The sequence below is a fragment of the Ambystoma mexicanum genome, chromosome 8, assembly GCF_040938575.1.
Source record: "Ambystoma mexicanum isolate Mex_15411 chromosome 8, UKY_AmexF1_1, whole genome shotgun sequence".
Taxonomy (NCBI): Eukaryota; Metazoa; Chordata; class Amphibia; order Caudata; family Ambystomatidae; genus Ambystoma; species Ambystoma mexicanum.
The window spans coordinates 869,967,423-870,039,511 of NC_090929.1; positions in this window are offsets into that span (position 1 = coordinate 869,967,423).

A 72,089-nucleotide genomic window follows, 5' to 3' on the forward strand; every position below is an offset into this window, starting at 1 on the left:
CCACCCAGCAGTGCAGGGGCACCCTCCACCAGGCCCCCATTCATGTCTCCCACCACCCCCACCCCCCCAGCAGTGTGGGGCACCCTCCACCAGGCCCCCACTCATGTCTCCCACCACCCCCACCCCCCAGCATCCAGGGGCACCCTCCACCAGGCCCCCACTCATGCCTCCCACCACCCCCACCCCCCAGCAGTGCAGGGGCAGCCTCCACCAGGCCCCCACTCATGTCTCCCACCACCCCCACCCCCCAGCATCCAGGGGCAGCCTCCACCAGGCCCCCACTCATGTCTAAAACCACCCCCACCCCCCAGCAACCAGGGGCAGCCTCCACCAGGCCCCCAATCATGTCTCCCACTCACCCCCACCCCCCCAGCAGTGTGGGGCAGCCTCCACCAGGCTCCCACCCATGTCTACCACCATCCCCACCCCCAGCCACCATGGGCAGCCCCCACCAGGCCCCCACTCATGTCCAACTCATGTCTTCCACCACCCCCACCCCCCAGCAGTGCAGGGGCAGCCTCCACCAGGCCCCCACTCATGTCTCCCACCACCCCCACCCCCCAGCATCCAGGGGCAGCCTCCACCAGGCCCCCACTCATGTCTCCCACCACCCCCACCCCCCAGCCACCAGGGGCAGCCTCCACCAGGCCCCCACTCATGTCTCCCACCCACCCCCACCCCCCCAGCAGTGTGGGGCAGCCTCCACCAGGCTCCCACCCATGTCTACCACCATCCCCACCCCCCAGCCACCATGGGCAGCCCCCACCAGGCCCCCACTCATGTCCAACTCAGGTCTTCCACCACCCCCACCCCCCAGCAGTGCAGGGGCAGCCTCCACCAGGCCCCCACTCATGTCTCCCACCACCCCCACCCCCCCAGCAGTGTGGGGCACCCTCCACCTGGCCCCCACTCATGTCTCCCACCACCCCCACCCCCCCAGCAGTGTGGGGCACCCTCCACCAGGCCCCCACTCATGTCTCCCACCACCCCCACCCCCCAGCATCCAGGGGCAGCCTCCACCAGGCCCCCACTCATGTCTCCCACCACCCCCACCCCCCAGCAGTGCAGGGGCAGCCTCCACCAGGCCCCCACTCATGTCCAACTCATGTCTCCCACCACCCTCACCCCCCAGCAGTGCAGGGGCACCCTCCACCAGGCCCCCACTCATGTCTCCCACCACCCCCATCCCCCAGCATCCAGGGGCACCCTCCATCAGGCCCCCACTCATGTCCAACTCATGTCTCCCACCACCCCCACAACCCAGCATCCAGGGGCACCCTCCACCAGGCCCCCACTCATGTCTACCACCACCCCCACCCCCCAGCAATGCAGGGGCAGCCTCCACCAGGCCCCCACTCATGTCTCCCACCACCCCCACCCCTCCAGCAGTGCAGGGGCAGCCTCCACCAGGCACCCACTCATGTCTCCCACCACCCCCACCCCCCAGCAGTGCAGGGGCACCCTCCACCAGGCCCCCACTCATGTCTCCCACCACACCCACCCCCCCAGCAGTGTGGGGCCCCCTCCACCAGGCCCCCACTCATGTCTCCCACCACCCCCACCCCCCAGCATCCAGGGGCACCCTCCACCAGGCCCCCACTCATGTCTCCCACCACCCTCACCCCCCAGCAGTGCAGGGGCAGCCTCCACCAGGCCCTCACTCATGTCTCCCACCATCCCCACCCCCCAGCATCCAGGGGCAGCCTCCACCAGGCCCCCACTCATGTCTCCCACCACCCCCACCCCCCAGCCACCAGGGGCAGCCTCCACCAGGCCCCCACTCATGTCTCCCACCCACCCCCACCCCCCCCCAGCAGTGTGGGGCAGCCTCCACCAGGCTCCCACCCATGTCTACTACCATCCCCACCCCCCAGCCACCATGGGCAGCCCCCACCATGCCCCCACTCATGTCCAACTCATGTCTTCCACCACCCCCACCCCCCAGCAGTGCAGGGGCAGCCTCCACCAGGCCCCCACTCATGTCTCCCACCACCCCCACCCCCCAGCAGTGTGGGGCACTCTCCACCTGGCCCCCACTCATGTCTCCCACCACCCCCACCCCCCCAGCAGTGTGAGGCACCCTCCACCAGGCCCCCACTCATGTCTCCCACCACCCCCACCCCCCAGCATCCAGGGGCAGCCTCCACCAGGCCCCCACTCATGTCTCCCACCACCCCCACCCCCCAGCAGTGCAGGGGCAGCCTCCACCAGGCCCCCACTCATGTCCAACTCATGTCTCCCACCACCCTCACCCCCAGCAGTGCAGGGGCACCCTCCACCAGGCCCCCACTCATGTCTCCCACCACCCCCACCCCCCAGCATCCAGGGGCACCCTCCACCAGGCCCCCACTCATGTCCAACTCATGTCTCCCACCACCCCCACCCCCCAGCATCCAGGGGCACCCTCCACCAGGCCCTCACTCATGTCTCCCACCACCCCCACCCCCCAGCAGTGCAGGGGCAGCCTCCACCAGGCCCCCACTCATGTCTCCCACCACCCCCACCCCCCAGCAGTGCAGGGGCACCCTCCACCAGGCCCCCACTCATGTCCCCCTGCACCCCCACCCCCCAGCAGTGCAGGGGCACCCTCCACCAGGCCCCCACTCATGTCTCCCACCACCCCCACCCCCCCAGCAGTGTGGGGCAGCCTCCACCAGGCCCCCACTCATGTCTCCCACCACCCCCACCCCCCAGCAGTGCAGGGGCACCCTCCACCAGGCCCCCACTCATGTCCCCCTGCACCCAGGTCCTCACAATCCCCAATCATGTGCGTTATGGTCAGCCTCCACAGCCAAAAGGCCCTACCAAGTAACCCATTCACCCACATGGAAATGGAAATTACATGTTACACCCCCATTGTTCATAAAGCAAATGAACCCATGTCCGTCACACACAATGGTTGCAATTGAATGGGAAAACACCCAACATGACATGCATGAAACCAATGAGATGATACCACACAGTGAAGTATGAAAACAAAAATTTGTATTAAAAAAAAATGAATGCAAATGAAATGAAACAAACTGCAATGGCAATGAAAAAAAGATAAACTGCATGTCCGTCCAAAAAAATAAAAAATACCACCATGGGCAGCCCCCACCAGGCCCCCACTCATGTCCAACTCAGGTCTTCCACCACCCCCACCCCCCAGCAGTGCAGGGGCAGCCTCCACCAGGCCCCCACTCATGTCTCCTACCACCCCCACCCCCCCAGCAGTGTGGGGCACCCTCCACCTGGCCCCCACTCATGTCTCCCACCACCCCCACCCCCCCAGCAGTGTGGGGCACCCTCCACCAGGCCCCCACTCATGTCTCCCACCACCCCCACCCCCCAGCATCCAGGGGCAGCCTCCACCAGGCCCCCACTCATGTCTCCCACCACCCCCACCCCCCAGCAGTGCAGGGGCAGCCTCCACCAGGCCCCCACTCATGTCCAACTCATGTCTCCCACCACCCTCACCCCCCAGCAGTGCAGGGGCACCCTCCACCAGGCCCCCACTCATGTCTCCCACCACCCCCATCCCCCAGCATCCAGGGGCACCCTCCATCAGGCCCCCACTCATGTCCAACTCATGTCTCCCACCACCCCCACAACCCAGCATCCAGGGGCACCCTCCACCAGGCCCCCACTCATGTCTACCACCACCCCCACCCCCCAGCAATGCAGGGGCAGCCTCCACCAGGCACCCACTCATGTCTCCCACCACCCCCACCCCCCAGCAGTGCAGGGGCACCCTCCACCAGGCCCCCACTCATGTCTCCCACCACACCCACCCCCCCAGCAGTGTGGGGCCCCCTCCACCAGGCCCCCACTCATGTCTCCCACCACCCCCACCCCCCAGCATCCAGGGGCACCCTCCACCAGGCCCCCACTCATGTCTCCCACCACCCTCACCCCCCAGCAGTGCAGGGGCAGCCTCCACCAGGCCCTCACTCATGTCTCCCACCATCCCCACCCCCCAGCATCCAGGGGCAGCCTCCACCAGGCCCCCACTCATGTCTCCCACCACCCCCACCCCCCAGCCACCAGGGGCAGCCTCCACCAGGCCCCCACTCATGTCTCCCACCCACCCCCACCCCCCCCCAGCAGTGTGGGGCAGCCTCCACCAGGCTCCCACCCATGTCTACTACCATCCCCACCCCCCAGCCACCATGGGCAGCCCCCACCATGCCCCCACTCATGTCCAACTCATGTCTTCCACCACCCCCACCCCCCAGCAGTGCAGGGGCAGCCTCCACCAGGCCCCCACTCATGTCTCCCACCACCCCCACCCCCCAGCAGTGTGGGGCACTCTCCACCTGGCCCCCACTCATGTCTCCCACCACCCCCACCCCCCCAGCAGTGTGAGGCACCCTCCACCAGGCCCCCACTCATGTCTCCCACCACCCCCACCCCCCAGCAGTGCAGGGGCACCCTCCACCAGGCCCCCACTCATGTCTCCCACCACCCCCACCCCCCCAGCAGTGTGGGGCAGCCTCCACCAGGCCCCCACTCATGTCTCCCACCACCCCCACCCCCCAGCAGTGCAGGGGCACCCTCCACCAGGCCCCCACTCATGTCCCCCTGCACCCAGGTCCTCACAATCCCCAATCATGTGCGTTATGGTCAGCCTCCACAGCCAAAAGGCCCTACCAAGTAACCCATTCACCCACATGGAAATGGAAATTACATGTTACACCCCCATTGTTCATAAAGCAAATGAACCCATGTCCGTCACACACAATGGTTGCAATTGAATGGGAAAACACCCAACATGACATGCATGAAACCAATGAGATGATACCACACAGTGAAGTATGAAAACAAAAATTTGTATTAAAAAAAAATGAATGCAAATGAAATGAAACAAACTGCAATGGCAATGAAAAAAAGATAAACTGCATGTCCGTCCAAAAAAATAAAAAATACAAATCCAAATCCAAAAAAATGTTGTCCAAAGTCACATTAAAAATAAAATCAATCAGAGAGAGAAAAATAAATACAAAGACCATTGCTCCATGGTGAATAAATAAAAAAAAAATAATCAAACAATCCAATGAAGAACTATGTAAAAAACATCCAAGGGTCCATGAGCCATGAGCCCAACTGAACAACGGAAACCTACAAAAAACCCTAACTAAAATGCAACTATGTACAAAAAGTGGATCAGTGTCCGTCGACTCCAAATCATAAGAAGAAACAAAGGAAACCTAAAACTAAAGAACTATATACAAAGGCGGCAGGCAAGTCCAGCGGCTCACTCCGTGGTGTTCCGGGCCAGGGCATCATCAAACTCCTCGTCTATGTCCCGGAGGCGGTCCTGTTCCATGGCCCCGAGGGTCCGCAGGGACGACGCCATCTGCTCCTCCAACCCCCTACGGATTGCCTCGAGGCACTCGGCCTGCCTCAGGGCCCTCCGCATGGAGTTCTCCGCCCTGACCATCGTGAGCCGCGCCTCTTCCGCCCGCCGCCGCTCCGCACCTATCTGCTGGCCCAACCGCAGCCACACGGAAGACACTTCCTGTCCTGGGTCCTCCTGCCCTCCAGCCGATGCCTGCCCCTCCGATGTTGATGGCCCCGAGCCATGATGCCTCCCACGTTGACTCTGCTGCTGCCTCTGACGCAACTGCCTCTGCCAGCACGACGGCATCCAGGCTGATGGAATCCACCGACGCCGTCGTGCACGTGCCCTGCCTGATGATGCCGGCACATCCTCCATCTGCTGGGGTACAGTTGCTTTGGTGTCCACCCCTGCTGGACCTCCGACTCCCGACTGTGGCAGGGATGGGATCCCCACCGAGCTGGCTGCATTGGTCAGGGCAGGTCCACAGGGGGCCCTGGTGGCATCTGGGCCGGAAGACGGCAAGGAGAACGACCGGCGTATAGCCTCCACAGAGGAAGAGAGGGCCGCCAGATTGGCTGACACATGCAGGAAACCCCCGAACATGGAAGATCCCAATTGGGCCACGTCGGCACGGTGCTCTTCGTGATGACGTGCGTGCTCCTCCCGTGAAGCACGCACGTCATCACGAATTGCACCCGCGCGCATCGCGACCCCAATCAGGACCTTCTCCATACGGCCACAGGTCCCCTCGTCCGCAGGTGGAGGGGAGTCAGGTGACATGGACATCCCCTCTGCCTGCGGACGGGCCTGGGACGGGGCATCCCTGCTGGTGCATGGTGGTGCACTCACAGGGTCAGGGACAGTGACATGCACAGGCCCCTCCACGGTGACCTGTGCTGCCTCCTGCCACTGCCCCTGGACTGCACCACTTGCACCAGCAGGGATGCCCCCACCAGGCCCCATGTGTGCCCCAGTGGCGGCCTCTCCTCCTCTGTGGAAACCACCAACCTGGATGGCTCCTCACCGTCTTCCGCCGTAGCAGGCCCCTGTGGGGGCTCACCCACCCCTTCCGCTGCAGCCGTGGGGGCATCCCCGCCGCCTTGCTCCACAGCGCCGTCTCCGCCTTCTTCTTCACTAGCCGCTGCGTAGAGGGAGACATAGAACGCAAGCTTCAGGGTACTGTTCAATGGTCCCCTAGACAGGAAGCAATAGCAGATGAGTACCACTGTCAAAGACCACTTCCATCATGTCCCTCCACAACACATGGGTCAGTCCAGGCAAAACACACACAGTAACAGGCATGGTGCATGCCATGGACATTTCCATACATGTCCAATGGACTCTTGAAACATACAATGATATGGAACTCACATGCATCATGGGTCATGCCTATCACATGCACACAGTACACCTCAGTCACATCCATCTGGCCTCATACACCCCAAACACAGTGGATACAAGGATAACTAGGCTGCATCAGTGAATCTGTGCATTGTCACACACATGTGTCATGCATCCATGGCATTCACAAGTCACAGAACCGCAGGTCAGGCACACAGACATGGCTACCATATATGTACCTGGCATCAGCACCCATCCCTCACCCCCACCCATGTCCAGGAACAGAGACTGGCATGCCCTCATGTGTAAAATCTGCATCGTGCTCCCCATGTTGCATTTAAACACCTGCAACAACCATGTGGTTCACACATTACTGGTCGCACATGCATTACCATGATGTCCCTGCACACATACATGCATACATGGCCTATGTCACACATACAGGCAAGTATCAGACAACCAGCACACCACAACATGCCCTGTCTCACACAGCAATGCTTGGCCACTTACCGCTCAACTCCAGACGGGTCTCCCTCTCAAGGATCTGGGCGTGGAGCGCTGGGCGTACGCATTCCAGGACCCTCATCTGGAACTCTTGCGGCCCCGGCCCCCCTCCACGAGGCGCCGGGCCTTCACGAGGGTCCTGGACCTCAAGTCCTCCCAGCGCTTCTTGATCTTCTGGACGTCGCGGGTTTCCACCCCCTCCGCGTTGATGGCAACCACACAGTCGGCCCAGATCCTCTCCCGTCCTTCCTTGCTGGCGCGGGACGATCCAAAGAGGGCATCATACTGCCCCAGGACATGCTCCACCAGGACACCAACTTCGGTGGCAGTGAAGCTGGTGCCCCTCTGCCCCTCTGGCTTGGGGTTGCCACTGGTGCCAGATGTGGAAGTGCCCGACATGGCAACCCCAGAGGCAGGAGTGGGTGGGCAACTGGGTCCTGGGGCTGGGCTGTGGAGCGATGTTATCCCAGTGGGGAGTCTTCAGTTCCAGCAGGGGTGGACACAGCAACTGGACCCCTGCAGATGGCTGATGTGCAGGCACCAAATGGCAGGGCACGGTGGCAGCAGGCAGGCAGGCAGTAGCAGCAGATGGCACGTGGGAGGCTGTTCGGGGCACTGGGGGGCAGTAATTCGGCCTTCTGGGCAGGAGCGTGGTCTTCTGTGTGTTTTCGCGTGGCCAGCTTGATACGGAGTGATTTGGCACGTGAAAATCCTGCACGTCAGCGTGAAATTCGAGAAAAGGCCCTTAGCGCGTAAGCGCGTCAGCACACATACGCGATTCTATTGGACCAAAGGCACTCAGCGCGTAATCGCATCTGTGACGTGACCCGCACGGGTGTTTCCCTCATAGCACGTGATGACGGAGCATACGTGGAAAGACTGCACGTCAGAGTGTCATCGCGTGTAATTGGACAAAAGTGCGCGTACACGTGATTGGCCTATGTACGTGTATTTCAGAGGTGCGCGGGCACTTACAAACGCGAGTACATCAGCGCACGTGTATTCCGCGGTGCGCGGGAATTTCCACATGCTATTGGCCTGGGTACTGGATTTCAGGGGTGCGCGGGAAGTTTCACACGCGAGTACATCAGCGCACGTGTATTCCGGGGTGCGCAGGAATTTCCACACACTATTGGCCTGGGTACTGGATTTCAGGGGTGCGCGGGAAGTTTCACACGCGAGTACATCAGCGCACGTGTATTCCGGGGTGAGCGGGAAGTTTCACACGCTCGCCTACAACACGCGCAAAGAAACACGTATGCCAGTAGGAAGCAGGCATACGTCGACCCGCGACGCATAAATTTGCGCGCAAAAAAAAAAAAAAGCTCAGACGCCAGGATGAATATACCGTTCCTAGCAGCAGTGGCCGTGGGCACCCAGAGGAGGAGGAGGAGGAGGAGGATAGTCAGGGCCAGAATATTCACACCCAGAACCAGCCTTTTCGGGATGCCTGATGACCAGGTGTATGGGAGGTACAGGTTTCCACCACACATAATACTGGACCTGGTGAGTGAGTGGGAGGATGACCTCACATCACCCACCCTGTGCTCCCAAGCACTCAGCCCCCTGGAGAAGGTCCTCAATGTACTGCACTTCTTAGCCACTGGATCATTTCAGCGGACAAGTGCCATAGTGGGTGGGGTGTCACAGGCCACGCAGTCACGCTGCCTACACCAGGTCTTGAACATCATCACTGCACGCCCATCAGTCCGCAGGCACATATACCTGCCCAGAACACATGCAGAAAGGCATGCTGCCGCCCTGGATTTTTACGGTGTGGCACGATTCCCCAAAGTGCTAGGTGCCATCGACTGCACCCATGTGGCTCTACGTCCCCCCAGGGCATCTGAGCACATCTATAGGAACCCCAAGCACTGGCATTCCATCAACGTGCAGGTAGTATGTAATGCCAAGGGAATCATCACCTCAGTATATGCCAACTATCCTGGGTCCACCCACGACAGCTTCATTTACCGAATGTCCACCCTAAGCCGGGACCTAGAAGCTGGGCGGCATGGCGATACATGGCTGCTTGGTGAGTATGAATGCCACTGCACATGCATGCATGTCAGATACTGAGCAAGGTCACAACCCCACCAATGTTACCAATCACCACCTCCACAGGGGACAGTGCCTACCCTCTCAGCCCCACATGATGACGCCAATTCGGAACCCCACCACGCCACCCGAGGTAAGATATAACACAGCCCACATTGCAACCCGGGGCATAGTGGAGCGCACATTCGGAGTGCTTAAGTCACGCTTTCGCTCCCTTGACCGTTCTGGCTGGCAGCTGTTATACGCTCCCCCAGTAGTGTGCAGGATCATAGTGGCAGCATGTGTCCTGCACAACGTTGCAACACGCCGGGGCCTGCCTGTGGACATGGTGGTGCCCCCACATCCCCAACCACATGCACGCCCGCTGCGCAAGGGAGGGGAAAGGGCACGGGGGGAGGCAGCCCGTACACAGCAAGTGGCTAATTACTTCACATAGAAATCACACCCCTGTGGAGTGCACACTGCCCTGGCACATACCATCTGACAATCAATGATGACTCAACCTGACACTGATCCTGAATGTCTGGAGAATCAACCGTCAAAACCATATCAGCCTGAGATTGTTCACCTGGAAGTGTTACAATGTGTGCATCCCTACCTACACAGACACCACCAATGCAGTTTCGTGAAAAAACACATTCATGCAGTTAAAATGAACACCCACTTGCAAAATGCAACATGAGGACAGTGCCATGTCACCCAACCCATCCCCAGCACCGCCACACGACACACCGTGCCATGTCATGCTATGTGCAGGTAAACAAAGTAATCCCCACAACATGACACAAGTGTCACAATGTACAGTGTCCCTAATTGAAACTCGCGACACCTGAAATGCTCACAGTAATGCAGGACCAACAACACACTTGAGCAGGTATTTCGCAAAAACACTTATCATCTACTGACCCTCAAAACTACCATTAACATGAAATTACGAATGTAAGGAATTAGTAGTCTCACCACCTGGAAATGCCTGCACTCCCACCACTTCCAACTGTATGGTGTTGCCTCCATGTAGAGTTGTAGGTGCACTGCTGCCAACATGGACCCCATCTCCAATGTAGAGGGCCTTGTGTAGACATGAGGAAAGGACCTGCAAATTAGGAGGTAGACACGGATGATGAGTTACACATCAATGCAACATGCAGTGTACAACACAACAGCAAAATGCACTAGGAATGTATACACAGTATTGACTAGACTGCCCACACATGTAGTGGGAGTCCAATGTCACCATGTACGTCAATGTCACTTGGGCACACCCTTTGCAAGCCCATGGAAACGGGAAGCAGGAGGGGTGTGTGTAACATAAACCCAAGCATCTGAACCAAATACATGACAAGCCTCCATGTGCCCAGCCACAATGCAGCGTATGCCCACGGGAGCCACACAAGGCAACACATTGTCCCAAATAAATAAATAAAAAAAAAATAAATAAAAAAAAATAAAAAATGGCCATTAATGGGCCCGGGGGGGTTGGGGAGGCCACCCAGGAGGTCCGAGGACAGGGTGCACACCAAAACCCACCTGCGTGGATCTTGCGAAAAAAAAACACCTCCATGGGCTCATGGCCCACACGGCTACCCTATTGTGGGAGTATCACTGCTGTCGCTATTATCACCCTGTGCAGCTGCATCCGGAGGTGGTTGCACTATGGGAGGCAGCCCACGCAAGGCCCTAGTCTGTTCCTGCATGGCTGCAAGCATGCGGGTGTGGTAGGTCTCGTTCTGGAGGATGAGTGTGCGGAGGTCCCCATGCAACAACTCACGGGATGCCCGGACCTCCGCCCTAGTTGCCTGCATCTCAGCTGAGAGCGTACGGGTGAGACGCTCCAGCTGCTGTTCTGTCCTTCAGTTTGTTGAAGCCTCAAGCTCAACAAGAGTCGTCCTGAGGTGAAGGAGTTCCAGCCTCAGGGCTTCCCTGTGGCCCTGGGACTCTATGGAGATGGCTTCCTGCAGAGTCGCCAGTGCCGCCCGCCTGTCCCTGTTGGACGCCAACATGTCCTCCCTGTGTGACTGGCAGATGGAGTCGGTTGCCTGCTGTAGTCGCTCCATCAGCCTTTCAGGGGGGACAATGGAAGTGGCCACCCTATCCATGGCCTGAGCCATCATCTCTGATGATGCTGCCTGTTGGGTTGCCATACCGTAAATGGATTGCTCCCATGCGGTATTGCCAGGTGGCGTACGGCCACCACGTCGGCGGGCACCACACCTGTCTGGGGCAAGGCGAACTGCGCCTTGCTGTGCCGGCACTGCCTTAGGCTGCAGGACTGCATTCCCCCTCTGATCTGAAGGCCCAGGAACAGGATCAGATGTCGCGGAGTGTGACCCTGCATCCGTAACCACCAAAGGCGTAGCTGCCAACACTGACATCCCCATTGAGGGTTCTGACCCTGGTGCAGGTGGGTGGGACAGAACAGAATCCCTCCCAGGAACACTCACCTGCGACGGCACGTAGGTCTCATCATCCGAATCAACACCTGAGTACAGCTCGGGGGAGGTGTAGCCAGAGACACCCCTTGAGAGCACGACCTGCAGCAGTTGTGGGTTCTCACCCACCACCACACCACGTCCCTCACTGGTGGTCGGTCGGCCCTCAGACCCCTCCTGGGTCTGCACCATCTCCACAACCCCAGCAGTATCAGGTGCGTCTTCCCCTGCAAAGACATAAAAGCAAACAAATGGAAACAGGCATTAGCACCATGGCACACAATGAGGGCTGAGAAGCAACAGAACCAGTACTTCATTGACACATGTCCCACATGACTAAAACCCTCCCATGCATGCACCCTCACTGCGTATGAAGGGGAGGCAAATGGCACACATTGATGACACCAAGATGGAAAATGAACACATTTGCTGCATGCTGCCTAGCAGTGGCATCACACATTGGCCTGTGATTGCCAGGTGAAATACACATGCCATCACACAGATGGCATGTACCATTGCTATTGAGTGAAGATGGAGAGGAGGGCAGCACTTATTCATTCAGTCCGGTTCCCTCATGTAATAGCTTTTCTAATTCAAACAGGTCTGATTTTTCACCTGGAGCTGCCAGTCCAAAATGGTCCGATTGCAAAGGGACATGTCTAAACACATGATATCCAGGTAACAAAGTCACTCCACTTTACCATAGCCATGTCAGACATGTGACTAGAGGGCTGAGAAATGCCTAGTAAAAGTGGTGGAATGCAAACAATCTGCCTGAATGAACAGTGAAAAATAAGCAACAATGTTGGTGCAAGGTGACACTTCAAGGGCAACTGGCGTGCTGTTGGGCTATATGTCTACTGTTGGCAGAAGGGATACTGCTATGGCCAAATGCTGCTGCGCAGAATGTATTGCATGAAGCACATGGGTGACCCAAACGACTCAGGCGTACACACCCTCACCTGGCACACAAACAGAAGCCCTCACACACACACCATGCACATGGATGACACACACATGCATGTGCACTCACCGGACAATGCCTCATAATCAGGCAGATCTCCCATGCCTTGGATCTGTTCCTCCGTGACGTAGGTCCCAGCGACTGACTCATGTGGAGTGAGTTCCATGTCTTCTACTGGAGACCCACCTCCAGTTACTAGAGTTGCGGCATGACTTGAGGCCAGCTTATTCTTTGCCCTGCGCTTTAGGTCATTCCAGCGCTTATAGCAATCATTGGCTGTGCGCCTCACGATTCCAAGGGCACTTACGATGTCCGCAACGGTCTGCCAGTGTGCCTGGTGTTGTGCAGGTGTGGTCTTGGATCCTGCAACAATGACCATCTCGTAATCATGTGCGGACACATACTCGACAAGTGCATTCAGTTCGGCATCCGTGAAGCAGGGCTTCCTCGACGGGCCGTACTGTGTAGCCGTGTCTGGGGCATCAGCCTGTGCTGGACGAGCACTCTTCCTCTTCCGCTTGGAAGGTGGTGGAGATCCTGAATGTCCTACGCCGCTCTGGACACTAGGGGCAGGAGCCCTGGTGGACTCTGTATCAGGAGTGTGGGATTGCACACTCAGCATGAGAGTTGGTGCAGGCATTGGCTCAAGTGTAATGGTGTCAGGGGGAATGTCAGCAGGATGGACTAGGACTGACACTGTCCTGGCTGGGTGTGTGAGAGCTGGGGTGGATGGAGCCGCAGCTGCCCCTGCAGCCTCTCCACCCTGCCTACTTGGGGCAGCAGATGACCTTGCTGCCCCTGATCCACGTGGCCTGATGACATCAACGTGCACCGGCGCACGTGTCATAGGCCTGCTGACCTGGAAGTCAGCCATGGAGTCAGCCAGGTCTGGTGCCACAATGGGCTGGTCCAACAAGGGCTGAGCATGGATGGTGTCAGCCACATCAGCCTCAACCAGGGGGGGGGGATTATGGGTGCCCTTGACTGGTCCTCCACACATGGGGGGACAGGGTCACCCTGCAAGTAACGACCACGTCCCCTACCGGATCCACCACGGCCACCACTTGTGGCTCGTCCACCTTTGCCACCCTTACGGATTCCTCGCCTCCCAACCATGGCACTGATGTTAATGTGCGTATGGGAGTGGCTGTAAACTATTGTCCTGGGCAATTGGGGATCAAAGGGGTTGGGTACCAGATGGTAATTGTACCCTAGTGCTCTAGCAAGGCTGAATGTGACCCCTGGGGAAAGATGACGGGTCACGCAACGCACAGGAAGCCCAAAAAAGGGAGATGACGTGCACGCAACCCCTCCTAGACCACGTGTGCAGAAAAAAAAACCTGCACTACGCTGTGGAACCCAGTAACACAAGAATGAACGTATGCGTGTCACACGCAGCCTAGAATGACCTCTGAAGGGGTAGGCTACATACGGGGCAAGCACAGATGTTAGATACGTGCGTGACTCACCGTCTGCCAGGAAAAAGAGCGTGAAAAAGAAGCGCGTTTGGTTGGCAATACTCCCGCCAAAAGAAGATTTGTACGCTGTCTGAGGAGACAGGACAACAGTAGAAGGGAACACTGTTTGAGGGAACAGGCCCAGGAAAACCAGACAAAGAGAAAAAAGAGAAAAAGCTGTCAGAGGTAACATGGAGTACGAACTTGAAACGCCGTGAAGTAAATCGCGTGTGAAACGACAAGAAGTACAGAATTCACCCACTCGCTCTCCACGAAAAGCACGTACAAGGAAATGGTGTTCTACACGTACCTTTTATGCAGGCCCACACGTCCAGCGTCACTTACGCGGCGTGTACGTGCTAGGGCCATTTCCACCTATTACACGCTTTCTCACTTCTGCGTGTAGGGCCATTTCCACCAATTACACGCTTTGTCACTGCCGCGTGTACGCGCTAAGGCCATTTTCACCAATTACACGCTTTGTCACTTCTGCGTGTAGGGCCATTTCCACCAATTACACACTTTGTCACTGCCGCGTGTACGCGCTAAGGCCATTTCCACCAATTGCACGCTTTGTCACTGCCGTGTGTAAGCTCTAAGGCCATTTCCACCAATTGCACGCTTTGTCACTTCTGAGTGTAGGGCCATTTCCACCAATTGCACGCTTTGTCACTTCTGCGTGTAGGGCCATTTCCACCAATTACACGCTTTGTCACTTCCGCGTTTTCGCGCTAAGGCCATTTCCACCAATTACACGCTTTGACACTCGGACGTGTCTTTCCTTTTTTTAACACGCAACATTTCCAACGTGTGCCCTATTCAACGTGCACGTGACTTCATAGACGCGCATACGCTGGTGACGCGTTTACGCGCTAAGGGCCTTTCCTCGAATTACACGCAGACGTGTTGGATTTTCACGTGCAAAATCACTCCGTATCAAGCTGGCCACGCGTTCACACACGGAAGACCACGCTCCTACCCAGAAGGCCAAATTACTGCCCCCCAGAGCCCTGAGCACGCTCCCACCTGCCATCTTCTGCTGCCTGACTGCCTGCTGCCCACGTGCCCTGCCATTTGCTGCCTGCACATCAGCCAGGGGTGCTGTTGCTGTGACCACCCCTGCTGGAACCGAAGACTCCCGACTGCTTTTCCATCGCCCCACAGCCCAGCCCCAGGACCCAGTTGCCCACCCACTCCTGCCTCTGGGGTTGCCATGTCGGGCACTGCAACATCTGGCACCAGTGGCAACCCCCGGCCAAGGAGGCAGAGGGGCACCAGCTTCACTGCCACCGAAGTTGGTGTCATGGTGGAGCATGTCCTGGGGCAGTATGATGCCCTCTTCGGAAGGTTGCGCGCCGACAAGGAAGGACGGACTCGGATCTGGATGTACATCGTGACTGCCATCAACGCGGAGGAGGTGGCAGTCCGCAACTACGAACGTGTCAGGAAGCGCTGGGAGGACTTCAGGTCCAGGACCCTTGTCGGAAGATCAGATGAGGGTCCTGGAACGCATATCCCCAGCGCTCCACATCCAGGTCCTTGAGAAGCAGACCCGTCTGGAGTCGAGCGGTAAGTGTACATGCATACTGATTGTAAGCTGTGCATGTGGTGGTGTGCCAGGAGTGTGCAGGTTGAACATGTATTTTTATGTGGCCAAGTAGGGGGGGTGTACAGGGCCGTGAGGGTGACACATGCGAGGGGTCTCATGTGTGACACATGGATGGTGCTTGTGTGTGTGGGCTTGCATGGCACAGGATGTGGATGAATGATTGTCAGGTGTGACATGGATGTCGATCAAAACACTGCGACAGTTGGCGGAGGTGTACACATGCATGCAAGTTTGGTGTTGTGTGTGCATGTGTAGTGTACTCCCTATGTTGCATGTGATGTGTGGATGACCTTTGGCTGCTCATGCTGTTGTATGTGAATGGATGGTGCTGGCTGTTGCAATATGGCTGTGGTATGGCTCATGTGTGCAAGTTGAAATGACATGTGTGTTGGGGATTGTGATGCCATGTCTGAGGTTTACCAATGCCACTCATGTATAACTGTCATGTGTGTATGAGTCCATTTTACAGTGCCCTGATGCCTGTGTTTTCTTTCTCCCTGTCTGCAGCGTCAACTGATGAAGAGGGCAGAGAAGGTGCTGTGGAGCACAGCGGCAGGGGTCGCACCACCAGCCGGAGACGCAAGGCCCGGATCCCCTCCCAGGTTGTGATCTCGTCGGGGAGTGAGGAGTCCGGTGCCGCGTCCCATGCCACAGCTGCCGAGGGGAGGTCCACGAGGCGGAGGTTGGAGTTGGACTCCTCGGCAGCAGAAGGGGCAGCTGGGACCCCACAGGGCCCAACGGAGGAAGATGGCACAGAGTCATCCAGGTTGGTGGGGGGTTTGGTGGAGGAGGAGGCCATGCAAGCGACAGTGGCGGGGTCTGGAGGTGGGGATTCCACTGGTGCTAGCGGTGCAGTGCAGGATCAGGGACAGGAGGCAGCACAGGCCGCCGCGGAGGTGCCTGTGTGCAATCCTGTCCCTGCTCCTGTCACTGCTTCATCTTGCACCAGCGGGGATGCCTACCTCCAGACCCGTTCTCAGGGAGAGGATTGGCTTACAACACCTGGCCTTCCTCTCCCTGCGGATGTGGCTATCCTGCACCAGGTTGAGCCTGTCCAGGGTGGGGTGGCGTTGCGTCAACGAGCCATGCGAGCTGACCTGCAGTCTTTTCATGATGAGTCTGCACGTCTTCTCGCATGGCTCGTTGACCGCGTTGACCCACTGGGACAGCTCACCAGGGCTGGATTCCTCCGTTTCCTGGACCTTGTTCCGACCCCCTTCTCCACAGAACCCCCTATGCCCCAGCCGTCCTCCATGCCATCTTCCCACCCATGTGTCACCTGGGTGCCCTGTGGAGCTGCCTCCGACCGTGCGGCCAGGCTGGTGGACAACAGATCCCTGCCACAGTCGGGAGTCGGACGTCCAGCAGGGGTGGCCACATCAACGACTGCACCCCAGCTGGAGGAGGATGTGCAGGCACCATCGGACAGGGCACATGGACAGCAGCAGCTGCAGCAGCAGGAGGCTGTAGGTGGGAGCCACGATAGCTCGGGGCTTTCAACATCGGAGGGGCAGGCATCGGCCAGAGGGCAGGAGGACCCTGGATGGGAAGTGTCTTCCGTTTGGCAGCGGTTGGGCCACGCCATAGATGCGGAGCGGCGGCAGGCGGAAGAGGCGCGGCTCACGATGGTCAGGGCGGAGAACTCCATGCAGAGGGCCCTGAGGCGGGCCGAGTGCCTCGAGGCAATCCGCAGGGAGTTGGAGGTGAACATGTCGGCGTCCCTGCGGACCCTCGGGGCCATGGAACAGGACCGCCTCCGGGACATAGACGAGGAGTTCGATGATGCCCTGGCCCGGAACACCACTAAGTGAGCCGCTGGACAGGCCCGCCGCCATTGTATATAGTTATTTAGTGATAGGTTTCCTTTGTAGTTTATTTTTATTTGGAGTCGACGGACACTGCTCCACCTTTTGTATATAGTTCCATTTTAGATAGGTTTTTTGGTAGGTTTCATTTCTTCTCTTGGGAAGATGGACCCTGAATACTTTGTACATAGTTGGACTTTGGATTTGGATATTTTTTTTACTATGAATATTTTTTCCCATGGAGCAATGGTTTTCTATTTCTTTTTTCCCTTCATTTCCTTTTCATGGACTTGAACTTTGGAAGATATTTTTTTGGATTATCATTTATTGATTTTAATTAGAAAAGGGACAGCCAGCTTATTTTTGTTATTTTTTTACTTGTGTATTTTGGTTAATTTTGATTGCCATTGCTGTTGTTTTTAATACATTATTTGGACTTTTTCATTCTTCAATGTGTGGTTTCATCTCATTGTTTTCATGCATGTCATGATATGGGTTTTCAGGTTCACTTGCAACCATTGTGTGTGTGTGAGACACATGTGTTGATTTACATTGTTTCCATTGGAGTAGTATCATGGGCACATGTAATACTTGGTTGTGTCTTTGGGCTGTGGTGGCTGGCCATGAGGCACATGCTTGAGGATTGTCAGGGCCTGTGGGCAGGGGGACATGAGTGGGGGCCTGGTGGAGGCTGCCCCTGGATGCTGGGGGGTGGGGGTGGTGGGAGGCATGAGTCGGGGCCTGGTGGAGGCTGCCCCTGCACTGCTGGGGGGTGGGGGTGATAGGGGACATGAGTGGGTGCCTGGTGGAGGGTGCCCCTGCACTGCTGAGGGGTGGGGGTCCAGGGGGACATGGGTGGGTGCCTGGTGGAGGGTGCCCCTGGATGCTGGGGGGTGGGGGTGGTGGCAGACATGAGTGGGGGCCTGCCGGAGGCTGCCCATGGTGGGTGGGGGTGGTGGGAGACATGAGTGGGGGCCTGGTGGAGGGTGCCCCTGCACTGCTGGGGGGTGGGGGTGGTGGAAGACATGAGTTGGACATGAGTGGGGGCCTGGTGGGGGCTGCCCATGGTGGCTGTGGGGTAGGGATGGTGGTAGACATGGGTGGGAGCCTGGTGGAGGCTGCCCCACACTGCTGGGGGGGGTGGGGGTGGGTGGGAGACATGAGTGGGGGCCTGGTGGAGGCTGCCCCTGGTGGCTGGGGGGTGGGGGTGGTGGGAGACATGAGTGGGGGCCTGGTGGAGGCTGCCCCTGGATGCTGGGGTGTGGGGGTGGTGGGAGACATGAGTGGGGGCCTGGTGGAGGCTGCCCCTGCACTGCTGGGGGCTGGGGGTGGTGGGAGACATGAGTGGGGGCCTGGTGGAGGCTGCCCCTGGTGGCTGGGGGGTGGGGGTGGTGGGAGACATGAGTGGGGGCCTGGTGGAGGGTGTCCCTGCACTGCTAGGGGGTGGGGGTGCAGGGGGACATGAGTGGGGGCCTGTGGAGGCTGCCCCTGCACTGCTGGGGGGTGGGGGTGGTGGTAGACATGGGTGGGGGCTTGGTGGAGGGTGCCCCACAGTGCTGGGGGGTGGGGGTGGTGGGAGACATGAGTGGGGGCCTGGTGGAGGCTGCCCCTGGTGGCTGGGAGGTGGGGGTGGTGGGAGACATGAGTGGGGGCCTGGTGGAGGCTGCCCATGGTGGCTGGGCGATGGGGATGGTGGTAGACATGGGTGGGCGCCTGGTGGAGGCTGCCCCACACTGCTGGGGGGGGGTGGGGGTGGATGGGAGACATGAGTGGGGGCCTGGTGGAGGCTGCCCCTGGTGGCTGGGGGGTGGGTGTGGTGGGAGACATGAGTGGGGGCCTAGTGGAGGCTGCCCCTGGATGCTGGGGGATGGGGGTGGTGGGAGACATGAGTGGGGGCCTGGTGGAGGCTGCCCCTGCACTGCTGGGGGGTGGGGGTGGTGGGAGACATGAGTGGGGGCCTGGTGGAGGGTGCCCCTGCACTGCTGGGGGTGGGGGTGGTGGGGGACATGAGTAGGGGCCTGGTGGAGGCTGCCCTTGGTGGCTGGGGGGTGGGGGTGGTGGGAGACATGAGTGGGGGCCTGGTGGAGGCTGCCCCTGGTGGCTGGGGGGTGGGGGTGGTGGGAGACATGAGTGGGGGCCTGGTGGAGGGTGCCCCTGCACTGCTGGGGGGTGGTGGTGCAGGGGGACATGAGTGGGGGCCTGGTGGAGGGTGCCCCTGCACTGCTGGGGGGTAGGGGTGGTGGAAGACATGAGTTGGACATGGGTGGGGGCCTGGTGGAGGGTGCCCCACAGTGCTGGGGGGTGGGGGTGGTGGGAGACATGAGTGGGGGCCTGGTGGAGGCTGCCCCTGGTGGCTGGGGGGTGGGGGTGGTGGGAGACATGAGTGGGGGCCTGGTGGAGGCTGCCCCTGGTGGCTGGGGGGTGGGGGTGGTGGGAGACATGAGTGGGGGCCTGGTGGAGGCTGCCCCTGGTGGCTGGGGGGTGGGGGTGGTGGGAGACATGAGTGGGGGCCTGGTGGAGGGTGCCCCTGCACTGCTGGGGGGTGGGGGTGCAGGGGGACATGAGTGGGGGCCTGGTGGAGGGTGCCCCTGCACTGCTGGGGGGTGGGGGTACAGGGGGACATGAGTGGGTGCTGGTGGAGGGTGCCCCTGGATGCTGGGGGGTGGGGGTGGTGGGAGACATAAGTGGGGGCCTGGTGGAGGGTGCCCCTGCACTGCTGGGGGGTGGGGGTGCAGGGGGACATGAGTGGGGGCCTGGTGGAGGGTGCCCCTGCACTGCTGGGGGGTGGGGGTGGTGGAAGACATGAGTTGGACATGTGTGGGGGCCTGGTGGAGGGTGCCCCACAGTGCTGGGGGGTGGGGGTGGTGGGAGACATGAGTGGGGGCCTGGTGAAGGCTGCCCCTGGTGGCTGGGGGGTGGGGGTCGTGGGAGACATGAGTGGGGGCCTGGTGGAGGCTGCCCCTGGTGGCTGGGGGGTGGGGGTGGTGGGAGACATGAGTGGGGGCCTGGTGGAGGGTGCCCCTGCACTGCTGGGGGGTGGGGGTGCAGGGGGACATGAGTGGGGGCCTGGTGGAGGGTGCCCCTGCACTTCTGGGGGGTGGGGGTGCAGGGGGACATGAGTGGGTGCCTGGTGGAGGATGCCCCTGTATGCTGGGGGGTGGGGGTGGTGGGAGAAATGAGTGGGGCCTGGCGGAGGCTGCCCATGGTGGGTGGGGGGTGGGGGTGGTGGGAGACATGGGTGGGGGCGTGGGGGAGGGTGCCCCTGCACTGCTGGGGGGGGGGGTGGTGGGAGACATGAGTGAGGGCCTGGTGGAGGCTGCCCCTGGTGGCTGGGGGGTGGGTGTGGTGGGAGACATGAGTGGGGGCCTGGTGGAGGGTGCCCCTGCACTGCTGGGGGGTGGGGTGGTGGAAGACATGAGTTGGACATGAGTGGGGGCCTGGTGGGGGCTGCCCATGGTGGCTGGGGGGTGGGGATGGTGGTAGACATGGGTGGGATCCTGGTGGAGGCTGCCCGACACTGCTGGGGGGGTGGGGGTGGGTGGGAGACATGAGTGGGGGCCTGGTGGAGGCTGCCCCTGGTGGCTGGGGGGTGGGGGTGGTGGGAGACATGAGTGGGGCCCTGGTGGAGGGTGCACCTGGATGCTGGGGGGTGGGGGTGGTGGGAGACATGAGTGGGGGCCTGGTGGAGGGTGCCCCTGCACTGCTGGGGGGTGGGGGTGGTGGGAGACATGAGTTGGACATGAGTGGGGCCCTGGTGGTGCTGCCCCTGCACTGCTGGGGGGTGGGGGTGCAGGGGGACATGAGTGGGTGCCTGGTGGAGGCTGCCCCTGGTGGCTGGGGGGTGGGGGTGGTGGGAGACATGAGTGGGGGCCTTTTGGAGGCTGCCCCTGGATGCTGGGGGGTGGGGGTGGTGGGAGACATGAGTGGGGGCCTGGTGGAGGCTGCCCCTGCACTGCTGGGGGGTGGGGGTGGTGGAAGACATGAGTTGGACATGAGTGGGGGCCTGGTGGGGGCTGCCCATGGTGGCTGGGGGGTGGGGATGGTGGTAGACATGGGTGGGAGCCTGGTTGAGGCTGCCCCACACTGCTGGGGGGGTGGGGGTGGGTGGGAGACATGAGTGGGGGCCTGGTGGAGGCTGCCCCTGGTGGCTGGGGGGTGGGGGTGGTGGGAGACATGAGTGGGGCCCTGGTGGAGGGTGCCCCTGGATGCTGGGGGGTGGGGGTGGTGGGAGACATGAGTGGGGGCCTGGTGGATGGTGCCCCTGCACTGCTGGGGGGTTGGGGTGGTGGGAGACATGAGTTGGACATGAGTGGGGCCCTGGTGGTGCTGCCCCTGCACTGCTGGGGGGTGGGGGTGCAGGGGGACATGAGTGGGTGCCTGGTGGAGGGTGCCCTGGATGCTGGGGGGTGGGGGTGGTGGGAGACATGAGTGGGGGCCTGGTGGAGGCTGCCCCTGGATGCTGGGGGGTGGGGGTGGTGGGAGAGATGAGTGGGGGCCTGGTGGAGGCTGCCCCTGGATGCTGGGGGGTGGGGGTGGTGGGAGACATGAGTGGGGGCCTGGTGGAGGCTGCCCCTGCACTGCTGGGGGGTGGGGGTGGTGCGAGACATGAGTGGGGCCTGGTGGAGGCTGCCCCTGGTGGCTGGGGGGTGGGGTGGTGGGAGCCATGAGTGGGGGCCTGGTGGAGGGTGGTCCTGCACTGCTGGGGGGTGGGGTGCAGGGGGACATAAGTGGGGGCCTGGTGGAGGCTACCCCTGCACTGCTGGGGGGTGGGGGTGGTGGTAGACATGGGTGGGGGCCTGGTGGAGGGTGCCCCATAGTGCTGGGGGGTGGGGGTGGTGGGAGACATGAGTGGGGGCCTGGCGGAGGCTGCCCCTGGTGGCTGGGGGGTGGGGGTGGTGGGAGACATGAGTGGGGGCCTGGTGGAGGCTGCCCATGGTGGCTGGGGGGTGGGGATGGTGGTAGACATGGGTGGGAGCCTGGTGGAGGCTGCCCCACACTGCTGGGGGGGTGGGGGTGGGTGGGAGACATGAGTGGGGGCCTGGTGGAGGCTGCCCCTGGTGGCTGGGGGTGGGGGTGGTGGGAGACATGAGTGGGGGCCTGGTGGAGGCTGCCCCTGGATGCTGGGGGGTGGGGGTGGTGGGAGACATGAGTGGGGGCCTGGTGGAGGCTGCCCCTGCACTGCTGGGGGGTGGGGGTGGTGGAAGATATGAGTTGGACATGAGTGGGGGCCTGGTGGGGGCTGCCCATTGTGGCTGGGGGGTGGGGATGGTGGTAGACATGGGTGGGAGCCTGGTGGAGGCTGCCCCACACTGCTGGGGGGGGCGGGGTGGGTGGGAGACATGAGTGGGGGCCTGGTGGAGGCTGCCCCCGGTGGCTGGGGGGTGGGGGTGGTGGGAGACATGAGTGGGGGCCTGGTGGAGGCTGCCCCTGCACTGCTGGGGGGTGGGGGTGGTGGGAGACATGAGTGGGGGCCTGGTGGAGGCTGCCCCATGACTGCTGGGTGTGGGGGTGCAAGGGGACATGAGCGGGGGCCTGGTGTAGGCTGCCCCATGACTGCTGGGGGTGGGGGTGCAAGGGGACATGAGTGGGGGCCTGGTGGAGGGTTGCCCACAGTGCTGGGGGGTGCGGGTGCTGGGGGACATGAGCAGGTGTGCAGGGTAGTCCCCTGTTTTGTGGGCTGCCTGCAGGGGCCGTGGAGGGTGTACAGGGAACACCTGTGAGGACCCACCCAGCCTAATCGCGGGTGTAACTTCCAGCGCACTCCTGTAATACACGTACCCAGCCAAATCGTGTGTGATAATTCCCGCGCACCCCTCTAATACGCGTACCTGGCAAAATCGCATGTGATAATTCCCGCGCACCCCTGTAATACACGTACCCAGCCAAATCGCGTGTAAAACTTCCTGCGTACCCCTGTAATACACGTACCCAGCCAAATCGCGTGTGATAATTCCCGCGTACCCCTGTAATACACCTACCCTGGCTAATCGCGTGTAAAACTTCACGCTTACCCCTGTAATACACGTACCCTGGCCAATCGCGTGTAAAACTTCCCGCGTACCCCTGTAATACACGTACCCTGGCTAATCGCATGTAAAACTTCCCGCGTACCCCTGATATAAACGTTACCCACTTTGCGTTCCTTGTTTGGCAGCCCTGTAAACTGGTCCAGGGTTAGCGCAGCCCTTTGCGATGATTTAGCGATTTTGATGGCTTTTCCTTGCGCGAGGGCGTTCTTGGGGGCGTTACTGGCGCTGCTGCAGGGTCGCTGTGATACTCTGCGCCACAGCTGGTTTGGGAGCCTAAAATCCATGAATACGCTGTGCGCGTAAATCGGTTTTAGCGCACGCGCCTGGCGCAGACAATCGCACGCGGAAACTCTGCGCCAGCCGCTTGCGACACTTCTCTGCGAAATTCTATGAATTACCCTGTAGATCTCTTGATACAGTATCAAAGGTCGTTTTTAGATCCAAAAAGACCACATAGAGGTGCATTTTCTTCAAGATGGTATACTTGGCAATGATCAAAAAGAACACAAAGTAGTGGTCTACTGTACCCCTATTTGGCCTAAACCCAGCTTGGAGGCAGTTAATCACATTGTCATGGTCAGACCATTTCTGATAATGTGTGAGAGTAAGCTTCCCGAAGAGCTTACTGTAGCGAGGAAGCGAGATGTCTCGGAGGAGAAACAAATGCAGATAGGCATTGCCTGTAGAGAGTTATCACGAACATCAAAGAGTTGTCTTCGAGAACTTCACCTTAATATGATGGACAAAATTATGAGGAAAGATAATCTTTGTTTTTTAGGGATACTTAAAAGATCTGAATCTACATCTTTGAAGTAAGAACAGGTTTATTGTTAATCTATGGTAATGAACTGTATTGAATGATAATGAGTAATATGATGTTGGGAAATTATTTCCAACCGCTCACAGAGATCAATTTAAATAGTCCTAACAGGTTTCTCATGAATTTATTATACTTCCCACTAGGGAAAATATATTCTTGCTGCAATTAAACTAAAGTAATTAAGACTGATTGGTTCTCATTTTATCTGAAAACATATATGTAACCCAGGTAACCAAGAATAATGCCATCAGGGCTGCTCTCAATATTCCCAGGAAACAACACATTTCCGACACCAGACACAGCCTACTCTGGCTCCCTGTTGCTCAAAGAATATCCCTCAAAACTCTTGCACTTACACATAAGTGCCAGTCTAACCTTGCCCCTGAATACTTGGCCAACCGTTTTACACCCCATACCTCCACCCGCCCGCTCAGACCAGCCCAAGCCCACTCCCTGTCTATGCCGAGATTTAAGTTGCTTAAAGTAGGTGGGTCTAGCTTCCCAGTCTGTGAGTATAGAAACTACCCTACCAAAGTATAGAAGGTATATTATGTTGGCCAAAAACCAATCGCATCATATGCCCCACATCGCCAATAGAGAATAGTCAGCATAACCATAGGGCTTTTATTTTGTTCTGTAACATCCGCCATTTGCTTTCTCTTCCTTTCTGTTCAACGCTTTGCAAAATGTATTTTATTTCATAAGCTCATGCATTGAGCAAGGCCACGGTTTACATGTTGAGAGACCGGACCAGACAGAAATGCCAATCAGTACAGAAATACATTGTTTCCCTCCCTCACAAGTCCTTGAAGGCGAGCAGCAAGGCATTTAATCAGCGGCCCAGGTGTCAGCCGGTCTCGCTGAAGCTGCAGAAACAGGCCGTTAAAACATGAATTATACTCATCTAGCGACCCCCATTGTAAGCTCTCCTTAGATCAGACTGAACCCTAGTTAACGAATAGAAACCAGTAGATAACACGCTTCAGAATGTGTCTCTCCTACGAACACAGTATCCCAGCTGAACAAGTGCCTTATGTTCTTCATAACAACGATTTATGTCTGCTTACTGCAAATTGCAACTGTCATAATGTGTCATATGTGTCATAATTGTCAATCACCGAACCCTAGCTCAAGAAGATACATTATGGCCGGTTTTGATGTGTCACAAAGAGATTGTATGATTGTCTTTTCATATATATATGATACTGTTGTAGAATGTTTGCTCTCTTGCGTCTCACGAGGTCTGGGTGACACACGTTGCGAGACATTAGACCCATTCGGCCGACTGAGAATATTTGCTTTCCAATAAACCCTAGTACTTGGAAATCGAACCTAGTGTCTGTCGTATCACTTAGTGTATGGTGATTGTGCCTTGTTTCCATATGCGAAGGTCTTTAGTGCCTAGCAAAAAATCGCACCCGAATAGGGACCCTCCCCCTTTTGATCCATCGTGTACGTTGAAATTTGAAGAAGGCGAAAAACGAATCGAGGATGAGGCCGTCAAGCCAGGATCAAGAGGTGTTTGGGGCTCCCCTTTAAAAGTGATGAGAGACTCCTTTGCAGATCTGTACACAGCTGATCCCTGATTGACGAGCAGCGGCCAGAGAGTATCAGGGTGAGGGTTCCAAAACAAGGCAGATTGAGCCAGATATGCAGTCACTACGATTCTTGGTTGCGTCTGTATATGGACAAATTGCGTCTTGAGTGACGAACTGATTGATCAGGTGAGTCGTGCCCCAATTCTTAACAGCTCTGATATTGGTTGAGAGTTCCTTTTGCAAGGGGTAATGTACAAATTAAATCAATATACCTGGGAAATTGTCTTCCTGTCTAGTGGGACTTTTCCACTGCAGTAGACAATCTTTGGAAACTGGCCAGGCTGCGCCACCCTGGGTCGCCAGCGTTTGAAATGTATGTGAAATATGGGATAGGGGCAATAATGTTCAATAAAATTTGGCATAGGCAGACCAGGCATGTAGAAGACTTGCAGTGGCCAAAAGATGGTACTTTTGAGATGGCACAAATAGAACACTTAAAATCAGTACTGCTGTGCAAGAAAGCATGCCCTGCAACATTTGACGTCATAAGAGACTGGAGGAAGGAAGCTTATCTCCATCTAAGAAGTAGGGAGAAACATGCACGTAGACACAAATCAAACACAGAAAGAGCGCTAGAACTAGAAGACCTCAAAATAACTGAGGATATCAGAAGAGGGGACAGGAGTATCCAATTGGGCATACAAACAATATATCCCAAAAAAAAATTGCATGCATTAGATGAACTAACAAATAAAATTCTAAAAGACCAGAGAAAAGAGCGTCCTCAAAGTAATTTTGACACTATTGCACCAATACACATTGCTCCACCTCAGTTGCCACCTCCATTCCTGTTGTTCCAACTGCACCATCTCACCCTGTGCACGTGACACCATTTCCCCCACCACTGACAGAGAAGGAATTAGCAGCTGCAGAAGGAGGCAGTTCTAGGGAGGCGGGGCCTGCACATAGAGGGAGCACCAGAGTAATTTATAGTACGGTTAGCAGGTAGAGGAAAGAAGAATTGAAAGAATGGGCAGAAATGTACATTGAAGGCAATGAAGAGGGATCCGCGCTGAGTGCAATGTAAGACTATAAGAAGCTTGGTGAACAACAGGTATTGTTGGAATGTATGGGGGAGTATCTTATAGAAGAATGGAAGAAATTGACTGGTATTTTAGCACCGCAGAAGTTGCACGATCTAAATGCTTATTCGCGTATGAGGGAAAGTGTGGCAGAGATAAAAGAGCACTTAGACTGGCTAATTGATTTTAAAAATGAGCTTGATGAATTTCATGCCGAGGTGAAAAGAGGGAAACAACAGGTGGTACCATATGTCAAGCGGCGATTTTTTCCGCCGTCAAAACCTGTTAGTGAAGAGATGAAAATATGTACAAGAGAGGCGCTTAGATGGATTACGGATGCTAACATTTCTCTGATGGAGGTGCATGATACGTTTGATCAGTATACAGTAGAGATGCAGAAGAAGGCATTGCAGGTGATGGTTGAGTATTTACAAGATGAATGTTTTGAAAAGAAGTATTATTGCCCTCCCGATTTAATGACCATATACAAAAGAGTGTTTCTACCTGAAACTGGAATGTCTGCCCTCTCCCTCGATTTTGCTATAGTGCTTAATAAACGAACAAATGAGGAAACTTCTAGTTTGATATTGCCCATGAGAGAAGTACCTCCCACCTTTGTGCCAAAAGTAGAGAAGGATGGCGTGGATGGAACTCCACCGCAGGTAATAAATGCCCATTATACAGCACAGTTCGTACATGCCACTTTTTCCAGACAAGAGGTGAATAATATAAAACAGACAATCCCTGATTTGAGGAAGAATACGGCGGGATTTTATAAAGCAATCGAGTCCTATTTGAAATTGTCTATTTTTACAATGAGTGATATTGACCTATTATTTCCTGTGATTCTCCCGATAGATATATGGAAACAAATTAGAAATGTAGATGAGAATGATATTTTGGGTGGGACATGGGAACAATTGATTAAAGAAGATACAGACAGTTAAGCTGGCGAAAAACTAGCGTGGGTTTTATTAGCATTACCATCGTGCATAGTTCAGAAATTAAAAATACTAGTTCCTGAAAGAAGAATTGACTGGGATAAATTGACGGCATGTGTGCAAGGTAAAGATGAATTGGCTACTGACTATTTTAATAGATTTGAAGAAGTATTTGCAGATTTTAGTGGCCAAGATTTGAGCACTGAACCCGGGAAGGGATTATTTGTTGACAAATATGTGAGAGGGTTTCTACCGAAAATTCAAAATTTAATAATGACATCTGAAAGTGCAATGAAAGCAAAATTACAGTGTGGGGTATTACAGATGGCACAATATTATGAGAATATAGTAAATACAGAGAAAGAGAAAGAAACAAGGGATAGAGTTAATTTAAAGATGAGAGTTTTGTTGCAGCAGGTAGCGAATAATAACAGGGGTGGAGGGCATGTACAGACAAGAGGGAATTTTTCTAACATGCACGGAGGTCCAATTGGACTGAATCAATGTGCATATTGTAGAGAAGAAGGTCATTGGTGAGCACAGTGCCCACATTTGCAGACTAGGAATGGAAATTCCCCGAGGAGGCAGAATAGAGGTCGCCCGGGTACACAAGAACAAAATAGAAACTCAAGAATGCTGCAAAATCAGAATCACCGGGGAAATAACAACACAAATTAGAACCAAAATCAGCAAAAGTAGCAGCAGAATAGTGCAGGAGAAGGAAACGTTTTTGATACTCAGTCCAATTCATACTACTCTGGCGACTTTACATCTGATGATGTATTGTTCAACTAGGACAACCCAAGACAGGGGTCGGAACCAGTGTCTATTCCCGTTGACCAGAAAGGGCCCTACGTAGAGATGAAAGTTGGGAATAGAGAGCATACTTTTCTAGTGGACACAGGTGCACAAAAGTGCTCAATAGACCATCACGTGGTTCCAGAAATGTCACTGTCAGGGCAAAAGAATGTTTCAGTAGGGTTCACAGGTGCGCCAGTAATCAGTCCAGTGTCACAGTCAGTAACTATAACACTAGGTCCATTCACTGAGTCTTGGCCATTTATTTTGACACAAAATTGTGGTGAAAATGTATTGGGTTTAAATTTGTTGAAAAAATTTAGTGTGGTTATTCATTGTTCCCCTGATGGAGTGTATTTGACAATAGCACCACAAAAAATGCCAGTGTCACAATTTCTGTCTAAACCATTACTAACTGAATTAAGAAGTGTGCCAACTTGTATATGGGCGATGAATGACAATGATGTTGGTTGTTTGAAAATTGAGCCAGTGAAAACAATTTTGAAGAAGGGAGTTACATTGCCACAAATTCCACAGTATAACATTTCGGTAGAAGGTGAAAAAGCGTTGAAATGCATTGTTTCTGATTTAATTAAACGGAACGTAATTGAAGAAATTACTGGTCACACTTGCAATGGTCCAATTCTTCCAGTTTACAAGAAAGGAGGGAATGAAATACCATATCTTTTCATAATTGATTTGCGCAGATTGAATAAATTAGTTGATCGCCAATTCCAATTGGTCTCAGATGTCACTACCATTTTAATGATGATACCAGCATCTGCATCGTAGTTTAGTGTTATAGCCCTGACAAATGCATTTTTTAGCATTCCGGTACATCCAGATAGCAGATATTTATTTGCTTTTACTCTAGGAGGACATTCTTTCACATTCACACGAATTCCACAAGGTTACACTGAGAGCCCAAGTATTTATAACAGAGCGTTAAAAAAACAACTAGACATGCTAGAATTACCAACGGGTTGTGTATTATTGCAATACATTGATGACCTACTGATTGCTGCTGACACAGAAGACATTTGTAAAGAGAGTACCTCCAAGTTGTTGACACATTTGGCAGCACATGGACATAAAGTTTCACTAAAAAAGTTCCAGTATTGTTGAAAGGAGGTGGCCTATTTAGGCAACCTACTTTCGAAAGAGGGCAGGAGACTGACACCAGAAAGAATAGAAAGCATCTCTGGTATGCCTATGCCAAAGACACAGAAGGAAATCAGAGCTATTTCATATTGCAGGCAATGGATTGTTAACTTTGCCATGATTGTGAAATCGATGGTGGCGTTGACAAATAAGGATGTTGCATTGCCTTTGCCATTGAGTGTAGAATGTCAGGATGCATTTGATCTGCTCAAAGTTGCATTGTGCTCAGCTCCAGTTTTGGGCACACCAAATTATGAAAAGGATTTCAAGTTATTTGTCCATGAGAGTAATGGTTGTGCTTTGACACTTTTGACTCAGGAGCAAGGACGGAGAAATAGATCATGCAGTTATTTTTCTTCCGCGTTAGATCCTGTTGCACGCGCTTTGCTGCGCTGTTTGCGAGCTGTTGCTGCAGCTGCCGCTTCAGTAAAACAAACCAAGGAAATGTTTTTGGGTCACACCTTAACCTTAATGGTGCCTCACACAGTAGACATTCTTTTAAATAGAACGCAGTCGCAACATCTTACAACAACTAGACTGACGAGATATGAAATTATACTATTTGCACCGCATATTCAAATTTTGAGATGTTGCACTTTGAATCCTGCAGAGTTAATGCCCCCTTCCAATGAAAGAACGGGTGAAAGGGAATCAACACCCCATGATTGAATAATGGTTACTGAACAAGAAGCGAAAGGAATAATTGACCTAACAGACACCCCACAGAAAGAGCCAGATGGAGAACTGTTTTGTGACGGTTCCTGTTTCAAATTACCCGATGGTACATCAACTGCTGCATATGCCATCACGACACTAAAGAGTATTGTACAGAGCAAAAGGATCTCATATAATTCAGCACAGGCTGCAGAGATAATAGTGTTAACCAGAGCATGTGAAATTTCTGAAAACCTAAATGTAAACATATATACTGACAGTCAGTACGCATTTTGGGGTGGTACACAATTTTGGTCGACTCTGGGCTGAGAGGGGTTTTCTAACATCACATGGAACCAAGATTCAACATGGTCCTTTGATATCAAGATTGTTGTCTGAACTGGCACGTCCTAAACGATTAGCAATAATGAAATGCGAAGCGCATAAGAAAGTAACATGTAGCATTGGAAAAAGGAACACATTTGCAGACAAGATTGCAAAACAAACTGCCATTGATCCACACACGAAAATGTTCATTGAGAAGTCAGAAGAAGTACCCTGTATGATAGAAAATGGGATTGCCACAATTAAGGAGATGCAAGCAGAATCAACTTCAGATGAAATAAAAGCTTGGGCTGAGCGTCCAGCAGAATTAGACGTAGAGGGTTGCTGGGTAGACAAAGAAAGTAAAAAGTGGATGCTGCTCAACTGCTATGTAACCGCAATGGTCATTATGGCCCACAGTCCCACACACATATGTGCTAAGAATTTGATTCCGTATTTTAATACAGGATGGCAGAATCCGCACATTAGAAAAACTGCTGAAAGACTGGTTCAGAATTGTATGACATGTTTGCAACACAACATTGGAAAAGGAACAACTACCCCAGTAGGTAGCTTTGCCCCCCCCCTCCATACAATTTGAAGTGGTACATTTTGATTTCATAGAAATGGAAAGATGTCAGAACTTAAAGTACATCCTTGTAGTAGTTTGTGCATTCAGTAAATGGGTGGAAGCATACCCGCTTAAGGACTGCACAGCAATGAGCACAGCAAAAGTGATGCTGAAGGAGTAGATTTCCAGATTTCGCCTGCCACGTGTAATATGGTCAGACAACAGCCCGCATTTTGTTGCCGCCTTGATATTGCAAATCTGTGCAGGCCTCCAGATTGATAAACAATTCCATTCGGCCAGACACCCGATGAGTGCCGGTCTTGTTGAGTGCCAAAACGGTATCTTGAAGAACAAGATTAGTAAAATTTGTTCAGGGAGTCAGTTGAAGTGACCTGATGCACTGCCTTTACCTTTGTTGTGCATGCACACGTCTGTGCAGGCAAGGACTGGACTCTCCCCTTATGAAATCATGATGGGGAGACCCGCAAATGTTTGGAGCGCCCCGCAGCCTAGGCGTTTGAGCGAAATTGAATACCCTTTGATCAGCACTTACTGTAACGTGTTAACTCAAAAAGTGTGTTTGATTCATCAGCAGGTGCAGGAGGCTCTTCCTGTCAGATACACTGGCCGAGGGCATTGTCTGCAGCCAGGTGAATGGGTTCTGGTCAAGAACTTAGAGAGAAAATATTCACTTGCACCACGTTGCAGAGGCCCCTACCAGATCCGCCTGGCAACACAGACTGCAGTCTGAGTGGATGGTCGAAAAGCATGGATTCATGCCACCCACACGAAAAGAATTCCATTCTCGTTGAAAGAGTTGCCTGATCCAGACGACAAGAAAGAAACAGCTGCCCTTGACTCGAAAGGCACCATCACCAGTTCTCTGCCACAAGTACTGCCTGAGAAAGAGCCTGAAAAGATTGCCACAAAGAAGAAAGGGCTAAAGGTGGCACAACTTTGCCCATCTGAGCCTGCATCATCGCGGGCTGACATTAAGCCTGCATCATCACTTATTGCATCACAGGGTGACACTGAGCCTGCATCTGGAAGTGAATCTGCATTATTCACGGATCACACAGTACCTGGAGCAATCAGGTACAACCTACGTTCTCAAAATAGGAAGTGATCTGATCTACATGTTTTGTTTTGCCTCTATTCCCAACATGGATGAGTTGGGAATCAGAGGCCTAGGGAAGTGGAGCGTGGGAGCTGTATCAATCTGCATTAAAGTGAAAACCCTGGAACGTGGCTTCCCGGTGCTATCCTTGAAAATATGACTGGCCTATGTTGATCACCCAGTGCGAACAAGCGGGGCGCATATGGTACAGACACACCTGATGCTTGCTCCAACGTTTTGGAGCATTGTGCAGAGCCACAACAAGCTTGCTATTGCTTTATAAAGCAGGCTAACGAGAACCAATGCTGATGACGTAATAGATATAGAGACTGTAAAAATGTCTAGAGGTATTTGCTGTAGGAAATTCATGCTAATGATTATAACATACTTTGCATTCTGAGTACACTGATCCCAGTATTATGGTATCTGGAGAGCGTGCACCCATTAAGTGCTCTTTTGCCTGCTACCAATGCTCCTGCTACAGACAGTTCAGTCCATGTACTCTCGTATACTCTCCTGCCTCTAGAAGAAAGACACAGGAGAGGATATGACAGTAACACATTGCTTGTGATCATGATTATGACTCACTCTATCCTGAATAGAACAAATTGTTGGGTCTGCTCCCATTTACCCCAGCATGGTGGGAAAGGAATGGGTTGGTATGTACAACAACTATCCCTAAATAAGGCATGTTATGCATCATTAAGTGCATTATTTTATGGGAAATGAAACAAGAGTGATACGGGTCAACTAGATGGAACAAACATGGATGAGTTGGAAAGAGTGAACCAGTGGGTTGTTTCATATTTAACAAAGCAAGAGTAATGAAACCTGTGGTGAGACCAGAAGATATACTTTATGTGCCTTATAAATCATCTGTAATAACTTTTCACATGAATCCAGTCGGGGAAAAGGACGTTGTGCCCCACTCTTATTCTATTAATTACAACCTGCGCACTGTCCCATTTTGCTTGTGAAAGAAAGGTTCCTATTCAATAGGGACATTTACTAGATGTATGAATATTGCAGTACTTGAGAAAGAAGAAGAACCAATATATGTAGGTGATCCGTTTATTTTATATGTGGAGAAAAAGCTTATCCCTGGTTGCCTAGAAATTGGGGAGGGACCTGTTACTTAGGAATCCTTTTCCCTGGTGTATTCCTTTCCAACGCGTCAGATATATTCAAACTATCCAGATCTAGGCCAAGGCGGGATGACACAGGATTAATTGCGGAAGGCATAGCAAAATCATTTATCCCATTTTGGGGGCAAGCCATAAACTCTTGGAATATACAAAGACTGTCCAGGATATTAGGAAAAACAATAAATGGAACAACCGACATATTGTATAATATGACACTCGAAGAAAAGGCAGTTAGATTAATGACACTTCAAAATAGAATGGCTTTTGATATAATTTTAGCCGACGGTGGAGGCGTGTGCAAAATCGTGGGGTCAGCGTGCTGTGTATTTGTAAGTGACTCCTCCCCTGCGATTTTTGAGGCAATCAAGAAATTGCACATTCTGAGTTCAGACATTCATACTGCAACAGGCGGTTGGGAGCTGAATATAAGTTCATGGTTTTGGGAGTTACTGCGCTCATGGGGATGGAAACTAATTGCAATTCTAGTAACATGACTTGGAATATTCATAACATATTGTTGTTGCATACACTGCTTACCAATCCTTTGCTCCAAAATAACAAATGAATGTGTACACATTGTAACAGAAAAAATAACTTCCAAATTGGATACAAGTACAAACCATGAAATAGAAACAATGAAAGAGTTCATGTCAATTAATATTGATGATGACGATTACAGTAGCATGCATAGCTCAGAGCTAGATACGTGGTCAGGTGAAGATGCGATGTACGGATGATGCCCTTGGCTTACGGCCAAAAGGAGGGTTTGTGAGTCTAGAAACTATCCTACCAAAGTATAGAAGGTATATTATGTTGTCCGAAAACCAATCGCATCAGATGCCCTACATTGCCAATAGAGAATTGTCAGCATATCCATAGGGCGTCTATTTTGTGCTGTAACATCCGCCATTTGCTTTCTCTTCCTTTCTGTTCAACGCTTTGCAAAATATATTTTATTTCATAAGCTCATGCACTGAGCAAGGCCACGGTTTACATGTTGAGAGACCGGACCAGACAGAAATGGGAAACAGTACAGAAATACATTGTTTTCCTTCCTCACAAGTCCTTGAAGGCGAGCAGCGAGGCATTAAATCAACGGCCCAGGTGCCGACCGGTCTCGCTGAAGCTGTAGAAACAGGCCGTTAAAACATGAATTATACTCTTCTAGCAGCCCCCCTTCGGTGCTCTCTTTAGATCCGACTGACCCCTAGTACACGAATAGAAACCAGTAGATAACATGCTACGGAATGTGTCTCTCCTACGAACACAGTTTCCTCGCTGAACAATTGCCTTGTGTTCTTCATAACAAAGAACTATGTCTGCTTACTGCAAATTGCAACTGTTGATAAAACGAGTATTATAGATTGGGTAAGAAACGTGTCATAATGTGTCATACTTGTCATAATTGTCAATCACCGAACCCTAGCTCAAGAAGATACATTATGGGCGGTTTTGATGTGTCACAAAGAGATTGTATGATTGTCTTTTCATATATATGATACTGCTGTAGAATGTTCGCTCTCTTGCATCTCACGACGTCTGGGGGACACACGTTGCAAGACGTTAGACCCAGTCGGCCAACTGAGAATATTTGCTTTGCAATAAACCCTAGTACTTGGAAATCGAACCTTGTGTCTGTCGTATCACTTAGTTTATGGTGATTGTGCCTTGTTTCCATACATGAGGGTCTTTAGGGCCCAGCACGTCCTCACCACCAAATTATGCAACGCACTCCCTAACCCACTCAGATCAGAACCATATAATCACACATTCAAGTGTAAAGCCAAAACTTGGCTCTTTACACAGGATCAAGCGGCCCCTTGGCTACAATAATTCACACTGCTTGCCGGATATGTGTCCGGCTGGGTCAGTCGAAATAATTTTTTTTATCCCTACCCATATCTCTATCTTCTATGTAAATTCACTGCATAACTTATTGTAATTCTCCTTTTAAAATCTTATAAATATACTTCATAAGTCACTGTATACTTTTTTGCTCCTCCCTTGTTCCCCCTTCGACTGCACTGAAGTGTTCACGCTGCTTGTTTATTGTATGTTGCTATGCTTTATTGTTACCGACTTATCGGTAATCTGTGAACTTCTAAGAAATGCGCCCAGATGCCTTTGGGAAAGGCCCGCAATACAAATAAAACAAATACAAATATAAATACAAATGTGCTATGTTACTGAGGCTCGGCAATGGGAGTTGAGAAACATACTGAACCTTTTAGGAAACAGAAAACAGTATATGTTTCTGTCAGTAGCAGAAGCTCAGTGTTTTCTATTCACATTATATTAAAAATAGGGTTGAGAATCAAAATGATATGGCTGTAGATCAGAGGCTGGGAGGAGCAAGGTGAAGTTTTGGAGAAGCAAGGTGATGGAACTTTAGGGGGAATGCAGGACATGGGTGCATTTGACAGGGCTCAATACCTGATTGATCAAGGAGATCACAATAAAGAAAGTCTGAGATGTTTCTGTAGGGTTCGGAATAAAGGATGTATTTTATGTTGTATATGTGCAAGATGTCAATACGGCTCTGGACCACATGTTGATTAAAATGTAATTAGGCACAAGGAGCAATGGATATTGCCTCATTTCATCAAGGTCTGTACTGTGGAAACGATTATCTCAAGCTTAAAAGAGTTTGAAAATGTAATCATTGGAGTCTCAATATCTAGAAACATATGTTAAATACAAATATATTATAAAGTGTTTGTTCACAGACAGTACATAATTCATTTTTAAATGAAAAAGGGCGATACAGATACACTTAAAAGAACAAAATATGTTCACATGCAACCATAAAAATAGGTTTCTGTTTTGTCACGTATTTTGATGATTTTGAGGGGGTTGAAAGAAAAGTTTCAATTGTTCTGATGGTGGAGGGTACTTGAATAATGCCACACTAGGCACAGAGAGGTTTTGTAAGAGGGATCTTTGGAGTTATAGAGGGTTTGGTGTTCAATTATGTGTTAATTTAGTTGAGGGAAATTGAGGTTTTATTTTGAGGGGACTATGTTGACGTGCATTCTGGGGTGAATTGGCGGATGGTTTTGGCTCACATGTTGCAATCCCATGACATTTTACTTCCCTGTAAAATATAGCATATTATTATTTTATGTTTATTTTGATAAAATAAATGTTCTATTGGTTGAACATTTTGCTTAGGTTTGTTTCCTCACAAAATGACTCCCTTCAGAATTTTGTTTTTCAACAACATTGCCATGTCTCAGGCAATGATTTCTGTAATGACTGCTGACTTACAACTCTAATTTTAGAGCACAAGTCATACCTATAATCATTGTTCATGGAGTGCAAATTACACGCTTGTTGATTTGGATTCCCTAATGATAAAATAATAGTTTTTGAATGGAAATGTCTTGGGGTGTTTATTTTCAGAACGATTCTAGTTGCCCTCCTGCACCATTGTTATATGCTGAACGTGTACATGTTTTTATATGCACACAAGAGTCTAACTGACAATTTCAAAGAAAAATGTTCTAACACTAATTGAATATCAAAATAGGTACTGTAGATCCAATCAGTGTCCCATAATGAATTAAGGGACATAATGAATGTAAATACTAGTTCTACAGTGTCCCTTCTACAATGGTGACTTTGGAGGAGGAGCTACATGTTAAATAATATCTGCTTTGTGTCTAGGAAGGGGTTGTTGGTAATGTATGGCACTTATTTATACCTGAATAAACATTGCAGCTGCATAGATACGAATCAAGCAATTATTTCCAATAGCTGTCAGAAGCCGGAATCAGTGTCTCAGATTTGGAATGAAAAATCTATGACAAAGGAAGCTAAAGGGGGATAAAACGCAGGTGATTAGTAAGAACTAGATTGCCTTTCATTATTACAAATTGGATACATTTGAAAGTCTCCTCCAAACAGGTGCGCATCTGTTCCTCCAGAACTATAAAGGACAACATTGACTCCATTGTACCAGCCTTGGCAGATTTCTGTAATCAGTCACTGGTTATTTCCTGCTACCCCTCCAGAACTCCCTTGTGTATCCTCTCCTCAAAAAGCCCTCTGCCAACCCCTCATGCCCGGCTAACCCCTTCCTGGGCAAACCCCTGGAGAAGCTGGTTATCTCCAAACTGATCCAACACACTGAATCTCTTGGCTGTCCCCACGACGACCAGTCTGGCTTCAGAGAAGCCAGAGGCATGAAAACTGCTCTCCTGAACACACCTGTGATGACCTGCTCTCAAGTTTCAGTTCCAACTCTGCTTCTGTTCTTATTCTTTTGGATCTTTCCTCTGCTTTCGACTCAGTCAAGCATGCAACCCTGACAAATCAGCTCAGTGACACCCTTGGCATCACAGGCCTGGCACTGGACTGGTTGACCTCATTCCTCTCTGACCAGCCTTCCCAGGTTCAATTGGGCCCCTTTCTCTCCCCAATCACACTTTCCACCTGCAGCATCCCTTAAGGTTCTATCCTCTTGCTGTGGCTCTTCAACATCTACCTTGCCGATCTGGCCCACTTAATCTCCTCCTAATCTCCTCACTTCCAGTGTTATGCGGATGTCTCGCAGCTCTACTTCAAGCTTCCCTCCACTGCCTCCTCTTCCTACTCTCTCATCCATGACTGCCTGACTGCTATTTAGACATGGGCCCTCATTACAACCTTGGCGGAGGACCATGGTGCTATTAGCACCATGGTCCATGCCGCTAAGGTTGCAATGCCGCCATGGTGGATGGCGGAATTACCGCCCCATTCCAAGGTGAGTGGGGCGGTAATTCCCCATTCACCAATGGCCCCTTCCCCATTCCCATTTTTGCCCCATAGGTGTCATGATGCCTACCCCCGGGGCACCAGGCCAGGCCCAGCACCCCCGGGAGCAGGCATCACGCCCCCGGGTAAAAGCCCAGCAGCCCTTTATAGGGGCTCTTTGGACTCTGTCCTGGCGCCTTTGGCGCCAGGCTCATGTTGGACATCAGTCCTGGCGCCATAGGCGCCAGGCTCATAACGGGAAGTCTTTGGTGCACTTACCTGAAGCAAACCATGCTGCACACTCACCTGATGCAGACCATGCTGCATGAAGAACCAAGCCAAATGAGGCTTAGGAGGGACTATTTTTCTGAAGGAACTATTTTGTTACTTGGGTGGGGCTGTGGAAGAATACTCACCTGGAACTTCTTCCAAGGCTATTTAAGCCACGCCCGGACAGCCACACGTGCTTCGCGTTGTTCTGCATCCCAGCAGCTGAACGCTCACCGTGTCTGCTCCTCCACCTGGACTCCAGCCACGCCCGCCTCGAACCTGGAACACCTGTAAGGAAAGAAGAGAAGAGAAAGGTGAAAACCAAGAACTTATTCAACCTTCTTACTTGCATCCGGAATCTTCACGCCAGCATTCCTGAAGGAAGACTTCCATTTAAAAGCACCGCGTTGCTCGCTGCAGTGCCGCGCTTCACTCACCTGTTCCCGAGACGCCGCCCGGCTCCATCGCGGCTCTCAGCACCGGTCGCCACATCTCTGCACCTAGGGGAGAGAAGAAGAGACAATAGGTGAGCAAGGGAACACAAGAGGAAAGCCGAATTTTCCACCATATTACTTACCGGCTTTTCTTGGTGAACCATTCCACATCTCGGGTCGGCGCCGCATCTTTGGCAGGTACCGCACCCCGGACCCTATGGGGAAAGGACAAAAGACATTACTGGGGAATTATAAAGACATTTAGAGGGGTCGCCCTCATCACTAACTCACCTGATTTTACCACCGGCAATTTAACCCTTCAACGCATCGCCTTTGTTCTGCACCTGAAATAAAGGACAGATCACAGGTTAGGAAAAACAACATAAAAGGAGGCTCACACTTGAACTTTTGCATCTTCATACTTACGGCGTATCGCTCAGAAAAGTCAAGTGGATTTGCCAGCGCCATTCTGAAAACCAGTGAAGTAACTAGACGAACGCGCGCACCTGCACCAGAAGCAGGATGGAGAGTTCATCCTTCCAAACCATAAGGTGAGCTTTAACCGGGGGTTTTGGAGGAAGTCAGAGAAGAACGAAGGGGGAAAAGGGGGAGCAAGCACACTATTCAGCAGACAGTTAATCCCCTTTCTCATCTGCAGAAGGATATTCCTACGGGCCAGATAAGCAAGATTTGGGGGACCTGTTTAATCGGTGGTCCGAATTCTGCGCATCACGCTTGAAGAGGCCACAGCAACCCAGACCAGGCCAGTGCCTCCATGGGAGCCAGGTGAGCGTTACAATAGGGCATAATGGGAATGGGGAAAGGCGATAATTATCGCCAAGGTCCCTTTGCTGCATGGCTTTTAACGGCTGCAAAAAGCAGCCGTTAAACAGCCATCTTGCAAAGGGAACCTTGTAATCAGGCGTTAAGGGTCGGCGCCGTTTACGGCGCCGTAAACCCCTTAATGCCTGAGTCGGAATGAGGCCCATGGTGTGCTGCCAATGATCTCTGCCTTAATGCCAGTAAGACTGAGATCCTTCTCATTGGGACCCCGGCCCTTTTACCCTCTGGCTGCCTTTTATGGGTCCCCTCCTCTCATCCACTTGTGAGGCATACACACATTGGTGTCATTGTTGACTCCTCTCTCTCCTCTCCCCACATCATTGAAGGCTCACTATCAGCTGCACCTCCTAAGGGGCATTCTCCCTTTCCTCACCTTCCCCCAGAAACTCAATGTCTTCAGAGCTCTGGTCCTCTCTATGCTGGACTACTGCAACAGCCCCTTCCTCAATATTCCTTCATCCGCTCTTCGCCTTAAAGTCCTAAAATGTCTCCACTGGCTCCCGGTGGCTGCTGGGATCAAGTTCAAGACCCTCTGCATCATCCACAAGGCTTTCTGGGGCCTGGGACCCCCCTACATCTAACTCTCTCTCCCTAAATGTCTCCCTGCTAGAGCCCTTCGGTCTTCTAGCAGCAACTCTCTGCAGATCAGACGCTTCTCTGAGCAGAGAATGGGGGGTAGGTCTCTCTCCTCTGAAGGAGCCTTCGTCTGGAATGGTCTCCTTGCTCCTCTCAGACTTGAGCCGGATCTCATTAAGTTCTGGAAGCTCATCAAGACCCTCCTTTTCTCTTCTTCCTTCCCTCTCCCCTGATAACACCCCATCTGCCGCAGTGACTGACTGCCTGGATCCCCTCATAGTTCTACAGGGAACCATCCCCCACCCACCCAGTCCACCCCCCTCAGCACACGTAGAATGGGACCCTCGCCCCCTGCACCCCATCAATCCTTGGCACTTGCCCACTTTGCATCCTCTTAGCACTCCTCTAACCCCTTTGGCCTTCTTCCCCCTCCTCTTGCCCTGCGCCCCCCTTCCCATCCTAGCACTTTGCATTTTGCGCAAACCGGCACTCCCACCCTTTGCACTTCTTGATGTTGCACTTGCATGATATGTATGTCACAAGACCTAGTAGGACTGTTATTGTTATACTTCTCCATTGCTCCCACCTTGTTTGTCTTGTGGATCCTTCAAACACCATCTGTTGTATCGGCCCCTTACAAATATCCAATAAATAAAAAAAATATATATAAAAGCAGACAGGGGCCATTGTAATGCTTTGGTAACAATCTTTCAGAATGTTAAATGCAATTTCTGCACTTAATAACCAACATAAATAAACCGCATCAATATACTCATTTTAGGTCACAATCGACATCAAAATATTCAGGAGGAGCAAAGGCAAAGGAGCCATCTTTGTGGAAGTTGTTAGGGGCCAAATCAGATGAGGTTTCTAAATGTTCTTCTGGTGATCCATTTTTGGCAAGTGTGGGTGATGTGATAATTCCCTGGTGATAATCTACGCCCACATGCCCTGTAAATGGCAGCTGCTATCTGATCTTGACCCTGGGGGTGGTACTATCAGGGAGGATCATGTAGGAGCGGACTACTGCCGGGAGGTGTTGAGTACATTGGGAGAAATGCTGTATTCCCCCCATAGGAAGAAAACAATATGACACCTAAACCTCTGATGGCATGCTACCATTGCAGTCAAAAGACCATTCATACATTACACACATAACACACATCTAACATCTCCTGTCTCTAATGTTTTTCTAAACAAAAGTTCTGAACAATATCACTTTAGAAGTTCCAGAAATGCCATGGACTCCAACTCCCACAAAGCCTCAAGTAATGAGACGAGGAAGTGGAAGAAGGAGTTAATGCATATTAAAAGGAACACAAAGTTGAACATCCATACTAGTTGTTTTGATGAAGCACAACTGAGCTGGACATTTAAACATGGTATTTGCATTCAAGAGGAGAGAGCTGGAGAAGCAAGAAGCAGAACCTGAGAAGAAAACCACTGAGTCGGAGAAGTCAGCAGTGCAGGGAAGGACCATGCTGGAGAAGGTAGACACTTCCAGACAGCCGCTCACAAGCGTTACCTAACGGCGTGGCATGAGGCCAGGAAAGATGCAGCAAACACTGTGTGAGAACTGTTGAAGAGACAGCAACAACAGCAGAGCCATTGGGCACACGGTCGTGTCGAGAAGCAGCAGTCCTGCCAGAGGGTGAACACAGAACTATGAGAAGTGCTGGAGAAGCCCTGCAGTGCAAGAGAGGCCATGCCTGAGAGGAAGCTTTACAGCTGCAGCGTGCCACAGGTTAGGAATGCTGCAAGACACCAGTGAGTCTGCTCAGAGCCATTGGTGACCCTGGGGCATACTGACATGCATGTAAGTAGATACAAATATTAGAATACCAACCAAGTAAATAAAAAAGACAGAACTTGAACAAGTCCCCATGCATGAGATAGCAATGTGGGGAAATGTGGAGCAAGTGTTACCCCAAGCAAATGAATACTAATAAAGATATTAAAAGGCAGAACTTGAACAAGCCCCCTGTATGAGATGTCAATGTGGGGAACATTTCAGCAAGTAGTACCTCAAGCCAATGAAGTAGAAGCACAGTGAAGTAATACATCTGGGCTATGAAAAAAAGAAAGTAAACCTGAGAAGATGTCCTGGTAAAAGGAGCACATCCAGAAGTGAACATTTGTAGGAAGATACCTGGCAGGAGAGAATTCCATGGGATCTAAAGAACCTATCAGAGGATTCCTGGCAGGAGAGTATACCAGGAATACATCCTTAAGAAACTGTTATTTGAAAGAGACACTTTCACCATCCTTAATAAACTGCTGTTTGAAAGAGACACTTTTGCCATCCTTAAGAAACTCTTATTTGAAAGAGACACTTTTTGCCATCCTACCTAAATACTCCAGGGCAAGGGAACCACCCTCTGCATCCAAGGATTTCAATTTGGGAAAGACTTTCTGTTGGATACCCACTTGCTTTATTTGTGAACACTTTTTGCCAAACATTTGTCAGAGACATTTCATTTCCTTGCACCCTTGGTTGTTCATTTTAGTTTGAGAGTCAGAGTAGTATGTTTTGGACACATGGACAGTTTTATATATTTTGACAATGAGGCACAGACTGATATTTAGTTATAGTTTCCTAGTTGGTGAATTTCTCTTTAGGATAGGGATGGAGAGGCCTTTATCCAACCCTTTTATTTTAATAAAGATATCTGATAAGGAAAATATTGCAACGTTGAGTCCGCCTCTCATTTCTCACCCCTCACAGTGAGCTAGAAGAAAAGTCTTTCAAATTGCATGCCATGATTTATGCCAGGATTCTCATTGTTTTCAATTGGTTGCGCATATTTGCCCCATGTAATGGAATGTGAAAAATCATTTTTGGTTAAGTTGTATCTGTAAAGGCAGTTTCAAAGGTGACCAGTTCACATGATACATACATATAATACTGGTAAACTTTCGATTAATGTGTTAAAGATGCACATTTTTAATCATGAATTACTAGCAATGTAGAGGAATAGGTTTGTAAAACTTGTGGAGAAGGTAACCTTTTATGGGATGTGAAATCCTTGCATATGTCTTACCTGGAACACTGGGTCTCAGGGGAAAATGCATAATTCTAAAGCACTCTTTTGAGGAGGAAAGTACTTCAAGCTAAATAACTCAGGACAAGCCTAGACACTTATTCCCTGAGGATTTAGTGCAAGATTATGACTTGGGGGACGATATGTTTGACTGGTTTGAGTGATTAGAATTTGCCTTTGAACACATGTACGTGGATGAAAGATTGTAGAGTGCTGCACTTATGAGTCATTGACAAGCCCAGGACCTGGATGCCACCATTAAAATAGCCCCTGCGAAGAAGCTGTTCCCAAAATGAAAGTGCCTATCGTTAGTAAGTTTTGCAAAATCCAGAGAAATAACTTAGCACTTTCAGAGATATCACAAAGTGGAGCAATCAATATTGACACATTTGAAAGATTGCTTAACTTGATCTCATGCATCCATATTCTGTAGAATTGTGGAGCACAGTTACAGCAGCATCTAATTGACAAGACTATTATAAACCATAAACCCTAGGGAGCTTCTAATAGCTGATGACTGTAATGTGAGTACTCACAGCCCAAATAAAGTTCAGTCAAGCACAACCAAATCAGAAGGCAATTCTTCTGACAAATGTAAAATCCTGAATGTGGGTATGGACAAATGTTCTAACTCTACTTCCAAAGAAGACTCCCATACATTTGAAAGGGAATTCCCAGTCAGTGATCATTTGTAGAAAATACAGAAACAAAGAGTGATGCTACCTTTAAAACTCAGGCACAGGACCCGCAACACTCAAAATATGTTTTCTATGTGTGGAATTGACACGTAGGACGGGAGATCTGCCCAATACGGTCTAACCCAAACCATGTATACTCAATACTGGTCTCACGGAGGAAGTCACATTCAGTGTGGGCTTCCGAGTAGATGGATTTGCACTAGGCCAGGTAATGGCAGCATTTTCCCTAATAACTCTGTCTAAGAACGTTGTTAGGGTGATGCCCAGCACTCCGGGAACTCCTCTTGCACTAGAGACTGGGGGTTCTAACATTGGTATACAGGCTGAATTCAGGTTTTTGGAATATTTCTGCAAACTACATTCTTCTCCATTGCTGAATCATAATCTTTCGAATGTAAGAGAAGAACTAGAAAAGGCGGAGATGTATGCCATATATCCCGGGTATAAGAACTGTACCAGCCTGAGAAAAAAGTGGGGAATTGATTTTGATGAGCTGCGGAATGGTACAATTACTAAACAACATCTATCCATGACAGCTAGAAGAAGAAACGTTGTTCTTGCAATAAATAGTATGGAAAGGTAAAGCTTGTTGGGAGGAGGGCCTGCCATACCTTCTATGTAAATTTTTCTCTGAGTGTTATTCGCTCTCCCGCACAAAGATGCATCATTGCAATTATCTGTCTGAATGTCTTACCTATGACGGTGCGGATGAAGTGGCTGTTTAATTCCAAGTTTTGTCCATGTGGTTGCTGGACTGAGAAGGACTTAACTGACATTTTATTTATGTGCCCAAAACTCTTGGATCTGAGACGTCAATCGTTGAAAACCACTTCAACGCTAATGCCATCAGGCATGGCTCAGATGCTGTGAATTTTGTTTTCTCATGTGTACATGGCTATTTTATTAGTGACTTATGTACTGTTGGGTATTTTCTGGATATTTGGGGCTTTGCAGTATTTTCTTACCGCCAAAATACCTTTAGCAATAATCACTCTCTGTATTCATATTGGATCACACATAACAATAATACATTGCATTATTTCAGAATTCAGACCTATTTAGATAATGTGCGCGATAATTTGCGTGGTTGGTTTATTTGTGGCCCCAATATCCAACATTCCTTGTTTTTTATCTAGATTGTTCTTGATCACTAGAGAGACCTCAGGCCTACATTTTAGGGATACCACATTTTCAGTGTTAGTGTTCTGTGCCACCATGGGCTATTGTGGTATTTTTGTGGTAATTTCCACTACCTTATATACGGTATGGAACTATGTCCAGAGAGTCTCTCTTCCCGTTGGCTCATGTACCTCCAACAAGCTATGCTACAAACAGTCACTCACAACTGTCCATACTGAATATAATCATGCACACATCTGTTTTAAAATGACAATTGCACTGTTTAAAAATCTACCCACGTTTAAACCTTTTCCCATGCAAAATGAAAGAGAGAAATAATACACACTAGCTATCTGTTTTCAGATTTTTTTGTATTATAGAAATTCCCTTTAAACACAGTTTAACCCTTTTTTACAGAAATAAATGAAATGGTACAACATTATTTGTGATAAAATGAACAGAGAACTGCGAGAATATATTCAATTGGTAACATTAAATATGCTTATAAGAGACTGGGACTCCCTCCAATACACTGACTGAACAGTTTCGCACACTTTCGCACAGCTCCCACACTTCTGTAATTACCTTATCTGTTCAGCATGAGTTTTCTCCGGCTATTTTCTTTCTGAATTTGGCTCTCTTGAAGATTAACCCCAGTGAAAACAAGCGTCTGCCGTTCTCAAACCGGGGTTATTGCCTGGAATTCTCAGCTTTTGCAGCAGGAATGCTTCAGCCAGGAAACAGGTCATTCTCCCAGCTCTGCAAGATCTCGATTGTTCTCCCCCTCTCCTCAAGCTTCCCCAGCAAAACTCTAATCACAGCCTCTAGCATGATACTTGCTATGACGCTGCTCCAATCAGAATCAATCATGTCATCTCCTCCCTCACTACACAATGGCTCATTTCTACACTAAAAATTGTAACAAACTGATTTCCTGTTCCTTCGAGCTCTTTGCTTCCTGTAGTTATGTGGACAGGGCAGCAGAGAAAAAAAAATAATGTGCGTTTAAAAGTTCACTTTCAGAGTAGGCCTAATTCTGCAGTGGAGACACATTTTTATTAGTGGGTTATGTTAAATGAAGTTTTATTAGTCAGGTTAGCTATTAATAAGGTTAGTTATTAATTTTCAAATGTGTCTCTTGCAACATAGGCATTTCAGGTGAAAAATAGTGTGCATTTTTGAATGTGCACATGTGTGCTTTTAACTGTAAAAATAGATTTGCATTTTATATGTAAAAATCGTTTTTGACTGAATAGCCTGTCTTTACTTATATGTCCATGTTACTCTGGCAACACATATAGCAATGCACCACACCTATGTGGTGGTGCTGCATCAAAAAAAAATCCTACCTGTGCAGTAGTGCTGTACTCTGTGCTGTAACACGCCAAATATCCTTACATACCCTCCTTTTGTTTTTAGAACTTGGCTACGATCCAAGCCAATTCCTAAAAACAACTTGTTCTTTTTCTTCTTTTCACAATATAGCAATCCAACAAAATGAATATTCATGTGCATCAATGAAAAAGTTGCAATCAACACAGTATTCATCTGAGTTCATTAGTTTACAAAATGTTCTACATTTGCCTTCTCAGTGGAAGTGGCATTACTCTAAGTTTCGATTGTACAAGTCAATTAAAAACAATAAAATAAAACAACTAACTAAAACAAATAATTAATATAACAAATTAAAATAAATAATTAAAATAATAAATACGTGGAACTCCATATGTCAGGACTCTTGTCTGCCTCTGATATGTCCCGGCCAGCGATGTTATTTGGTTCATTCGAGTACACTTTCATCTTGGCAATCTTGGATCCATAGGAGTCATCTTTTTTGGCATTCTGGTTATCTTGTCTTCACCTCCACCTGGAGGCAGGCATCTTTTGGTCTTCATCCAAAGGACTCCAGGACTCCATCGTCTCCCGTGGCATCTGATCCCGGAACCTCTGACCAAATAATGTTAATTTTCTAAATCAAATAGAAAAGAAACAAATTAAGTACATAGCACAAAATTAACTTCACCCTTTTGCCAAAAATAAAACATGCTTGGTAAAAACATTTCGTTTTTTTTTTTTTTTTTTTTTCTGAAATTAAACACAAGTTAAAAAGAAAACAAGCACATATAAAACAGCATTCAATATTTAATACATTTTCTCTCTGCACACCAACCATGAGCTTCCATTATATATTTATTTATTTATTTACTTATTTTATATTATATATTTTTACATATATTACAGTGTTTATGTGCAATTATAACAATCAACTTTTTAACTTCTCTGTCACTGCCTCCTGATTGTACCCATTTATTTTCTCTTTTTGTGTTCAAGGGACTTTATCTGTTTCTACATGCTCAAGCTGCCTGATCTCATGTCTGGGATGGCATGGTTTGATTTGATTTACATGGACGAACTGCTCTATTGCCGTTTCACCTTCATTTTTCAAAATTTTATAAACTACAGGAGAGACCTTATCTATAATTCGAAATGGCCCCTGCCAGGCTGCTAGAAATTTAGAATTTTTCTGTTTACTTTTTCCAAAATGAAACTTGTACAACCTGATCCCCAAAATTGTATTCCTTTACTGATGTTCTTTTATCATGGTATGTTTTAGCACTGTCAGCAGCCCTTTCCAGATTTCTCTGCACAAAAGCAAATGCATGTTGCAAATGCTTCCTCAGTTCATCAATGTACTCATGAACTGTGGATGCACTCACAAGTGTTTGCTCATGTGTTCTGTATAGTAGGTGTTGTGGTAACACCATTTTCCTACCTGTCAAGACCTCATGGGGGCTAACACCTGTTGCTTTGGTAGGAGTTGATCTGATTGCCATCAAAACCAACGGTAAACGTAAATCCCAGCTGGAACCTGCTTCTGCCACAAATTTCTTTAAAATATCCACAACAGACCTATTGCTCCTTTCAACTGTACCTGAAGACGCTGCCCGATATGCGATATGTAGTTTCCTTTTCACACCTAGTATTTGCCATACCTTACTCATTAGAGTACTTGTGAAAAGACTTCCTCTGTCTGACTCAATTCTTTGTGGCAACCCAAACCTTGAGAACACATGGTTCACCAGCAATGTGGCTGCTGTTTGCGCACTATAATCTGGTGCAGGAATGCATTCAATCCACTTCGACATCAAACATACCACACTTAAAATATAACGGTTTCCCATGCTCGACCTTTTTAAAGGACCTACATAGTCTATTTGCAAATCTGACCATGGGAGAGTTAGGCCTCTTTTCATCAATGGTGCCCTATGCATTGGTGAAGCAGGTTTAAATTGGGCGCATACTAGACATCCTCTAGTATATAATTCCACATCTTGGGACATATGTGGCCAGTAAGCATAATCTTTTAGTATTTCTAATGTTTTTTGTGAACCTCTATGGCCTGCAGTTATGGCATCATGTGCATGGTGTAGCATTAGCCCTCTGAATGAAAGGGGTACTACCCACTGTATTTGTCCTGTTATGGACTCTCTAATCATGAGTCCATCCTGTAATCTAATTCGTGTTTTGTTCTTTAATAGCACCCTCAACTCTTCTTTTCCCATACAATCATTTTCTGTTAAAGAATTTTGTTCAGGATCTATCAAATGATTATAATAGATTCACAAAATTTGATCATTCTTTTGTGCCTCAATCAAATCTTGGTCTGGCGTGTCATGACTCCACTGCACCACCGGTTGATCTACCTCCTTTGGTGCTTTAGAAAGTGTCACTGCATCAATTTGTATTTCACCCATTAAATAATCAATAGGTAGCAATTCTCCCATCACAGCCCCAATCTTAGCCAGGTGGTCTGTCTTATCATTTCCCTCCTTAACCTCTCCTGGTGTTTTTAAATGCCCACAAATTTTTCTCCAGTATATTGTTAAATTATTCTCTGACACCAATTTGTCTATGGCTTGTATCATTTTTCCATGTTTAAGTGGCTTTTTGTTGTATGTAACCATGCCTCTTGCTTTCCAACCAGGCAAATACTCCACAAAGCTATTCCGTGCATAGTCAGAATCAGTCACCAGGACAATTTCACTGAACTTTTTTATCAACTGCAGTAGCAATTGCTTTATAAATGGCTGCCAATTCCGCCACCTGACTGCTCCTATCTCCAATCCTCATCCCTATACTGGGGACGCCTTCACATTTCAACCAGACATTTCCTATTCCTGCCACTAATTGTTTATTACTGTCATTTTCAATGTGAAAAGCACAACCATCCACATATACAGTTGGCAAATCCTTGCATGTTTTTTCATCAAAAGCTTTGTGTGGTGATTGTTCAAATTCCTGCAAACTAGTTTCCACTTCCATTTCATTTGGTATTTGTTCAGCTGCGCAGTCATGTAAGTCAGCTAACCCTTGAGCAATTGGGTTCTTTTTATTTTGTCCATATCTCACTTCTACGGGAAAACCTTGTAATGCCAGCGTCCATGAAGTGATTCTGGACTGCGCTAGATTACCTGATCTAATTCTTTTACTCTCTAAAAATTGCAAAGGTTGATGATTTGTTTCAATAATCACCCTTTCTCCCTGAACAATGGGGCGGAAATGTTGTAGCGCCCACACAGTGGTTAATAGGGCCTTTTCACATTCATTAAATTTCATTTCAACTTGGGAAAATGCCTTACTTGCATAGGCAATGGTTTTGTGATTCAAATTGTGTTTTTGTGATAACACTGCTGACATACAATGTTCAGAAAAACCTATTTCTATAAAGAAATCCCTGTACTTTATGGGGTATGCTAAACATGGTGCCTTTACAAGACATTCCTTTAATTTAGCCACTGCATCAGACTGCTCTTTTTCCTATTTCCAGGGAGTATTCAGTTTAAGCAGTTTAGTCAATGGTTGAGTGATTTCTGCATAATTTTCAATGAACTTTCTGTTATAGCCTGTCATCCCTAATAAACTTTTTACTCCTTTCACATTTTTAGGATCTTTTAATCTTTGTATGGCCTCTATTTTCTTCTTTTGTGGATTTAGCCCATGTTCAGTCACTTCATGCCCTAGAAAGTTCACTTTTTTCTTGCACCATTGTGCTTTTTGCAAAGATACTTTGGCGCCTGCTTTCTGCAATTGGCCAAGCACATGTCTTATTTCATCAAAATGGCTTTTCAGGCTTTCATTTTTTATCAGGACAACGTCCACGTAAACTATTGTTCCTCTTTCCGCTGCATCCGGCATGGCCTTTCTCAAAAATATGCCAAATTCACTCCCACTATTGATGTACCCGAACTGAGCTCTAGGTCAGGCGTATTGAGTCCTGTCAAATGTAAAGGAAAATAAATTCTGTATCTCCTCTGCCAATGGCACGCACCAATATCCAGAGGTGAGATCTAATGTGGTAAATACATTTGAACCATGTACCTGAGCTAGGCCCTGATCAATGAATGGCAGTGGCCATCTAGATACTGGTACTCTTTTATTTAACTCTCTCAAGTCTGCACATAGCCGCCATTGACCATTTGGCTTTAACACACCTAAAATAGGTGTATTGGATGTGCTATGAATGGGCCTGATGATTCCCCGCGATTCCACATTTTTAATAATCTCTGCCAATGATTCTAAACATGCCAGCGGTAGTCTATACTGGCGTACAAACACTGGATTTCTGCTACACCCTTCTGGTAGTGTGGCCACATGTGAATCAGTTAAACCACAATCATAAGCATCTTTTGCAAATACATCCTTAAACTCCATAAATATCTCCCTCAGATTGTCCCTATCCTCATTGCTTTCACACGCATCCGCTAAGGAGATCTGCTCTTCTACCATTTTGGAAAATTCTGGAAAATCTTCTGGTAAGGGAATCTCGGCGCTTTCCTCTAACTGTGTGGCTGTGTCTTTTTGTAAAGCTGCCACTTTTAAATATTTTGGCATATCAGCTTCCACTTCAATGGGATGATTTTCTGTTTCATTTTCATTTACATTAAATATTATGCAATCCTCTTGATGGCAGCACACTGTCTCATTTGAATCATAAGGATACACAGAATGAATTTTAAATATTCCTTTGGGCTGAGAGTCCAGGTGTTCTGGCAACTCACCCTTGGCATCTACATACTTTTCAGGGATATTTCCAATCACCATGTTATTTAAATCTGCCGAATAATGTGATTTTTGTATGGCCATTCCTAATGGGGAGTTTTCCTCTAAATGAATATCCTGACAACCTTTATTATTTACCATAATTTTTACAGATCCTTCACCAATGTCTACCAATGGAATGTATTCATAATACAGGCCTTACTGTTTTATGGATTCATTCAGGCATACAAATGCATCAGAGCCTTTCATCTGCTGTCCATTTTTGAATTTCAGTGTTATTGCAAACTGTTTTGTAAATGCAGGAATAATAGTATCTTTCCTCATTTGTAATTTGATTGCATAAGGAATCAGTTGTGCACAATGATAAGCCCTTCTTTTGTCTTCAAATTCAGGTGCCGGACCACCTAGGCGTGACCATATTTTTTTGATTAAGGAAATCTAACACCATACACATTCTGTGCATGATGTCATTGCCCATGTAAAATTCATTTTGTGCTCCACTCACTATCCATACATTATGGTAAATTGTTTTCTGCCCAATGCTAATTTTAAGCATGCATCTGCCTGCAATTCGGTTTTCAAAGTCTGGACTGTCCAACCCAGAAACATATTGGTTTTTAATCCTAAATTTCGGGATTTCTTCCCTCTCCATTATTTTTTGCAACAATTTCTCATTAATGAAACTCCTTTCATGTCCAAGCGCTAAAGAGGCTTTTATTGTTTTAAAATAGTCATTTATACCAACATGAACCCATGGTTGCTCATCTTCCATGTGTATTTCTGCCAGAGTGGTAATGTGTTTTTCTGAATCTGTTTTAGGAGCAATATTCTGTTTGCATGTTTTCTCTTTTAAATAAAAACTTAATGTGTGCTCATCTATGGCAGTCTGACCATTTTTCCTTGGGTCCAAGTATATTTGTACAGGTAGTTTTTCATTGTCGCTCTGCATTTTGTCTTGACACATTAATATAACAGTGACACTAGGTATGCAGCTATTCTGGAGATATACCTCCACAGCATCATTTGTTTTGGCAACGGTGTGACATTCATTTATATTGCTGTTTTGTGATTTTAGTTTCTTAGGCCTCAATGGTTTTTTGGTTAAGGACCACAGCACTTCATTCACCCCATCTATGAGAGGAGACAATCTTTTCAGGCAATCTGTCCCCATCAGAAATGGAATTTCACAAATAGATGTGATCAATACCTCTTGTTTCATTCTTTGCTTTCCTATTTTTATGTCAACCTCAGTTACACCTATGATGGGCACCTCCTCCCCATTAAAGTTATGCACTGGACCTTGATTTTTCTTCACTGTGATCTGACTCTGTGGGGGTCTCCCTTCATTGATACTCTTTACCAGCTCCTTGGACATAATTGTGGCCTGTGCGGCAGTGTCAATCATAGCAAAGGTGTGGCATTTTTCTTCTACAGTGATGGGTGCATAATATCTGTCCTCAACTTCCTCTAATACAGATAAGAAGTGTGAATTCTTACTGATTTCAGGGCTCACCTTTCTCAGGTCTTTTTCACTTTTGGCTAAGCACATTGGTAAATGGAAAGACATTTTTCCCTCCTTTTTACCCCTTTCTGCGCGAGAGACTTTATTCATTTCTCCATGATCAGAGGTTTTTTGGAGTGTGGCCACTGTTCGCCCATCCATCTGGGTAACATCAGAGACCACATTACAACCTTCCAACTGAACATGTGTAACAACATCATTCAGCAATTTGTCATTTTTTTAATTCTGTGCATTTGTGATCATTTAGTGTGATACCAGCCCTTTCAACCTCTTCAAAAATATGTGGCTCAAAGAATTCTTCAGGTGATTGACTTGTACCCTCCTTTTGAGTATTTCCTTTTTCTGTCTGTGTTTGGTCATTGTTTTGCTTGCCCAGGGAAGGAGCTATAGCATCCCCACTTACTCCCTGTTCACTGGTATTCCCCATGCATGAGTCATTTCTCTTAAATCTGTCCCTTTGTTCTTTTGGAATTCCTAATGTTTCTTTTTCATTTGTGCAAATCTTTACTGTTTTATTTAGCTCTAGGTTAAACCGTACCTCTTTCTTAGAAGTATTTGCACTTTCTGTCACAAGTTCATTTACTGGCACTTTCATTTTTAATCCAATAGGCATCTCAGAGTCGTTATGCAAAATTATGTCAGAGCAATCTGTCATTTTGGCACTGCAGTTATCATGAGTACTTAGTCACTTTTCGGAAGCCCCCCGGTCATTGCTATGGCCATCAGCCCCCTCTTTGGAAGGTTGTTTTTGCGCTGTATAGAGCTTTCCTATTTGCTCAGCTAACATTTTCACTTGGGCCTCAAGGCACTGGAACCTTTCCATCTCTCTAGGATCCTCTTTCTGTGGCCTAGGTCGATATTGGTTGTTTTTCCCCTGATTGGATCTATTCTGATACCTCTCAGGTGATTGATGTCGGTTGGGATGGTTTCTGAACTCTTGATTCATTTGTGGAGGGGAGCGGGTTGCACCCATCCTTTGATTATAGTCCCCTGGTGGGGAATCATTGTACTGACGTGGATTGTAGTTCACGTTTTGCCTCATGTCCTGTCTCTCAAATTGTGGGTACTGGCCCCTATGTTGATTTCCATTATCAGTAAATCGATCCACATATCGGGGTCTATCCTGATTACCATATATCATGGTGTTGGGATCAAATCTGCTCTGTGTCCCCAATGACTGGTAGGGACCATCATTTCTTTGATCTTGATTTTGTCTCTGGTTATTGTTCATACCTGCCATATCAGGCCGATATCCTACCCGGGGTCTGTCCCCTAAATACCTAGGGCTGATGTAGCTCTCTCTATTACTAGGATCATGTGATTGGAACAATTGTACAGGAAATGGCGATCTTTGTTGATTACCCCTTTGTTCAGGTGTCACATTATTTTTACCTTGGCTTTGAGCAGACTCAAGGGACATTTTGGCTGACCTGATTTCCATTACTGTGGCTGAGGGTTCTTTAGATTTAGGTCTAGTATCTTTCATTTTATCACTTTCTCTACCCTGACAATAGAGTACCTCATATAGTTGTGTGCTTTGATGTACAATCCATTCAAGGGACTTGTCACGGTCAAATTCACGGACCAATTGGGATATGATGTCTTTCTGTAGCCCATAGAAGTATGCAGTTTTAAACTCATTGGAATTTGGGTCAAAAGATACATCAAAGCGAGAAAATGCTCTTTTTAAGTCTTGTAAAAATTGGCGAGGGGATGTATTAGGTCCAGCAGTAATTGTGTAAGCGACTTTCTTTGCCTCCTGCAATGACTGAAAAGGAGAAAAATGACGCCTAATTTCCTTTTCAAACTCCAACCAGGTCATATTCTGCTGTTCATTTAATCCCCTTATGATGCTGGCCGTCGGGGCATCTAAAGTTAAATGAAAATATTGTCTGTACTGTTCCTTAGGTATCTGGAGTGCTTTACAAATGTCATGCACCGCTTCTAAGTGATCCTCAATGCAGCATTCACCTCCCTTTTTAAATGGTTTGATCAGGGCTTTAATGGATTTAATTATTTTTATGGGGCTACTTGTTGCAATGCATGGAATTGTACTATTTTGTGATTCAATCCTGTTTTCAGGTGTATGAGATTGGTGGCTGCCCCCAATGGGAGTATCAAATCCCCCAAGGGCGCTGCAACCAAGTTCAGTCACCGGCCCAGTCACTGGAGCACTAGCTCTTTGGGCAGAGCTAGAATTCACCTCCACTCCATTGAATGTGGTACCCTGCCGCCTCTCCTGGGACCTGGGAATGCACATTTGCTGTTCTAAGTCCTTACACTTTTTAAGGAGTCTGTTTGCTTCATTTTGCAAAAAGTTGTTTTCATCACTCATCTTATTAATCACCTCCTGCATGTCGCACATTTGCATTTGGCATTCATTGAACTCTTTATTTCTCTTGTCTCTTTCTTGAATCATTTTAATCATTTCTTGTTCTGCACTCTGGAGATCACATTCTTTTTCACAATGTTCTTTTTGTAAAATCTGCATTTCTGAAACAATCTCATCTTTATCCTGTCTAATGTGGTCTGTGGTCCACTAAGGCTTTTAGGTGTACCAATTCTTGCTCACTATCCTCAAATTGTTTCTTGCTTTTGGATAACTGAGCATCAAAGTCTCTGCATTTTAATTGCATGTCTTTTTGGCATACATCCAATTCTGCTCTTAACATTTCCTGATTTTTACTTGCCCCATCTAATTCAGTCTTTAACCTGTTAATTAGCTGGGTATCATTCTCCTGCATTCGCAGGGACTTATTCAAAATAAACCATATTTTGCCGCACAGCCGTGTTAAACAGTCTTTCTCTGCACTTTTATCGGCTGCATTCAATAATCTTGTAAGGCAGACCTGAATTATGCTGCCTTCTGCAAAAATATTGTCTAGTTTTTCTTTCTGCACCTCACCCTGAATGCGGTCACGCCATTCTAAGGTGCTGTTCGACGACCACGTCCCATGTGCAAACAACTTTGCCTCTAAATATTGCACTAGGTCTGAACATGTGGTTTCCCTTTGTGACATTCTGAAATTTGTTTTTAGTGGCACACTGCTATTATAAAATGGGTTCCCTTTAATGTGCAAATGGCAGTGTGAGACACGCTTGCCACGCCCTCTAGGTACTCTATGATCACTTTCCCGGCCGTCAACGCACCATAAATATGTTGGGTATTTTGTGGATATTTGGGGCTTTGCAGTATTTTCTTACCACCAAAATACCTTTAGCAATAATCACTCTCTGTATTCATATTGGATCACACATAACAATAATACATTGCATTATTTCAGAATTCAGACCTATTTAGATAATGTGCGCAATAATTTGCGTGGTTGCTTTATTTGTGGCCCCAATATCCAACATCCCTTGTTTTTTATCTAGATTGTTCTTGATCACTAGAGAGACCTCAGGCCTACATTTTAGGGATACCACATTTTCAGTGTTAGTGTTGTGTGCCACCATGGGCTATTGTGGTATTTTTGTGGTAACTTCCACTACCTTATATACGGTATGGAACTATGTCCAGAGAGTCTCTCTTCCCGTTGGCTCATGTACCTCCAACAAGCTATGCTACAAACAGTCACTCACAACTGTCCATACTGAATATAATCATGCACACATCTGTTTTAAAATGACAATTGCACTGTTTAAAAATCTACCCACGTTTAAACCTTTTCCCATGCAAAATGAAAGAGAGAAATAATACACACTAGCTATCTATTTTCAGATATTTTGGTATTATAGAAATTTCCTTTAAACACAGTTTAACCCATTTTTACAGAAATATATGAAATGGTACAACATTATTTGTGATAAAATGAACAGAGAACTGTGAGAATATATTCAATTGGTAACATTAAATATGCTGATAAGGGACTGGGACTCCCTCGAATACACTGACTGAACAGTTTCGCACACTTTCGCACAGCTCCCACACTTCTCTAATTACCTTATCTGTTCAGCATGAGTTTTCTCCGGCTATTCTCTTTCTGAATTTGGCTCCCTTGAAGATTAACCCCAATGAAAACAAGCGTCTGCCGTTCTCAAACCGGGTTTATTGCCTGGAATTCTCAGCTTTTGCAGCAGGAATGCTTCAGCCAGGAAACAGGTCCTTCTCCCAGCTCTGCAAGATCTCGATTGTTCTCCCCCTCTCCTCAAGCTTCCCCAGCAAAACTCTAATCACAGCCTCTAGCATGATACTTGCTATGACGCTGCTCCAATCAGAATCAATCATGTCATCTCCTCCCTCACTACACAATGGCTCATTTCTACACTAAAAATTGTAACAAACTGATTTCCTGTTCCTTCGAGCTCTTTGCTTCCTGTAGTTATGTGGACAGGGCAGCAGAGAAAAAAAATGAATGTGCGTTTAAAACTTCACTTTCAGAGTAGGCCTAATTCTGCAGTGGAGACACATTTTTATTAGTGGGTTATGTTAAATGAAGTTTTATTAGTCAGGTTAGCTATTAATAAGGTTAGTTATTAATTTTCAAATGTGTCTCTTGCAACATAGGCCTTTCAGGTGAAAAATAGTGTACATTTTTGAATGTGCACATGTGTGCTTTTAATTGTAAAAATAGATTTGCATCTTATATGTAAAAATCGTTTTTGACTGAATAGCCTGTCTTTACCTATATGTCCATGTTACTCTGGCAACACATATAGCAATGCACCACACCCATGTGGTGGTGCTGCATAAAAGAAAAATCCTACCTGTGCAGTAGTGCTGTACTCTGTGCTGTAACACGCCAAATATCCTTGCAGTACTCATACTTTTGAAGCTTTTAAATGTTTGGTGAGGACATTTTAAGCTCTGTTTTGTATTTTATTTACTGTTAATGGTGAAAACTGAAATAAGTCTAGTCACTTTGAGTAAGAAAGATAGCAGGTATCTGGAGCTTCTGTGAACACTCACCTTTTTTGGATTAATCTTCATCACACAGATGCTATTGCCATAATTGTAAGTCAACAATGAGTGCAATGAAGGCACATGACGAATGACCTCAGTTGCATTGCCAGAGGGTTTGAGGGCATCAGCCAGTGGCTATGGCAATGGTACCGTTTAGCTGGAGATGCAAGACCTCACTGTGCCACATGGCAGTTAACAACTTAATTCTGGTAGCAAATTGTATGGTAATGACCTTCCTGCTCCAGGGATAATCACAGTGGTCACCAGCAAGACAGCTCAGCAAGCAATGGGCCTCAAATCTCTTCCTTCTAGAGAGACTAGATATCACACCAGAGTCCTAGTCCAGATCCGAACTCAACGTAATGGGACCAGTGGTAATTGAAGTGCCTATTGTTGTAGCGCAGGACTAAGCAATCTCTGGGTTGACTTCTGGCATGTAAATGGGGCCTGACTTTGCCAGGCACAGGCAGGCTGTCTTAGTCTGGCTGGTCTGTGAAAGCAGGTAGATTATCAACTTTGGGGTAAGGTTTGTTTGTTTGTTTGTTTGTTTGTTTGTTTGTTTGTTTTATTTCTAATGCGCTCCAGACCCATAGGTAGAAGGGCGCAGCAGGTAGGATAATGCAAAGCTTACATCGTTACAGATTATACAGGATACAGTAAAAGTTATACATATTATACAAGATACAGTAATGGATATTATAGATATTATACAAGTTATACATATTATACAGGATACAGTAATAGTATACAAATGTGCAGGACCATCATCGTGCAGGTCGATGAGTTACATAGAAGATGGTACGCATAACATATTGTGAGACAGAGGAGAGGGACCAGTGTCAGGTCTGGGAATACTATAAACCTATATCTAGTGGTCGCTGGAGATAAGATATTGGATAGCATTCCTTCTGAATATTCGGTATGGCTGATCTGCTCTTAGATTGTTGGGTAATAGATTCCAGGTTTTAGCCGCCTTCACAGGGAAACTATTCCCACCGACCGTGGTTAGTTTAAATCTAGGTACTGCCAGACAGTTAGTGTTGGTAGCTCTAATAGGTCTGATGGAGGTTTTTTTTGTATTTTGTTCGTGATGTAGCTTGGGGCGGCGTTGTTAAGAGCTTTATGTGTCAAGGAGATCATTTTTAATTGAATTTTGTGGTCTGTAGATAGCCATTTGTGTTGACGTCTAATGGTGGAAATGTGTGCTCTTTTATTTATGCCAAGCGCTGCTCGCAAAGCATTGTTTTGGAGCGTTTGAAGTTTCTGGATGGTAGATTTGTTGGCGCCACTGTAAAGGGCATTACAGTAGTCGATCCTGGAGAGGATAAGTGCTCTAGCCAAGATCATGCAACTGTCATTAGAGAGGAAAGGCTTGCCTGCTCTTATCAGTTTGCAGGTGTAGGCGGTGGTGGAGGCCAAGGATTTTAGTTGTTTGTCGAATGATAGTGTGGAATCCAAGTATAAACCGAGGGTTTTTACTTCCTTGGAGACCCTGATAGGATTTCCATCAATGTTGAAGGAGGAGAATTCCTGACCTAATTTTTTGGTGTTCATATGTGTTCCCAGGATTATCAACTCCGTCTTGTCGTCATTCAAGCACAGGCCATGTGTGGCCATCCATGCTTGAACAACGAGATATACCCTGTTCACCAATTCCGAGTCCTTCCTATGATCCCCAGAAAGCGGGAGGAGAATCTGTGTATCATCTGCATAGTTAGTGTAGGTGATACCCAGAAGGTCCAGATCATCGAACAAGGGTTTGGTGAAGATATTGTATAGGGTAGGCGAGACACAGGAACCCTGGGGAACGCCACATAATATAGGGGTAGGGTCAGCTGCGGCCGAAGGGGAAAAAACTCTCATTGTTCTTTCGCTGAGGAAAGATTCTAGCCACTTGATGGCCTCAGGAGAGAAATGGGCAGCAGAGTCCAGGTGTTTGCAGAGTACCTTGTGATCGACCAAGTCGAATGCTGCTGAGAGATCAAGTAGGAGCAAGAGTGCTGTTCCTCCTCCATCCCTCAGCTCGTCGACCTGTGTCTTTAAATCAATTAAGGCGGTTTCCATTCCATGAAGTGGACGGAAACCAGATTGTCTTGCTCCTAGGAGCTTATACACAAGTCAAGGTGTTTTTGTATCTGAATATAGGCAGCTTTGTCCAATATTTTTAGGAGGAATGGCATAGTGGTAATGGGGCGGTAGTTGGTTGGGATAAGTGAGTCTAAGGTCTGTTTTTTGAGAAGTGGGAGCACCCAGGAATGTGTTAAATTGGCTGGGATAGTGCCTGATGTGAAGGAGGCATTGATTAATTTAGAAATAAATGGTGAGAGGTCTCTGGCAGCGTCTTTTATTAACTGTGCTGGGCAAGTATCGCCCTTGCAGTTAGATGGTTTGAGTGAAAGAAAGATTTGTTCTACTTCTAGTGGGGATGTTTTAGAGAAGTGAAATTTTTTGTTTGGCTCTGGTGGGATACTATGTGTAGAGGTGTTAGGGGAGTGCTGAAGGTTGAGCATATCTTTTGTTTGTTGTATTTTGGTTTGAAGTGTATTGATTTTATTTGCTAGCGCATTTTGAATATCTGTGCACCAAGTCTTATCCTTGGTAACTAAGTCTGGTGTGGCTATTGGTGAATCTAATTCCTTCAGTATGGTGAAGAGTTCTCTCATGCTAGAATTAGAGTTAGTGATACGTTCGTCATAGGAGTTCTTTTTGGCAAGGTTCACTTTTTTAAAGTGAGAGGAGATAGAGGATAGTTTTACTTTATTTTCGATAGAGGGACATAATGCCTCATTACACGGACGGCGGTAAGGGTTAACGGTCACCGTTAATGGCAACGGTGACCGTTAACCCTTACCGCCGTACTACGAGGTCCCTTTGCGGGTTGGAGGAATTAACGCCTGCTTCTTGCAGGCGTTAAGTACCAACCCGCTAAGGGACCTCGGAGCTAATTACGGCACCGCAAAATTGCGGTGCCGTAATTAGCGCCTTCCCCATTCCCATAGAGCCCTATGGGGCAGAAATGGGAATGAGGAAGGGCAATGGCGGAAAGGGGATTTACCGCCCCTCCAACCTTGGAATGGGGCGGTAAATCCCCTTTCCGCCAAGGCGGTGCCGGTAATTTACCGGCATGGTCCAGGGTGCTAATAGCACCCTGGATTACCGCCTTCCGTGTAATGAGGCCTCCAGGAATTTTCACTTTTGCTTTTTAGGAGTCATAAATCTCTCAATTGGGGAGTGAACCATTTGTTAAGGTGCGCTTTAGGTTTGCTTTTTCTAAGTTTGAGCGGGGCGATTTTGTCCAGTGTGTTGAGCATAATCTTGTTATATTCTTCAACTAGAGTACTAGGGTCTAGATTGTCAGATAGAGCGTTTAACGTGGGTAGGATGGCGGGGATGACTTTTTCCGCTGTAATACTTTTTTTGTTTCTGGTTAGACAAGGAGGTGCTAACAATGGGACCATTGGAGAGGGTCTGGCTGTAGATAGGTTAAAGATTACGAGAGAGTGATCTGTCCATGATTGGGGAGAGATGGAAGTGATAGAGGCTGTGCAGTTGTAATCTGCTATCCAGTCTAGTGTTCTCCCTTTGGAGTGAGTGGGTCTGTTGACTTTCTGAGACAGGCCTGATGCATTGATGGTATTGGCTATGTCTGAGGCTTATTTGTCCATAGGGCCATTAAAGCCAAGGTTAAAATCTCCTAATAATAGAAGCTGAGAGGTAGCTTTAAGGTTGTTGGTGATTAGGCTATGCAAGTCCTCATCGAAGGTACAGAGAGGACCTGGGGGTCTATAAATTAAGTGGATGGTGAGGGTTTGTATGTTACTTATCTGGAATTTAACCAAGATATTTTCACAGGATTGTAGGATTTGAGGAGGGGATGTTCTGAGAGAGAGGCTCAATTTGGAGATGATGGCAATTCCACTACCTCATGTGCAATCCCTATCTTGTCTTGTTATGGTGTAGCCTTCTGGAATGGCTAGCATTAGCGATGGTCCAGCTGCGTTATGTAGCCAGGTCTCGGTTACTGCCAGGAAGTCCAGATTGTGTTCTGCAATGAGGTCGGCTATGTCAAGGGCATGTGCGACAAGGGATCTCGCATTAAGGAGTGCTCCTTTGAGTACTAGTGTCTCTTTAGGCATGTTTGCTTGGCTGGGGGTAGTTAAGTTGGTATCTGAGGTCTTGAACTTTTGTGTTTTGATTGTAGTGACATTTGTTGTTACCGTCTGGTGTGGTTTGTGTGGGTAATTTGTTTTTAGGTTGGTTGATGGTAAGGTTCTTCTAGGTGGTTCATATAGTTGTGTGAGTCTTGCGCAAAGTTTAAGATTTCTGTCTGGTAAGGTGCGTGGGAGGGAGGTGAAGGTTTCACCTCTGGTACTAATATTATTTGGTGGAGAGTTGGTAGGGTTATTAGTCACTATGTTGGGCAACGTATGTAGGGTCGGGTCTGATATCGAGGCAGGAGATGCCGTAAGGTGTTCTTGGGTCATGGTGATAAAACTTAGAGTAACAGCTATAATGCTGTAGTGCAATAATGGATGCAGCATTTTTATGTGAATCCAGATATGTGCACGTGGGTGTTTCGGACTATAGGCAGGGTGGGGCGTTCACTAATAAGGCACAAATGGACATTCAGTGGCAGGGTGCATATGGGCATTCAGTAGCGAGGCACATATAGGCGTTCACTAACAAGGCACAAATGGGTATTCAGTGGCAAGGTGCGTATGGGCATTCAGTAGCGAGGCACGTATATGCGTTCACTAACAAGGCACAAATGGATATTCAGTGGCAAGGTGCATATGGGCGTTCAGTAGTGAGGCACATATAGGCTAAGTGGGGCGTTCACTAACAAGGCACAAATGGGCAATTCAGTAGAGGGGCACATCTAGGCTAGGTGAGGCATTCACTAGCAAGGCACAAATGGGTAATTCAGTGGCAGGGCAGATCTAGGCTAGGTGAGGCATTCACTAACAAGGCACATATAGGCTGGGTGAGGCATTCGCTAATAAAGCACATCTAAGGCGCAACAGGGTGCAACACAAGGCTCAGAATAGGTTAAATGTGGTCTAATGGCGACCATGGGGCACAACACAAGGCTCAGCATAGGTTAAATGTGGTCTAATGGCGACCATAGGGCACAACACAGGGCTCAGCAAAGGTTAAATGTGGTCTAATGGCGACCATAGGGCACAACACAGGTCCTTGTCTCAGTGTACTGGGAGAATTGTCTCTTGAACATGGAGCCAAAGATTTGTGAGGCACGGTGCAACTAGTGATTGGTTGGTCCACAGTGCCCCAAGAGTATCCTACTTGACTTGGCTCGTGACATTCTTTTGACTGGTCACTAACAAGTTAGTATCACATTTCAACTTGTCCCAGATGGGAGTACAATTAAAGAAGTGTGTGTGTTCCTGCCAGACTTGCCAAGTTCCTGGTAGGTCAGGTGGAATGATGAAGGCCCATACATGCTACTACCAGTGGTTGGAGGGCATTTCAAGAGAACATGGAATTACATTGTGGGCCCTATGGATCGTCAAACAACCTCAAGGAAATGGTTCCTTTACATAGCAGTAAATCAGGCCACCCTGTCACCTAAAGCAGTACCATTGAGAAGTACCAAAGCCCCTTTGGTGGCAGATCTACTGATTGGAGTTGTCTCTCATGTGGAGTTTCCAAAAGAAGTCACTGTTCATTAGAATTCCAAATTCATATTGGAATATATTCAGGCAATGTGGGAGGAGTGTGTAGTTACTTACACGTTTGACACAGCTTTCCATCGATCAAACCAAGGGGTCTACAAAGAAACTCAAAAAGATCCTGAAAGGGTTGATAGGTGACTTGGCGAACACCTGAGGAGAAAGAGTGATGTTCTTTTTCCAAACCTACTGCTCCCATATAGATAGGTGGCACTGGACAGAGTTGGGTTCAGCCCCTTTGAGATTATGTTTGGCTATAATTTCAGGGGGACCTCTGTCTAGTGAGAAAAAGATGGGAGTGTACCACTCAAAGTCTACTCATGACATCGTGGACTATGCATTTGGCTTGTGGTCCAGATCTGCCCAGCACATGGATCAGTCCCAAAGAACTTTAAGGTCATACAAGAGAAAATGTAGCACTGGAATCATCAGTAGGCTGCTGTGACAGAGTATACTCATGGTATGGATAGTGTTACCTGTCAAGCGTACTGCACTTCAGGATGAGTGGACTCAACCCTGTGTGCTACTGGAATAGATCAGTGAGGTTAACTACCTCATTGATTCAAAGGCTTCAAAACAGTCATATAAGGTGTTTCATGTCAACCAGCTGAAATCACATTAGGGCTTGGATGAGTCAGTGTTTGCTCTGGTAAACAGAGACCACAATTGGTTCTATAAAGGTGTGAAGGTGTGAAAATATCCCTTGGCCTGACAAAATAGCAATGGCAAGACAGTCAGCAGCTAATGGGTCAGTCTGCAGGTTTGTTTTCATGGATTGCATTCACATAGACCCGTGTGTCCATGACATGAACACAGGAGACAGAAAGCCAATGAAAATCAGAATCCACCAGATGTCTGACAAGGTGAGGGACAACATAAAGGGGGAAGTCTGTACGGTGTGATGCTCTTGGTGTATATGAAGCACAGAAGTTGTGTCCCTGCACACCTAACACTGCTTAGGAAATCAACAATAATTTATTAATTTATTTAAAATGTCCATAGAAATAGTGAATAAAGTTGAGGGTGCAAACTACCAATAGGTCCAACAAAGCAAAGACCCTAAATTTGCAAATGACTACAGGCAGCATTACAGACTAATACAGGCAGTAGTTTCACACTCCAAAAAGGTCCTCTCAAAAGAGGAAAATATCCCCAGAGCACCACTTTAATAGTTTTACAGACACATTTTACTATGATTCACAAGGGGGAAATTACATATAGTATAGTTTTTCAACAATAGTCCATTAAGAATCTTCCAAATTTGTATTCCTTAGTAGAAATGTAGACACAAAGCAACAGATAGTTTCATAGAGACGATACCCGCAAGGTGGAACGAGCTATTCAAATGTGTCTCGAGTTATTAGAAACTCTTCTTCAGGGATAATCATCTGCATAAAGCAAATGATGAGAGTAAACGTAGTCTCCCATATATAGCTCTAGCAACGCACAAAAGATAATCCTCCACTAATCATTAAACTAGCAAACTACAGAGTGGATTAGTAAGAGTGACAGAATTGCATCTATTGAGTGACTAATTCACCACAACAAAAACATCGAGGTAAAATTAAGCCGCATCTCTGATAGACCAACTCACACCATATGCTAATACAGTATCCAAAAAGCAGACCCAAATTGACATTAGTAAACACTACATAGTTTCCGTGTTACAAAGAGATATTTACATGCAATAAGCCACCAAACTAGTACCTACTGCAACCACATCTTTCATTCTTCATTCACCATGACATGTCAAATTATTAAGCCTAATAAAGTTTGGTCTGTTAGATATAAAGGTGCATCATTTTGCAAAGTATTTATATTAATTAGGACAGCAAAATGTTAGGTGTGCTTCTGTTGCATTTGTAGATGGAAAATCTGTTGAACAATATATGAATGGATACTCACTTTTAAACTCTATTTTGGTATATGATAAAAATGCAAAATAACCTGAAACTTTTGCCACATACAGTTGTTGAGAGGCGGGATGTGACTGCAATATAAATGTCCTTCTGTGGCTTGCCTGAAGGGCTTTCTTTTTGTCCAGGTGTGCTAACGATCACGACGATCTCCTTGGAAATGTATATGGCAGTTCTTTTAAGTCTTCTAAAAAGAACACACCTTTAAACTCCTTGATCACACACATTTCGAACAGAGCAGTGCCGGAGTATGCTTCGTTTAAAACAGCATGAATGTTCTTACCTGTGATGCTTTTTAAAAGGTTTATACAGAAAGCCAAGAATAGTGGGACAGAAATCTGCATTTAAATTGACTTGAAATGCGCTGAAGCCTGAATTTATTTTGCTCAGTGAGAAGGTTCGCACTGCATCAAGGGTATCTTGCTGTATTCAGCTGAAATCGACACTTTCTTTCTGATTACTTAGTGCTCTTCGGAATGTTGATGTTTTCTTCCATTTGTGAAAGCTGAAGTAATTTGAGCACTTGTCATTTTAAAGGCCACCTATAGACACCATGGAGCCAGATTACCAAACAGTTGCACGAGTTCTAAAAAGTGAGCAAACGTTTTAATAATATAGAATGGAGCAAACAGGCGTTGTCACAATCAATATTATCTAAAAACCTTTGCACTGGGGAAAAAAGAACTCGTACTGTTATTTGTAATGTGTTTGTTGCATAACATGAAAAGAAATCTGTTTGCTACATTTCTTTTCATGTTACTCATCAAACAAAGTAAATAAAACAGTTTGTTTCTTTTTTGCCTTTGTAAAAACACGTTTAGATAATACAAATTGGGTCTAATCTGTTTGTTCCATTCCCAATTATCTAAGCATTAAAATCGGTGCTGAAATCATTGGGCCTAATTTACAAAAAGTTTAGATGACTTTGCTCAACAAAAGTACACTTTGCACCGGGCCTAACTGACAAAATGTTTAGCGCGGAGCAAAGTCAGTTTGCACTGCAAAAGTACTCTTTGCACTGTGCTAAATGGGCTTAATTTACAAAAAAAGCAGTGACATGTGTACTTATGTTTTGCAAAGTCACTTTGCTCCTCTCTCATCTTTATGTAAATCAGGCCCATTTGCAACACTATTTTGAACCGGTGCAAAGCATTGATAATCTGGCTGTGTTTTGTTAAGGTAGGTACTATTCATAGATTATTTCGGCAAGGTAATATATAACAACTTTAGATGAAACGTACATTTACTATTTTGATTTCTTTGAATAAGAATATGTCACGTAGAACATTAAATGAATATAATGCAAGAGTTACCCTACTTAAACTTCAGGTATACAAGTTTCACAGAAAGAAATGAACACGAGGTGATTCAAAAAGCATATTCCCAAGAAAACATTCTGATTGCAGAGTTAATAAAGATGCACACGTGATTCATACCTGAAATGGCACTGTGTGCTTCTGTAAGTAATCGATTTGTGCACCACAGGTCAAGGTTGTGTTGTCTAAATCACGAGCATTCCGTAGCACACGTTCTTATGTCCATACTAAGAAAAACATCATGAAAATATGGAAGTCCAGAAATTGCTAAATGCTGTTCAAAGATGATGGTTGTCGTGTAGTCTATCTAAATGTTATTTTAACCATTTTTGATAACGTCTACTAACAGTTGGATTAACACAGGTATATACATTGTGGACAGTGCAAAGTCACTTTTCAGCAGTGCAAAGTCACTTTTAACAGTGCAAAGAATTCCATGAATCAGGCCTTGAATGCTCAACATCTGTACACTGCTTTCAACTAGTGCCATTTGGTGCATCCAATTTGTACACATAGTCATGCCGCAAATCTAGCCTATTCCCAAATCTCGGCAAGGGCCATGCAAGAGCACTGTTGAGCTGATCCCTTTCTCACTCTTTGCTCTCTGCCCGTGCGCCCTGCAAGGCACCAGGAGGAGAGCAAAGTGCACATGGGGTGAGTCAGGGAACATGAACAAAAGGGGACACAGAGAATGGGGAGGGGAGAATTCACATGGTGGTTAATTCTGGTGCTCTTCACAGGCCTATCTCTTTGCGATGCTGTTTCCTTAATAATAGAGAATTGATTCCTATAAGAATGAATAAGCTAATGAGATAAGTCAAGATAGCGTGTGAAATCTTCATTTAGTGATGGTGTTTTTTCACTCGTCTGTCTACCACAATACCACAATGGCGACGAGGAATTTCTATGACATGACCCCATCAACAACAACACTAGAACATATGCTGGAACCATGGTCATGCAAGGAGCTCAAACCTCACCAGCATTTCTTTGCCTGCCCAGGAGCACCTCCCATATCATGGAATAGGTGGATACATCTGTTTGATATGTACGTGGAAGCAAAGGATGGATCAGAATATGCAGAAGCAAAAACAGCAGCCATGCTACTTAAATATCTGGGGAGGGGAGGCACAGCCTATTCAATGTTTCCCACTGTATCTGTCATCAACAGCAGATGCTATGCTGGATGTCTTCACAGAAGTCAGACTAGGCATTAAAAAAAGGTTTGCAGAAGCACTGGTCATAGTTCAGAAAAGAAGCAGATTCTATACAAAAAGACAAGGGGCAAAGGAATCCATCATATTGCAGCAGTTGTAAGAGGACTTGTGATGCCTGGCGACTGTGAAACTATAGATGAGGACAGGATCAAAGACATGTTAGTGACAAATTGGAGAGACCTCCAACTGCAAAATAAAATTGGTAAATACGATTAACCTGAAGCTGGAAGAAGCCATACTAGTAGCCTACCTAGCAGAGCAGACACCAGTTAGATGCAGCCAAGTTGGAACAAATGGAACAGGAGGAATTCAAGATGGTGTCGAAACCGAATAGGTTCAGCAGACACACCGAACATTGAATTATTAATGAATTACCTTTATTCGGATAATAAATGGAAATCCATAAAAGTATATCAGCATCAGCACATTGTAAATTAAACACAAGTCTGAAAAATAATGATATAACAATTTAAACTAGAAAACTCATGAATCAGATACAATAAGTTAATATCACATTAATCACATTAATCAAATTCATATGCCTCTTATGTGCACACCATGCTGAATAGAGATAACTAGCCACACCTTGACTCACTATCTGTTCAGCATGGCATCCTATTTCTAGCTAGGTGGGGTATTAGAGCCCTGTTGCTGTATTCAGCATTTTTCAGTGCAGGCAGCCGACGCGAGGTAAGGAAGCCCTTCTGGGCATGCCTCCGATTTTGAAGCCAACTGGGCCCCCAGGCCCTCGGAGCGTCCCTCTCCCACCCCGCACCCTCTTCCTGTTTCCCGCTCCCCTCCCGCCTCCCAACCCGCCCACCCCTGCTCTGATTGGGCCGTGAGCCCCAGCTGGAAGGGTCTAGCGACCCTCCTCGCGGTGGCCCCTGCATTTCAGTGCAGGCGGCCGACGCGAGGTAAGGAAGCCCTTCTGGGCATGCCTCCGATTTTGGAGCCAACTGGGCCCCCAGGCCCTCGGAGCGTCCCTCTCCCACCCCGCACCCTCTTCCTGTTTCCCGCTCCCCTCCCGCCTCCCAACCCGCCCACCCCCGCTCTGATTGGGCCGTGAGCCCCAGCTGGAAGGGTCTAGCGACCCTCCTCGCGGCGGCCCCTGCATTTCAGTGCAGGCGGCCGACGCGAGGTAAGGAAGCCCTTCTGGGCATGCCTCCGATTTTGGAGCCAACTGGGCCCCCAGGCCCTCGGAGCGTCCCTCTCCCACCCCGCACCCTCTTCCTGTTTCCCGCTCCCCTCCCGCCTCCCAACCCGCCCACCCCCGCTCTCATTGGGCCGTGAGCCCTTCATCACAGGTCCTCCCAGGGGCAGCCCTCTGCCCGGCAGCCCCAGCGGCTAAGGGCCCCAAGGCCAAGGGCGGCTCCAGGAAGTGTCAGCAGGTGTCCGCAGGGGAAGCCAAGGAAGCCACCAGACACCGACAAAACTGTAAGTGCTGGCTTGGGTGGGGGGTAGAGCAATTACTCTACTCCAGAAAGCTCCTGCCACTCTCACATACCTTTCTATGGCCTGCAGTCTAATGTTAACCAGCACCATTGCCCTAGAGAACCACACTGATTAGCCTGCCCCTCATCTAGCCAGAAATGTGATTGTTAGCTTATGCCACAGTTAGATGGCTTCTAATAGCCTCTCTGTGAAAGTAGAATATAGAAGTTCATTTAGAAAGTTGAATTTAGAAGTGTACCCAATAGCCTCCCTGTGAAAAGTACTATTTAGAAGTGCGCCCAATAGCCTCTCTGTGGATAGTTGAATCTAGAAGTACATTTGGAAAGTTACATTTAGAAGTGTGCCCAATAGCTGTGAAATGTTGCATTTAGAATTGTGCTCAAGAGCCTCTCTATGAAAAGTTGAATTTAGAAATGTGCCCAATAGCCTCTCTGTGAAAAGTTGAATTTAGAATTACATTTAGAAGTGTACCCAATAGCTTCTCTGTGGAAAGTTTAATTTAGAAGTGTACCCGACAGCCTTCCTGTGAAAAGTAGAATTTAGAAGAGTGCCCAACTGCCTCTCTGTGAAAAGTGGAATTCAGAAGTGTACCCAATAGCTCCTCTGTGGAAAGTTGAATTTAGAAGTGTGCCCAATAGCTGTGAAATGTTGCATTTAGAATTGTGCTCAATAGCTTCTCTGTGAAAAGCTGAATTAGAAATGTACCCAATAGCCTCTCTGTGGAAAGTTGAATTTAGAAGTACATCTAGAAGTGTACCCAATAGCTTCTCTGTGGAAAGTCGAATTTAGAAGTGTACCCAACAGCCTCCCTGTGAAAAGTGGAATTCAGAAGTGTACCCAATAGCTCCTCCGTGGATAGTCGAATTTAGAAATGTGCCCAATAGCCTCTCTGTGAAAAGTTGAAACTAGAAGTACATTTAGAAAGTTGCATTTAGAAGTGTACCCAATAGCTGTGAAATGTTGCATTTAGAATTGTGCTCAATAGCCTCTCTATGAAAAGTTGAATTTAGAAATGTGCCCAATAGCCTCTCCGCGAAAAGTTGAATTTAGAAGTACATTTAGAAATTGCATTTAGAAGTGTACCCAATAGCTGTGAAATGTTGCATCTAGAATTGTGCTCAATAGCCTCTCTATGAAAAGTTGAATTTAGAAATGTGCCCAATAGCCTCTCTGCGAAAAGTTGAATTTAGAAGTACATTTAGAAAGTCGCATTTAGAAGTGTACCCAACAGCTTCTCTGTAGAAAGTTGAATTTAGAAGTTACCCAATAGCTTCTCTGTGAAAAGTTGAATTTAGAAGTGTGCCCAATAGCCTCTCTGTGGAAAGTTGAATTTAGAAGTACATTTAGAAAGTTGAATTCAGAAGTGCACCCAATAGCTGTGAAATGTTGAATTTAGAAATGTGCCCAATAGCCTCTCTATGAAGTTGAATTTAGAAGTGTCCCCAATAGCCTCCCTGTGAATTAGAAGTCTCTGAAAGGGCATGAAACCCATCATATCTCACCAACACGCTGACTCTCTCCTTACATCACCACTCAACTAGAACACAGAGATACTATGACACCATTCGGTATAACTGTTCTCATATCAACATTCGCTGCTCACTCCACATCATTCTAAATAATCACTGCTGGTTACACACCCCCCAGCAAGGCGTTCTCCTCAGGCCTAACGCAGCCACATCCGATCTGGATTAATCCTGCCAGAACTAACACATACTCCTGACCTCTCAACCACCACACCTACCGCTAGAAAGCAGCTATTACACTGATACTGCACGAGCTGTACACATACCTGGTGCTCACACGCACCTTTTTGACTCTCTCTTCTCTCTCTCTACTGATATGAACTTCGGTTCCCAAGGGCGTTCAACCTACCAGCGCCTTCAGACCATACCAATGGTATATAAGGCGCTATATAAATGCAAAATAACAATAACAATAACAATATAATTGAGAGAAAAATAAAAAATGAACAATTGTTTCAGCTCTAAGTACAATTAATAGATCTGGTCCGCTGCCACTTATCCTTGACACTTGCCAATGGTAGTATATCATAGCTAAATCTTAAATAAAGTGCAAGCTTTCTAGGGCATATGATTCATCTCACATATCTCTCACATCTCCAAGCATTCATAATAAACCAAAATAAAATAAAACAAATGAATGAGTGTGACTGCGAGAAGGAACCGAAAAGAAAACCTGGCATAAGCCCTTCATTAAAACATGCCTTCATTCTGACACTGTCTTCGGTATTATGTTAACAATTTCGTTCGATAGCCATAAAAGATTATAATCAGATGCAAACCACACATTACAAAGGCAATCGACTTCCACGTGGAACCTGCTGTGTGGTTAATACTTTCCCACACAGCATTTTTGTCCAACTATTAATTCATACAATGGCAGGGGAAAAAAGGTTTATCCAGGTGGCGTACTGAATAACTTGCAAACTAACTTCTAAATACAGGGCAAATGTAGGTGCACTCTTAGGTAAACCTAATTGATTTTTCCCAAATCTAATTTATCCTATCAATTTAGGACACAGCACATTAAGCCCCCAGAGTTCTGTGCCATAAAGTGCTGCTGAACAGACCTTGGCCTTATTGACTTATAACACCTCCAAACAGA